This window comes from Diorhabda carinulata, chromosome 4 (assembly GCF_026250575.1).
Source record: "Diorhabda carinulata isolate Delta chromosome 4, icDioCari1.1, whole genome shotgun sequence".
In the NCBI taxonomy this organism is placed as follows: domain Eukaryota; kingdom Metazoa; phylum Arthropoda; class Insecta; order Coleoptera; family Chrysomelidae; genus Diorhabda; species Diorhabda carinulata.
Genome location: NC_079463.1, coordinates 28,275,652 through 28,347,740, shown reverse-complemented (window position 1 = coordinate 28,347,740; position 72,089 = coordinate 28,275,652). Strand labels below are relative to the sequence as shown.

Here is a 72,089-nt window from a genome sequence, read left to right as displayed (position 1 = left end):
GAAAAAAATTATACCTACTTATAAGTTTTTCGTTGGAAAATATTAAAGTTTACTTTTCTTCGAGGGAGGGGATATTTTCTGATAGTTTTACTCCGTTAATGATAAAGTAAACTGGTGTAATTTGGAAAATTAACATGATAAAGTTACGTAGAATATCCGAAACTCGAATCGTACATCAAATATTCTGTCGAATCCCTCTCAAAACGGTATCCACCCTGTCCTATAGACACACACATACACAGTAGCATCAATAATGCAGCAAAGTGAAACTATTTTACCGCCATTTCACTTATTAATGCCCAATGGAAACACGCAACGGTATCCGTGGAGAAAAACCCCCTTCTGAACGTTTGTTCTCTATTTTTCAACAAAATGAAATGTTCGTTTCAATTACAATCATATTCTCATAAATAAATTATTGAAGGTCTATCGGCTGGTTTGGTCTACTGTGACATTTAGAAAAATCTTTCAATACCAAACCATTTGTTATTAATAGGATAATATCATCGCCTGTGAAACATTGATGGAGATTGATTATTTATTTTGAAAAATTAATAATGAATAATTTTACATAATTTTATCTTTTTAATATGTTAAACTTAAATTGTCTTTTTCATACTTTTCATAATGAACCTCAAATATCTGTTAAAAGGTTTGGTAATGAGTGAATTATCATTATCAAAAAAATGTTAGTAGAACCAATTTATTATTATCTAAAAGATAAGAAAATAAATAATCATTCATGACATAAATTTTAAAGCTGATATTTTATTTTGTTAATGAAAAAGGTTTTGAAATCAGCGAAGAGAAATGAACAATTTCACGAACAAAATAAAATCACATTCAGCACGAATATCATACAACGTTTTTGGTCTCAGAAGTACATGGCCCAACAAAGAAAACACAAAAATTTTGGAGAAAAATATATTTATTTCTCAACGTAAACTCTTTTTAGCTCCATACACATGTCCCAACGATATTCAATAAGTTCGATGCCTTAATTATAATAAGAACTAACTACCAACATTACCTATTCATTGTTGGAAAATATTTGATCTCCCAGCCATTTTTTCAAGACTGGATACAGAAAATAATCCAAGGGAGCTAAATCTTACCAATAGTATGCATAAGGTAGTAATTCAAACTTTAATTAATTGATTGTGATCATTGCAATAACGCATGTGTGAGCTGGTGCATTGTCTTAATGACACAATACTTTCTTCTCATCCAAATGCGGCCGTTGTTGCTTGATTACTTCGCTCAAACGTTGTTCGCATAATACTCGCCATTAATAGTTTTTCCTTTTTAAAGATAGTCAATGGAAATTAGACCGCATTTGTGTTTACGTTCTTTGGAACCGCTTCTCCCATTACAGTTCATTGTTTTGTTTGTTTTTTTGTTTCGTTTGTGGAGTGATCCACGTTTCCTCAATGATTATGAAACGATGCAAAAATCGGCTTTATTTCCGTCAAAAACTCGATAGAAACATCTTCACCACGCTGTTTTTGTTCCATTGTGAGCAAACACGGCACTCATCTTGCGCAGTGCTTTCTCATGTCCAAATTTTTAGTTAATATGCGATGTATTGCAATTTTCGAAATGTCTACTATGTCTGCTAGCTAGTGCAATTTCAGTCGACAATCATCTAGTACCGCTTTGAGGATTTTATTCAACATTTATGAAGTCGTCACCTAATTTAATTAACCACTGCGATGCTGGCCTTCGCAGGTCGTACGGCCTCATTTAAACTCAATATCTTACGGTTGATAACGAAGGAGCAGTCTCACCCAGAGTAGAATCTAGTTCAGCTTTTATATCGGTTGGGTTCAGGCCTTTCAAATAAAAGTATTGTATCACACAACGATGACCAGTTTATTCCATATTCAAAAACATACATTTAAGACTTCAGTAAAAGAATGAAAGTGAGTAAATAATCTAATATTAAGAAGATTTCTTAAGCTATGTTGATGAGCCTCTGAATAGTAATGATACATTAAAAAATGAGAATTCAGACTATTCGCGAGAGAAGAAGAAATTTTATTTCATCAAAATGTAAAGGGAGAAAACTGAAGAAAACCGAGAAAATAACTATTGTAAAAGTAACACAATCGATTTCACTACTAGGAGAAGGAGCATATCAAGAAGACCTAAAGGATATACAAGACGGTATGGGAATTGTAGACTGAAAGACGAATGATCAGAATAAGAAGAAGAAAACAAAATCAAATAGTATGAAGAGTTATAATGCAGCTTTTACAAATCATCTAAAAACTTTCGCCAAAATATTAAGAACTAAGCGAAAAATTTCGTGTTGCTAAATTGAATGCTCTGGATCTTAGATTGATCGGTTACGAACCGTAAAGAACAGCCGGGATCGCGTAACTTCGCTTTTTAGTGTACTGCCATTAAAGGAAAGAATGCTGTGAATTACCTTTTTGATTTTTCAAAGTTAATTTTTAAAAACACAAACTCATTTGAAGGTGAAAAGCTACAAACTGTAAGGTCCATACCATATTCACTTCTAAAGGCTTTTACTCAACTTTTACTTTATTATGACTTCTACTTCTACTACTTACAATACATAGTTCATAAAAAAACTGACACAATGAGCGTCTTTCACAATAATCTTATTGAAATCAAGATTGTTGTTTGTAGAAGTTGTTGTTCTTTATGAATTTTCTGCAATTCGTTTAGATAAATCTTCTCTAATTCGATATTTCTTTGTTCTTTTGAAAAATACTGGGCGACTATATGAATATTTGGTAGAGTAAGTGGAAGTTATCTCTTTCGTATTGAAATAACTTTCTACAGAAGTGTGAAATTCGCATCCTAATGGTAGCTCAATCATAAAAACAACTTAGATAACGAGAACAACGAGTTGATAGTTTTGTTGGCGTTGGAAAAAGATGACATGGATACTGTATGAATGTATAGATATAGAGCTTTTTCATCTGAAAGTATTTTACAAACTTAAGGCTTGCTATGGAACTGGAGGTCGACTTCTTGACACAAATAAATGGCGTCCAACTTTTTGCAAGCTGCATCAGCATACTGGAAAAGTTCTGTAACCATTGTCAGGGTGAATTGGGTTGAGTTCTTTGTATAAATTGAATAAAAGTGATAATGGATAAATTATTGAGGATGAAAGATTGGAAATGCAGAATAAAAACAACTATATAATTAGAGAGATAAGCATCAATTGCAATGATATCATAATATTTCCATAAATTTTCTTCTTCTATATATAATATTTGATATTTATTATAATGTTTGAGCATCATTTTAATAATAGATTAAATTTTAATTACTTTCATTATACTAGAGTTTTAGATGAATGTGCTGCTGCTGCTGTGGTTTTGGACAGCAAGAGAAAAAAAAGATTTTGGGACCATAAAATTAACAAAAATTGTGAAAAACATGGTTCTTTTCGAGTCAATATTTAATATAATCAAATGTGATAAAACTTTTCCATAGACTGGCATACAAAGGCAAGAGTAAGGGATTCACACGGTTCCATCTGAGAATTTTGAATCGTCCCAGGTGGTATAGAGTGGCGTGGTGTGGGGTGGCCTGTGGTGAGCTGAGTGTGTACACAGACAATTGAATTAAATAAAAAACATATGCACACATATTCGATACGTGGCGTGGTGTGGCGTGACGTGTTGCTAGTGGGTTTCGGTCTTAAGTCATTGAAGAAAGTTGATGAAAAAAGAGAGTCACATCTTACTTATTTGGCAACTGAAAATATACATCGAAATAAAATGATCAAGCAGCTAAGTCATGGTAGTATGTAGATAAGACTAATAATGGGACTAGTAAGTTTTTATTGACCACAAGCAATGAAATTTTCGAATGGGGACTTCACCGCCTGGGGAAAATTAAGAAAATGTGGCACGTATCACGCATATACGCCAAGTCACTATTAGGAATAGGGGCGTAATTCTATGGTGATCTACGTGAACAGAAACGATCTGTTTATTATCAAATACCCAGTTATTCTTTCTGAAATATGAATGCTGATTTAAGCATACATTCGCCTTTCAGTTAACAGTTGCATTAGCACGACTGACTGGTTAGACATTGCCGCAAAATATTGTAATCTTCTGAAACCTTGTCAAGAAACAAGATAGTCAATCTCTCGCTACAATATCTAGATTAAATTTATAATATAAATATTTCAAAACTCGCATCTCCCGAGTTGTCTCCTGCACGGAAAAAAACTGGCAGGAAGCAGTTATAGAGAGGGTTTCAAAAAAAGGTGATCCTATCTCTAGGATAGATAGTAAGTAAACTAAAAAATATTTGGTTAAAAAATTTTTTACTTCTGCTTCGTAATTCTAATATTGAAAAAGTTATGTTGAATCCTACTTGGAACGAACTAACGTAACTAACGCCCACTAGGAGAGTCAGATATAAAACAAATTCATTGGATGTATCAGCTTCCAAAACATATTCGAATAAAATTTCAATACAATGTTGCCAGTAATTGCGGCAAAATCGTAAAAAATGTGAATAATTGTTTTCTTCAACACCCTTTATCTTGAATGGCTTTACGAAAATGTTTTATTGAACAAACTAGAGGACGTTAGTTACATAGTTCGTTTCAAGTGGTATTGTATATTAATTTCTCAATATTACATTTACGAAGCAGAAGTAAAAAAATGTTACCAAATATTTTTCAGTTTTCTATCTACCCTAGAGACGGGATCACCTTTTTTTGAAACACCCTATGGAGTCCTTGTGAGACTACATCTTAATTTGATTTGAAATTGGTTCTTCGTAGAGTTTTAGACGTCTTTCATGAGATTATGAACTGAAGAAAAGATCATATTAATCGGATTTAACATATTTACTTATTATATCGCAAGTATATAAAAATATACCCAAACAATTATCACAATAAATAAAAATAGGATTATCATTTCCAATATTTGGCACGAATTTATTCAATATGCCTTGTATTTACCTACTCTTGGGTTGTTGGCACACAGCCATTTGGTGAATTAACTTTTTCATGTGGTTAAGATAATTCGACGCAATTACGCCATTATAATAATCGTATATATGTAGAAGGGGTTGTAGAAAATAACACATTTCAAATCCTATTTTGATTGGCTCGTTCCTTTTACGAGGCAAACTTTGTTTTCGAAGATTGCCAAAGACCTTGATACAGATTATTCCGAATCATAACCAAATAACGTATTTAGAGAACATGTGATGACATCGTGATTTATTTCTAAAGATAAAGATAAATATATTCAATATTTGCAACCAATTGTAATTGAAAGAAAAAATTTGAACTACAATTTTTTCTGTAAATTTAACAAATGAAATTAGTAATAACATTGATTATTAGGAAGGTTTGTTGCCCAGTCAGTATAAGTAAGTATGCCCTCCAATGCCCGGTCAAAAGGACAAAACACAAAAATGCCCTGGCATTTATGTATTTCGGAGAAAATATTGTCAAACAAACCCTTATTAATGATACTTATTGAGGAATTTTGTCTATTAATATATTGTTGTGTACCGTGGATTGTACACTAGTCAGGCAGCAATAACTTTGCAAAGTGAGCTACTTGGGCTTGGAGGCTATGGCTTATCTGGCTTTAAAAAGATTTAATATGAATATCCTAGTCTTTGTTTATGGATTGCCTCGCACTCACAAAGGAGATGTTCGGCGGTTTACTTTGGTTCTTTACAGAAGCTACATAAGCTGTCGGGAGTTTCTCCGATGTCTTTTAGATGGTAGTTCACCAGACAGTATCTAGTAAACATACCAGTAACTCTCCTTAGCTTATCTTTGTTCAAAGGGCCTTTTCAGACCAATCGGTGGATTGGGAAAGAAATATTTTCGATTGTTTCAGACCTAGAGTCTTATTCCATATTTTTTATTTTTTCCCATTCTCCCATTATGACTTGATGGTTTTTTGAGAAACCTATAAAAGGTTGTGATGCTAAGAAAGAAATTGTCCTGATTTTTTCGCTTCCTCGGAGGGGTAAAAAGGATCAGGTTTAAATTCGTTCGTTTCTGATCCCTCAGACACCCAGATCTTCTTTTCGTCATTATTTTCTGCACCTATATCTTCGTCATTCTGTTTCATTACTCTCTCGGGAGTTTTGTGCATCAATTTCTAATTATAAGCTAGATAAGTTAATTTGGATATTCTGCTAGTTTATACGGTCCTCTTGATCCTCGCCATCTAATGCTTTTCTTTGTATATTTATACTTCAAATCGGATGGAGGAAAATTCAAGAAGATATGCCCATATATAAAATTTATTAATATTTACACGTTGATTTTTTCCATGACCACGCTACTGATTGGTCATCGTAAATTATCGTCTTCTTAAAAACCGATAGTTAACTCCTGAAACAGTCATAATTTCTGACGCCTTATCACAGAAATCTAAGTCCTTGAACTGAGATGTTAATAAATCCATTATGGTGGTCGATTACCTCGATAAAATTGATTCATAATTCTCCTGCCAATAATTTCATGAATATTCCATTTATAAATGGATGAATTTGCAAATTCGCTATTGAAACTTCAGTTTCATATTATAGATCATTTCGAAACCGTGATTCTGTTGAATTGTTACTATTAGCTAGTAAACGCCACACATTAACTTGAACTTCAAGATTTTGAAAAACTTATATAAAAAATAAATAGGTCAGAAAAATTTAGTAACCTTTTATTAAAAATGCACTAAAACATGAAGCCCGCAAATTCATCATTGGTATTTTCATCAGCCTGAGCTTACCACATCGGAGTTGTGGGTTGTGAGTTGTGGCTCTTGTCACAGGCTCAATTTCGAGTTCTTCATCCTCATTCAGCATCCTTCGCAGTTAAAAATATTAAAATGTCCAGCATGTTCTCAACAGTTCTGTGTAATTAGCGAGATCCATACCTGTTGATTGTAAAGATTCACTAACTACATTAATTTAAAAAAGTATGTCATACCAAGCAATCAATGAAACTATATGACTCATGAGAGACATGAACAATGATTTTCTGTGTAATTAAAGCGTCAATGTACTAATTTGATAATTAATTAAGAGCTGTAATTTATACAGTATTTTTTCATCATTTCCAATAACTTTTTATAATATAGAAAACAAAATTTCATCGACTTTTTTTTAAACAGTCTCATGTTTATCTGTAGTCGCGGATTTTCGTCCTTCCTGTTCAGCATTTGTTTTTGTAAAAGAGATAGATAATTTGTTCCTCTACAGTAGGATATGACTGTTAAAATGAACTGCATGCAGGGCAGTGATTGCACATTGCTTACCAAGTTTTGGGAATTTTTTGAGCAATACCTATACCTAGCGCCCTGGGCGGTCGCTCTGTCCTAATGACGCTACTGATAAAAAGTATGGACATATTTATGTGAAAATTGTAGATAGCTCAACACCTTATAGCTTCTAAAAAAATTTTACCTAAAGGCCTCTTCACATGATGCAAGACAACGTGTAATGCAAGGCACAATATTTTTTCATCAAAAGAATACGTAGATTATTAGATATTATCGGTTTGGTGTCATTTTTATTGCGTGTAAGCTGCAATTCTAGTTAGAAATCTACTTACTTTTGGCTTAACAACCAATCCGTTTATTAGGCTCCAAAAGTAAGACAGCAACAGATATAACTATTGCCAGCGATTCACTGGCTACTTATTCAATTCGTTACTTAGTTTTGTTATTCTCATTTTCAAACGGACCACCAAATTTTGAACAAAAATTGAGGATATGAATTTGTATACTTTTACTAATGGAAATTTTGTTAATGTCAGCCATAATCCAGAGGAAAGAGACTTGCGTAATATCAAGCGACGTGCAATATTCAAATATGCAATACTTTGACCCTGAAAAAAATTGCATGCAATTTCTTGCACCTTGTCTTGCAGTAGTATTCGATTCAATTGTAATTATTTTCCCATTTGTACACTGGGTGAATGGAAATTCGAACCTTTCATTGTATTTAGTATTTCAAATGGAACACCCTGTATTTTACAGTAGAAATCGAATTTTAGGTTATGTAACTAATTTTTGTTAAGCTTCACTTGTAGGGTAAGATGAGGGAATGGCGGTCACTTAAGCGTTCAACCGTTTTTCAATTTATTTTAGAGACTTACGGCATAGGTAATCATTTATTTAGGGGGCCTACATAGTGGACTAAGATATATATCAAGTACATTATCAATCTATCACGGGTTTCAAATTCTTCAATCGTAATGGCGGTCTACTGTTGGGGTATTACCGGTCAATCAAAATTAACACAGGTTTGCTTTTGGCATGAACCTACTAAAACAAAATAAAACGACGTTTTATTAGATCATCTCGATTTTTTATAATGCAATCATAATTATACTTTTTACATTTTCAACAAAATTAACACTTTTGTTAGAATGAACCAAATATATTCTAATTATTAATATTTTTACTTCGAAAATTACACATTGAGATGCATAGGAACTTAGTTTTTAATATTTATTTTTTATATTTCAACCAAAATAAACAATAGTAGCCCCCTTATAATGATTGCCATAACTGCAAAATATGAAACAATTTCTTTTGTTTGTCACAGAAATCGTGAATAACTTTTACAAAATCTAACAAGCACATGAGATACGATAGTAAATGTATAGTAAAAAACTATAAAAAAATTCAATGGTATAAATCACTTTAAGATTACTGCAAAATGCCGCCGTTTGGTAAATAAGTTTACTCGGCCTTATACTAGATGGCAACATTAGTAGAAATAACAGAATGCTTTTGAAAGTTTATGATTTTAATGTGACCTGCATTTCCCACTGACCGCCATTCTCCCATCCCCATGGGTCCATCATTTCACACCCGAAACAACAAAACAATTGAAACCATGGACTGAAAAGGGCGAATCGCCTCCAAAGAAGCAAAGACTGTTCCATCTGCAGGCAAGGTCATGTCATGGCGTCCGTTTTTTAGGATGTGCGTGGCATAATTTTCATTGCCTATATTGAAACTATCAATGGCGAGTATTATGCGAACTTATTGCAACGTTTGAGCAAAGAAATCAACCCAAAACGACCGCATTTGGCTAAGGGGAAAGTGTTGTTTAATCAAAACAATGCAACAGCTAACACAATCGTTTATTTTTTAATACTTATCGTATTAGTAGGTGTATGAACCATTTCAGAATTTTTTGTTTCAATTTTTCCATAAAAGATATATGTTTTTTTTTGCTCATTCATGATTTAATGAAATAGCTTTTTAAAACCAATAAAGTTAAAATTATGAAATAGATTTTTTGATTCTCAGAAATATTAACAAACAGCAATTTATTTTTGTTTCGAAATGACATGAGTGAATTCATCTGTCGTGTATGTCAAGTGAACGTATTTAATATTTTTATTTCTTGTATCTTAAACATTATAATTTTCCAATGTGTTATTATACATTCGAGAATAATTATTTTTCATGCTACTGTGCGCGATAACGAAACTCAGTTAAATATTTCACGTCGTCAAGTTGGTAATATATAAACGCGCGGGTTGGTCTACTGTACATTGCCCCCGGTTGAAAGCCAATACACAATGAATGGAGTTTCGTATTCTAAAATATTACATCGCCTCCAGATACTATTTACATATTTCTTTCATGACTTTTTTTCTTCTGTATGTGTGTGTTTTTTTCTTTTTTCATGCGGGGATAAAAGAATTAGTTATGAAACGTGTGTTGCATATGAAAAATAAATCAATAAAACAGGAGTGCCGCAACGCAACTGCTAGATATTTATCCAAAATGAATCCAAAAAATAAAATGTGAATATCGAAGTAGCATGGCATATACAAAGATCTTTTTAAAAACACCCCAGTTGAAAATTTTTGTTCAAAATTTTCTTCTAATTTTTATTGTTTATTAATTTTTATCTTCTAACTTTCTTTTTAGCTTAGTTTACTTTTTTAATATTATCTTCTATGATATGAATCAATAAATACTTTACTAATTTCTGCATTTTCATCAATTTTTATCCATCTACTTCTCTATTTCTTCTTCGTGGTGAATCATGTTGTTGAAATTATTAAAGATTTAATGGCAATTTTGATGATGATTTAGCCGTACGACATCCTTCTAAAAAATGACCGCTATTCCAGAAGAAGCAATTGTTACTGCAATTTCGGATCTAGCACGAGAAATGTCTATAATATATGATATAAGAAATGTTCATCGAGAAAAAATAACACAGAATAAATTTCTGAACGAATGCATAAATATTTGACAACCAATACAGTGTTGCAATACAGCAGGCTGAGTAGGCTAAAGCCTAGTGCGGCGTGTTTCAAGAGACGGCAAATTTTTTATTAAATTGTTTACACGAAGAAGACGAGTTAGCTCTTTTATGCGTAGGCAGACCTAATGAACAAGATTTCATGCGATGAATGTATTGTATTGTTTTTATAATTAACCTCAATCCATTAAAGCCCAGAGAGGCTATTAATGACTCCCATAGTAAAAATGATTGGAATACGCAATTTGTGACTTGCAGAGAAAAATACCTTACCTTACCAATTGGCGCTACGGTACTTGAAGAACCTCGGCCTCTCGGACAACTATCCTCCATTCTTCTGGATGTTGTACTTTTTTCCTTCAGTTTTGGACGCCTAGTTCCTTTTTATGACGTTTTGTCAACGTATGTGTGGTCTTTTGACTCTTGAATCCTCAGGCATCCGTTCGACGTAATCAAGCCATCTTAGTCTCACACTCTTTATCTCTGCTTTATCTCAATACAGGTAAATATCAGCGTTGGTACTGATTGGGCCATAGATGTGCCGAAGTACTTTCCTCTCTTACGAATTGAGTCTCAGTAAATCTCTAGCAGTCATTTCCCAAGTTTCAGAAGCATAAATGACAACTGGCCTTAGTACTGTACGGTAGATCCTGGAGAGTACATATCCTTGTCGTGGTGGTGAAGCTTGATTTTTTCAATGACTTCTTAAGCTATACCGACGGCAACTTAAGCTGCTGGTAGGGTCTCCAATGTCTTGACAGGTTAGTGTGAGAGATCAGACCAACAAGTACGAAAGGTTCATAAGCGGGCAGAAGAAGCTCTATAGCAATAGTGAAGGCAGTTCTTCGAGTGGTTGGATGCCAGGAAGACAATATCTTCCTTCTCGGACTCAAGGGTGGGATTGGGGCTAACGACACCATCCCGTAAAAGGCCAACTGCAACGAAACGAATTTTGAACTAAAAGTACGTCCATCTAAAAGAACTTAGCTGCTTCATCGGATTCTCGCCCCCATGCGACTCACCAAATCGTACATGTGTTTATAGACGCGGCAAATTACCAATGTATATATAAAAAGAAATATTCTTTTAAAACTTTTATTCGTTAGTAGCTTCCGTATCATTAGTTTTTTCATATATTACTATTCATGTCTTTATCAGGTGTTCTTGTGAATATGTCTTCATTTTATTTTATGGAAAAGGAAAGACCAATTTCAATTAATTTGATATCCCAAGTCAAAAAAATTATTATCATTCTATCATTTTTGTTGCAATATTAAAATCTTACTAAGGTTTTAAATCAAAGTATTGTGGGGTGTTGTTTATATTCGAAAAGCGACCTCCGCTCCGTGGGGAACTAGGAATGGAAATGGTGGCAAACGAGGCATTATATTTTGTAAGGAAGCACGAAGAACCACGAGCACGCTAAAGCAACCCAACGTGGAATGGTGAGTTTGCCCAAAAGGGTTTTTGAGCTAGTGCAGTGGTAAAAAGAAGAGCACAGTGCATATTCTGTAGGGTAATAGCCAAGACAGAACAATTAATCTGAGCATTCATATATATACGACCCACAAATCCTAAGAGAACTTTGTTAATCGAAAAAGTTAGAAAGATAATTAAATAACACAAAAAAGAATAGCAGGGGGAGACCTAGGAAAACACGGATTGAAAATGTGGAAGAAACTGCTGAGATAAAAGGAATGAAATGACAAGTAACAAAAAAAGCAAACAAAAAATGGAAAGAAAAAAGTATACGGCATTTCTCCTATACAAACAACCATACACCATAAGATGGCGGACTCTTCCATCAAACAAATAGCCATGTACGGTAAGATGGCTGTCCCTGCCATATCATTATTATTCGATCTATTTTCAAAAAATACAAGCCGTTTACATAACTAGCATCCAATCAATAAAAAGAAAGATTCGTTGGGTATAATTTTGGGTGGGTTGAGAAATGTTTTTATTGTACCAATGGGTCAAAGTCGCTAAAAAGATTTAATGTTTAAAATGTTGATGGAGAAGTATTGTTCGTTGATATTATTTCTACATTAGATGTAATTAAATTTAAAGAAAATTGTTACAGATATTGTTGTTATAACAAGTTTTGGTAACTATTCCAGCTAATCGTTTTTGTACTTAAATTTTCTAGTTCTAGTATATGGTAAAAATTGATTGGTGTTGAAAATTATACATTTTTCATTAAATTTTCAGTTTTTCAGCATCTACATTGATTAGGGAACGATCGATTTTCTGTACCTTACCTAAAATTATCGCAAAGCCAAGTCTCGGCTTAATTTAAATGAATTTCTCTATTTTCTGAATTTGATCCTGTTTGCTGTAGCAATTTCCTTTTTTTCTTATTTTTCACATTAACACATATAAAATGAGACGAAATTTTCTATTTTACATCTCACCAAGAACACTCATATTTTAACAGGCTCATTTAAATGTAGATTATAGAACGGCTAACATCCTCCGGGGTTTCACAAAAATCACCGTCTATGTCATGATGCTTCGGGCTTGGGAGGTACTTCTCGTGGCACTGCTGTTGGAACTTTTTGAATTCGAAATAAGGTGGTATTCAGCAGCATTTTTTGATAAAATCAGTCTTCTGGGTGGTATCTATGTTTGATCAACAACGAAATAGCTTTGCTCGGTGTATTACGACATAAAATATTAAAAATAATTATTGCTTTTATTATTTTTTATTTTATACGATGTTAACTTTTGAATTAATCACAATTGTCATAAAAAATATTGAAAGTAAACACACAAGAAGTTTTAAACTATGGTAAAAGTACTGAAAATCGAGTTAGGAAAATTCTAGGTACTTGAAAACGGAAAAAAATTTAGTCACAAGTTTAAATATCCATGACAACTTGAATTGTCTAAAATTTATATTAGTTCTATTTTTACTTCAAAAAGCAAAAAATAAAGAAGGAAAAAAACTAACAAATGACTCCGCCGTTGTATCATAATAAACACTATATACAGGGTGCTTCTGAATAGCACTGAAATCTCTCGAGAAATGATTCTATAGGTAAATATAAGGAAGAAAGTTGTTATAACAAAACTTCCAAAAACGCTTCTTAAGCGAGCTCTAGTGAGTGATAGATTTCGCCCGGAGTCCTAACCTACCAATAATAGGTAGCCATATTGAATGTCTCCGGTTTGAAATTTGTTTGGTCTATACGTATTTTAACTTGAAAAAGTAGGTGTTAGATCTGTAACATAGAACAACATCGTTAAATGTAAGGTTACTAATACAATTTGCTCATTTTTGTTTTGATTTTCATTCACTAAAATAAAGATATTTTCAGCTTGCATTTACTTTTTACTGAGGTTGTACAAATCATTCTCTTCAAAATTAAATTTTCTGTAAGTTTTATTTGAAAGTTTAATGCATTTATTGGGCTTTTAACGAGCTTATTTCACTCCTAACGTAAAAAATGTGTATTTTGGAATTGAGTTTTTTATATTTTACGTCAGTTAACGTAAAAACTATCACAGTTACAAATTTAAGACCTATTTTATTCAATTTTTCAGGTCAATTTGCATGACAATTCCAGACCCGAGACATTCAATATGGTTTCTCATTATTGGTGGAGCAGGAACTTTTTTCCTTAAATTTACCTATAGGATCATTTTCCAAGAGATTAGAGCGCTATTCCAAATCACCCTGTATAATAGTTATTTAAGTAACAAGTGTGTACAATAGCCTTTAGCGGTCGAATGTGACAATCACATGAGTCAAAAAAAGCCTTTATATACCAATATTGTACAATATTGTTTCTACTCCTGAGAATTTTATCAAAATACAAAAATTTAATAGTTATTCTTGCAAAAAGTGCAAAAAGTAAGTGTTTATTCCACGCGATATGAATTTGTCTAACGATGCCGTTAGGCCGAGCTTCCCAACACGTCGAGTGTAATAAACATTTTTTACACGAGTTGCATACAATTTTTTTTTCGTTCATGAAAAAAAATTTTTTCTATCAAGGTGTAGGAAAATAAAAAGCGTAATTCAAGAGCAAAATATTTAATAATCAATTAACACTATCGGTCAACATTCAGAAAGTTAGGAACTAGTAATTAGGAATAATTTAACTTAAACATTATTTGTACCATTAATATCAAAAGTGAATGTACAATTTTTGCAATTTTCAATATTAATATTTTTTAGTGAATTATTGGGACGTAATTTTGTGTATATGGGTGATTCCGTTCTAACTGTGATATTCAATGTCCTGTATTGTTTTTTTGTACTAGTCATTAATTAATAATCAATTAATAAAAATTTTGTGTTAATTGAATAATTCTTAAGATATTTAAACATTATTTTTATACAATATAACTTGCCACTTAAAGAAAACTTATACTACATCACTTGAATGTCAGTACCGTGTCATGTCCATTCCTAGAATTTACCGATAAATTATTAATTTTTTTTGTCGTAACAAATGATTTAAACTAATTACCTTATAAATTCTAATGTTTATGATCAAACTGAGGAAAATTGATGCACTTGTTGTTTAATATCTTAAGTTACCATGTCAGTACCGTGTCATGTCCATTCCTAGAATTTACCGATAAATTATTAATTTTTTTTGTCGTAACAAATGATTTAAACTAATTACCTTATAAATTCTAATGTTTATGATCAAACTGAGGAAAATTGATGCACTTGTTGTTTAATATCTTAAGTTACCATGTCAGTACCGTGGATAAATGAGTCAGTACCGTGGAACTCAAAATCCGACATTTGTGTCTTGCTCGTGATACTTTGAAGTTGTAGTAAATTCCTCTTAGAGTTTTATTTTTACAGTAAAATAGATGAATAATATGCATAAAAAAGTTAGAAAAGTTAAATTTTAAAATCTTGAAATTTTGAATACAAAAAATCACAGTTAGAACGGAATCACCCATATAACGTATACTTATATCGATCAAATTTAATCCTTCAGCATCACCTTTAATGACAAAACTTCGTTCCTTGTCAGTTTTTGAACGTGGCACTTTTAAAATTAATATTGATCCTACTTCTTCTATGTCATCAATACTCAATTTTTGGAGCTCACCCCTGCAATGCCAAATATTGCAGCGACCTACAACAAGTAATTTTAAAATATCTTACAAAAGCTAAACAATAATTACTGACTTCTGTTAAAAATCTTAAGAATCTGTTATATGATAAATATGATTGTTAATAAAATAAAATCCGCAATTCTTTGGGACGTATTACAATCTCACAAAAAAGGACTATTTCGTTCATTTAAATTTTTAGTTTTGAACGCAAACCTCTGTACTCTAATGACAGATGAGTGCAATAAATATTTACTGCACTAGTGCAATAAAGATCCACTTTTCCCAGTAAATATAAGGTTTTCTTGAAACTCTTCAAGCACTAGTGCGTAAAGTTTTACGCACTCGAAAGTGTGTGTAAACTACGTACTTTAAGCACAGTAATAGAAAGAAATTTTTTTGGGCGAAGTTTATTCTTATATATTTACCACAATAACATAAAATATCGAATTAGCCAGGGTAAAGTTTTCCATTTATAACATTGACGTTTAACATGTTAAACATTTATAGTCATAATTAGAATACGTACACAGTTTGTTCTGAATAATGTCCAATTGGCCAAATATTATTCGTCAAATAACATCTTTGGTTGCATCACCAGCTTTAATCAGTTTTCAGTAAACTTTGTTTCTTTGTGAATAATCTTTACTTGCGTATACTTACAATGTCGTGTAAGTACAATGCCACTCGTTGGTATTCCATTTGTGAAAATTGGCCGAGTCAAAGGGATCACGATTATTCGTATACTTGCCAAAAACGTACTTGTCTATACTTGTAGAGGCGTTCTGAAGAAATACAAAATTATCTCACCACTCCTTATAGAAATCGCAGCCGCAGCAACCTCATTTTCAAAATTAACTTTAACTGTTTCAATCTCTGAATTGTTCACTTTTAAGTAAAGCTTCGTAGATATTGATTAGATTTTTATTGTTATAATTAGTTTATAAAATGAAATAATTTTTTAAAAAACAAATTTTTAGATTTCGAAACATTTCTTACACAAATAATTGGATTCTACAAGAATGATCCCAGAAGTACCTGCCCTAAACACTTTTCCAAGCGATGTTCAATAAGTTCGATACCCTTTTGATAATAAGAATCCTCAAGCTCCTCAAAATTGGCATTAACTACTGACATCATCTTTCCATTGCTGAAAAATCTTTGACCACCGAATCGTTCATTCAAGTCTGGGAATAAAAAATAATCCGAGGGGGCTAAATCTAGCGATTAGGGTGCATGAGGTAGTAATTCAAACTTTAATTCGTTAATTTTGGTAATTGCCATAACGGATGTTTAAGCTAGTGCATTGTCTTGATGAAACAACACTTTTTTCTTAGCCAAATGTGGCCCTTTTCACTTGATTTCTTCGCTCAACGTTGCAATGAGTTCACTTAATACTCGCCGTTGATAGTTTTTCTTTTTTCACGTTAGTCAATGAAAATTTTCCCACGCACGTCCCAAAAAACCGACGCTATGACCTTGTCTGCAGATGGAACGGTCTTTGCCTTCTTTGGAGCCGGTTCTCTCTTTTCAGTCTATTGTTTTGATTGTTCTTTTTTTTCGGGTGTGAAGTGATGGACCCGCACTTCATCCATTGTTATGAAACGGCTCAAAAACTCGGCTTTATTTCTATGGAACATTGCCAAACACTGGAAACATTTTCATGACGCTGGTTTTGTTTCATTGTGAGCAAATGTGGCACAACTTGAAATGCCTACTATGTCTACTAGCTCGCGCATGTTCAGTCGACGATCATCCAGTACCATTCTGAAGGTAAGCTATCCACCACCGCTTTGGGTCGCCTTACATATGTAGAATCACCATTTGATACAAAGTCTCTCTCTTTTTCGTTACCCTTTTAAATCTCTTAGAAATTTTTCCAACCTTTGGGTACTATTAACTTTTTCAATTTGTCTCATTACCATTGAATAATCTTTCAGGATGTTCCAACATATCAAGAACATTCTGTTGTTTTAAATATCCTTTTTTAAGTTCACGGAGACATTTTCGTATTCTTCTGCTATTATAATTCTTGATATACTTACACCGCTAGCCCCTTTTTCTTTCTTGTTTAATGACAATTTGTTAAACAGTATTCAAAAGATCGTTTTTTTTTGCGGGGGAATCCACATTTTGCTAACTCATTAATCCAGTTGACTAATTTTGTTTCTTCGATGGAAGCTAGTACTGTAGATCAACACATTTTTCTCGGCCCTTCTTTTATCCGACCATGAATACAATCTTGCAGAGTACCTCTTGGTACGCCATATATTCGGTTTGCTTCTCTTAGAATAATTTGTTTTTCACGTATGGATTTTTTCTCAACAATTTCCAGGGTACTGGTGTATTAGCCGTATCCTAGATGCTATTATGTCAAACATTTGTTTGTAGGTACCTACCTAATAATACAAAATTTACAGAGGCTGACTACTTAATCCTGTAAATTCACTGCTCAGCAAGTTAGCATGAAAGGCAGATGACTATTGGTTATACCTACTCAGAACCCAGTTTTGAGAGTCAAATTAAAATCCAGAATACGATCTTGTTGAATATGGACCTAAATCGTAAAATTTCTGTAATTCACAGAAGTCGGCTAGGTGGCTGAGTAGATACAATTTGGTATATATTTCAGTGCTAGTGCTCAGCCATAGAAAAACTAATTGTTTTAAACAACTTTATGTCGTTTATATTACTGAAGTATTAAAATAATAAGTCTCTACATTCATCCAAAGCCATAGCACAAAAGAAAAGAAAATTTTGTATGTCGATATACACTAACAATGATGAGTGTCTACTTTAGTTCACATTAAGGATTTATTGACGTGTTCTCATCCATCCAATCTCCTCACCAAACTCTAACTAGGTTTTTTCAGGACCGGATTAAGATTTATAAGGCCCGGGGCTAAAATAATGACGGGGCCCCCTTAAGGAATTCGAAAACCCGGAAAAATTCACAAAATAATATCAATACGTTAGATTTGTGGTATCAACACATCAAAAAATACAGAATGATTTCCAAATGATGGGGCCCTCTTGGACCTGGGGCCCGGGGCTTAATCCGGCCCTGGGTTTTTTAGATTAGGTTCATTAAATTTTGGGATAGTACGGGAAATATATGGATGACTAACGGGTCGCAGAAATTTTTACAAAATAATTTGGGGTATCGTTATTTCTTTTGTTAATACGTTATATGGGACTAACTTCTGTGCATGACTGAAGTTAGGAACAGTTATCCTATAAGCGTTTTTTTTTAAATGTATTTGATACCTGTCTTCAATGAAGATAAGAAAAAGTTAAACACAAATCCAGTAAATTTTCTACATTTAAGTATAAATAAGAAGTATTAATTTTAAAATCATAAATACTCATAATAAATATCATTTTTCTATACCACTAACAATATAATTATAATTTGTAATTAGAGTAAGTTATACAAACGTGTACCTGCTTATTTCACGAACTGTTATTGCTAAAATGTCGAGCAATTTCATTAAATAACAAAGTTCCTTGTAAATTCAATTTTTTATTTAACATTTTCAAGGATATCATTCGTGAAGATCTCGCGTAAAAAAATATTACCTTGTACATATCGACACGAGATTATAATTGACTATTTTTTCGTTCTAAAACGAAGTTAATTTCTATTTTATTCTGTAGTTTGCAGGGGCGCAACAACGGGGGATGTCCAGGTTGTCTCTCCCTAAAAAAAGTGTCCACCCAATTTTCCCATAAAACCAAATTAATAGTTTCTTCAGGTCAGAGACATGTTTTCAGAAGTTATTGAACTTATTAAACTTTCAATGACATGTCCTAGTTCATATTGTGAAGTTGAACGCAGTTTCAGTGCATTGAGTAGGCTCAAAATGTACTTTCAAAGTACCATGAGTGAAAAAAATAATTAAGTGATGTAACAATATGCCACGTTCATAAACACATATTAGATTCCTTAGATTTCGTAGCACTAGCTCAAGAATTTATAAATGTATATGATTACAGAAAGACAGTTTTTGGAAATTAAATTAAAATAAAGTCCAATCAAAACAAACTTATTCAATACAACAATCCATCACTTTTCATAAGATATGAGGTTACCTTTTTTTATTTTTAATCACTATAAAGAATTCGCTGATCACCCCCTTTGAGAGTTAAGTTGTTCGGCCCTGGTAGTTTGTATTATTACAGGGAATTTTATAACATATATTTCTTTCTAGAACCATAACATTGGAAAATATCCAATCTCATGAATATATAAGTGAGTCAAAAGTTTAGTTGTATAATAATAAAAATGTTTATTTAAAAAAAAAACAGAATTAGATTCTGCGAAATATAATTGAAGATAAAAGTCGAAAGTTACTCGTTAAAAATTATGGGAATATGTAAGTGTGTATTTTCACCTCTTACATTTCCGTAATCCATTTCTTTGTAAATTAGAAAGTAGAGTGTGTCCACAAATTTCAATATTAACTTTATGAAAGGAATTGTACTGATTACAAATATTTTCATATATTAATACAATGATTTTAGGCAAAGTGCTGCTCTCTCTATTTCTTTTACTTCACTGCAGCAAAGTTCAGTAGAAATCTAAGTTGTAAAAAATACATTTACATATACTGCTCATAAGATGTCTCTGAGAAAATATCCGTTGATTCTAACCTTAAAATAAGTGACAAAAAGTTTATTTAATACTACTTCCAATTATATTGAGAATGTTTCCCACTAGTACGCAATGTAAATACTGGATGTTCAGTAATGAAGAAGAAATTAATAGACTCAGGGAAAAGGCGAATGCCAAACATATCCAGATTTATGGAAGACAAGCACCACCTGTACGATTCACTAATTATACTAGTATTTTTTTTGATAATTTATTTTTTCGTAGGATATACCTAAATTTGAATACTTTCTCACTCCAGAAGAAGAAAAAATTATGGTTAAGCGATATGAATTACATTTGAGAGATTTTTGCAAGAGGTTTCAACCACCTATGCCAAGATATGTAATTGGAACCTCTTTCCATTATTTCAAACGTTTTTATATACATAATTCTGTAATGAATTATCATCCTAAAGAAGTAATGTGAGTTTCAAATTATATTTTATACTAATATGTGTGTTTATAACATTTTTTTATTATTATTTTTTCATAGGGTAACTTGTATATATTTAGCTTGTAAAGTAGAAGAATTCAACGTATCAATACAACAATTTGTAGCTAACATAAAAGGTGATAGAGACAAAGCCACTGATATTATTTTAAATAATGAATTATTACTGATGGAGCAGCTAAATTTCCATTTGTCTATACATAATCCTTATAGACCTGTTGAAGGGCTGTTAATTGATATTAAGGTAAGTTTTTCATTTCCAAGGAGGTACTCAATAACTTCTGACTTTTTTCTGTGTAGACAAGAACCAACCTTCATGATCCTGAAAGATTAAGATCCGGTACTGAACACTTTTTAGAAAGAACTCTTTTAACAGATGCCGTTTTGTTGTATTCTCCTAGTCAAGTAGCCCTAGCTGCTGTGTTACATGCTGCATCTAAACTTCAAGAAAATTTGGATTCTTATGTCACAGATACTTTGTTTGGAGTAGACCAAAGAGATAGATTACATGAACTTATCGAAGCTGTCAGAGGTTGGTTTTAAATAATTTATATGAAGTTGTTAATAATCAAAATTTAGGTTTTTTAAACTTTTATGGCCCCAAATTCCGCAATTGTTTGTTATAACTGTTTCCTCATGCAAATTTTTGAATGTCTTTGCTTCTATTATATTGTTTTTTGAAATACTATTTATTGAATATTTTCTATAGTATTCTATTGTCCTCCCAGTGGCACGTCTTTTCTACTGGTATGGTTGATTTGACCTGGGTTGTCACCACTTCATTATGGTATCTACTATGTGTGGTTATATAAATTATCTCCTTTCCTGGTTTTAACTGATATTATAGATAGAGAACGTTTTGGAATCGAAACCAAAATTTTATTGAACTTTTTGGATAAAGGGAGATCATTAACAAATTAATTTCTTCAGAAACCTGAACATGGTAATAATTAATTGAACAAAAGCAGTATCATAGCAGGGAATTTTAAATGGGGGGCTTGCCAGTGTTTGTGGGGCCCTTCTTATTCTCAGTGTTAATAAAAAAGAAATAATGATTTTAAATGAATCTCAAATTGTCTGTTTCACTATGTGAATTTGGAGAAAACTCATTCAGCACATCAGTTTGTGTGAAAACTATCCCATGATGAACATTGAGCAAAGCCACACCATTAAACATGTCTCACTTGTTGTATTTCTGAGGTAGGATTTTAGTCTTCTTAAGGTCGAGAAAGACCTACTTGTAGCAGTTCTTACTGGCAACGTTGAAAATTAATAAATTGTGGACTGATGGTAGAGTAGTTTTGTTTCACATTATCACGACAGCAGCAGCATATTCAAGGTATTTTTCCTATTGATTAACGTGACTATACCATACCAAAATTTCTCCTAATGGAGCATCCTCACTGTAATCGACATCTATCGCATACTTTAAAAAAAGTTGGTTCATTTCATCTTATTCCCCTAATATTAATTTATTTTTTGTTGGCAACAGGTATTGAAAAGATTCCAAAATTCTTTTTTGGTCAATAAAACGAGATTTCAGTTGTTGAATGGGTCTCTATTGGTCTATTGTAACTTTTTTATTGAGACCTTACTCGATTTTGGGTATTCTTTTACTGGCTCAAGGGGGATTGTTACCCAGAAACGCCCGTGACTATGCCACTGAACAAAATGTAGGATACTTGCCAAATGGCAAGTTACAATCTTGTTTAATTTGGTTGATTTGAATTTTACATATCTGAATTTCATTTTGATTTTTTTGTCTTATTTTTCACAATTTTATTGGTCAATTTACTATTCCTTTATTAATTATTGACTTTATATTAGAATTATATATTAAAAATGTGTTTATCTTTCAGCTATACGTTCGATGGTCAAGATGACTGACACCGTACAAGGCAAAAATCAACAAAAATTGTTGGATAAAAAACTTGATCGATGTAGGAATCCAGAAAATAATCCAGATAGTGAGATGTAAGTAAATGTTACATGAAATTGATGTTCTAGAAAAATTGTCTGTATACTTTTTTGATTATTTCAAAAATCGAAGAAAATTGGAAAAATTAAACTTAAAATTGCATTATTTTTGTATTTAAAGTAAATATAAAACATTTATATAATTAAAAACACCAACTCTGGACTGATATATGCTAGATTTTAGATATAGGGTTCTTATTTGAAGAAGGCTATAAACAGTTATCTGACTGCAATCTTGTGATAAGCAGTGTTTTATATGTAATCCCACAGCTGCAGAACAGCGAATGTAAATAAATATCACAGTAGAATTCAATCATTTAAATAAAAAAAAATTTCTTGCAAATTTTGCTTTAAAAAAAAAAATTTTTAGTGTTAGTACTACTCCTTCAAAGTACTTAAGCCTTTTAGCGAAATGGGCAGAATCTTCACAGAGTAGATGTTTTATTATCAGATAAGATGATGATCATCTTTCTAGGACACATTGCATATTATATTTCTGCTTGAAAAATACTTTCTGTATTGCATAGGCTTTCGGAGTGTTTGGTTCTGGACCCACACACTCTTATTCCAGTTTTGTCTGTTGTTTTGATGCCATTTAATGGCATATAAGTTAATTTCTTATATGATGTTTTTATCTTATTTGTTTATACAGCTTAGTTCTGAGGTACATTTTTTCTCCAAGCCACAATTTTTCGGTATTTCATGCCGTGAGATATCCTAGATATGATCATTTATTGAGATCAGTTTATTCTGGATGACTCCTCTCAACATTATGATTGAAGCTTTTTCTGCTTCGCTTTTCAATTTGTATGGAGTGGTAAAAGATTTAAAATCATATCTAGGGCAGCTTTTGCGTATTAGAATGTTACATAAAATTTTCTAAAACTTAAATCTTTTTTTAGATATAAAAAACGTATGCAAGCATTGTTAGATGAAGACGATGAAGGGTATCAAGCAATTTCAGCACAAAATATGACAATGGATAGTTCTGCTTTAAATATGTCTATAACAGGATCTCCGGGAGTACCATAATATGCAGTATTCCATTCAAAAATGGTATTAATCTAAAACTTAGAACTGATAAACTCAATAATGAACCATTATTACATTTTCTGAGAGAATATAATACAATCTTCTATTCATTTAAATTGGAATTTTCATTTTTGTTCATATCATATATGCGCAGAATTTTTGCCCCAAAAACTCCCTAATCAATGAACAATTTATCAAAACTGTTCAACCAAGAGAAGGTAAACTGAATAAACAAGAATGTTCATTAAGTGAATTTATTGGTACCAAATTTCTGGGAGTAAATTTATGGTGAGAGGTTCAATAATAAAACAACTAGACTTGATAAAGTCTAAAATATATATTTCACAATTTTATACAAGATAATATAAAAAAAAACACCACGTTAACTTCATGAATTTTCAAATTGTCTTCCAAAGTTTTGGAGTTGAAGCATTGGAGGTATCTCAGGTGACTGTTCTTGCGTTGGATACTCTATATAGTTTCTTATACAAGATCTTTGTGAGTAATTTGGTAATTGAGGTCCCATCGACGTTCCTGGTGAAAGTGGTAGTATACTCGGAGGCAGGCCTGGAGGAGCACTGGATAATCCCGGTTGACCAGGATAGTTGAAAAACCTGCCAACAAAATTTTTTTTGTGCACGGTTTTTACTTGATATATTCTGATTATATAAGCAAAGTTCATCTGTATCTATACATTCTGAATTCGTTTTTGAATCTAAACCAAAAATATCAATGATTTAATAAGAGACTCAAATCTTCCAAAAAGTAGAGCCGAGTTACTGGAATCGTGGTTAAAACAGTGGAATTTAATTAAATCTGATATTTGAATATTCCGTCAAAGAAAACGCCATAAAGAATTTTCTTGTTTCTTTAGCAAGGAAGATGGCCTCTGTTTTTGTTATGACGTGAAAGGTCTATTTGAAGAAATCGATATTCCATGTCATACATCTGAATGACGTCTTTTTATTGACAGTTCAACTAAAAGTCTGAAAGCTATCGATTCCATTAGCACATTCCGTACATCTCAAAGAAAATTACCACAGTATTAAAATGCCATTAACTGCAATTTAATATATGGAATACAAGTGGGAAGTTATTGGTGATTTCAAGATAATGTGTTTTTTGACAGGAATGCAAGGTGATTATACTAAACACTCCTGTTATCTATGCCCGTGGGATAGTAGAAATGATGCCGCTCACTACCGACAAAAACATTGGTATGCAGGTACTGAGCACGAAGTAGAAAAATACAATGTTAAACCGGGAGCAATTATCGATCCCATAACTATATTAATATTGTAAAGGCTCTTAATCATGAGTCTAAAGCTTTCAAATATTTGTGACTTTTGAAGAAGGTTTTTTCATTTAATATAGGCAGATGAGAAATTTCCAGAAAATCGAACATTTTGCAAAGTGAAATCATATATATATATATATATATATATATATATATATATATATATATATATATATATATATATATATATATATACAAGTCCCCAAAACCTAGGAGTCAGTAAATACTTTGATGACATAGTGAACACATCGGGATTGTAAAAAGTAAACCAAACGGTTTATTATTTATTTATTATTTAAATAAATTAGTGAATAATTTATTGTATTTAGTGTTAGTTTATTAATAAATTACAAAGTAAAATACGCCGTGTGTATGAATTCATCCCATCGTTGAAAACTGTTGAAATAAATAAGAACATCACAATACTTACCATAATCTATCCCCTAAGAAAATAGGTCTAGGTGTCATAATTCCCATGGAATTGTAATATTGTTGAGCTAGAATTTCAATGTCGTTTGTGTATTTTCTTTTCCATTTCGTTCTTCTATTTTGAAACCAAATTTTTATCTACCATGAAAATAAACAATAATTATTTTTAAATTTGTTTTCTAAATTTCTACTTACTTGTGTTTCCGTTAATTTAAGTGTTTTTGATAACTGACATCGTTTGGCCACTGAGAGGTACTTATTTCTTTCGAATTCGGCTTCTAGAGATTTTATTTGTGAAGCTGTGAATGCTGTTCTGGGTCGTTTCTTTCTATCGTCATCCGATTTGCTTTCCGAATAATGAAGATCTGAAATTGAGGTCCTTACTCAGTTATAAAAAGATAGATTACAAATAACAATGAAAAAAATAATATCTATCATCTAAACTTGTAAAATATGCTTCCTTAATATAATTTTCCATACTTTTCAACCAATTTTAGAAGCATTTATTTCACTACAACTAAGGTACAAAATATATATTTTCAACCCAACACAAAGCTACTGGTATTGAAAAACGTTGATAATGCAGTTTATGTTTGATTCATGAAGTAAAAAGAAATCAATTGGTGATAAATCGCGGTTGTATGGTGGATTGCCCTATATCTCGAATAATAAAAATTGTTTTTATGTCCAGTAATGTCAAATAAATAGAAAACTTCTTCAATGCGCTTATTCCACATGTTTTATTTGATTTGAGTTGTCCTAAAACAATTACACAGCTGTTTTTTAGGGCCATATGAGTAGATAACTTGGGTAGATGTTATACACAGCCTTCGATGCATAGTTTTTCCAACCTTATAATGCAATATATATATAGGCATATCAAACGAACGTATTTACCATATACTGACTAAAGAATAATGGTGTGCGGCTGTCTACCCGTCACGGTATTAAAAATTCACAAGCGGACGACTATGCGGCTGACTTATATCTAATATTTCTGTGTACAACACCTGATAAAATGACATATTTTTCTCCCATTTGATTTATTTCTGCGCTTGGGAAAAACATAATCATATCATATTTCTCACTACTTCCAAAATAGTTGTAACGCCTGTTCCTTCTTCGATATCTTTCCTCATCCTGGCTCTAGATTGTCACTCCACCTCTTTCGTGGTTGACCTCTACTCTGTGTTCCAATTGGAGATTTACGTCACATAATCATCTGATGTTTTCGCTTCTTTCTCGGTCTAATTATGTTTTTCCCGAGATTTGCCTGAGAATTTTCATTTCTGTGGTCTACAAGAGTTGTTTCGTTTTTGATATTTCTGGTCTTGTTTCTAATGTATAGGTCTGGTTGACGCTTTGTAAATTCGTGTGTTTGTTTCTTTTCTTAGGTGTTTGTTCTGCCATACTGAAGACATTCCGCGACCTTATTTGTTCTAGCTACTTGTCCTCTTACCACGTCTTCTACGTTTCCATAACTGGTCATGTCAATTCCAAACCAATTGTATTTCATTCTCTATTGTATTATTTGAACTTCTACTTTTAATTTGTGTCGAGATAGTCATATTCTACTGTTTTCCTGAGAGATTAAAAATATTTAATAATCTTTGAAGATCATCTTCATTTTCGGCACATATCATGGCGTCATCGACATAGCACAGGATTTTGATTTCTCTGTCATCCATTCTGTAACCTTTGTCTAGCCGCATTTCAGCAATTATTATGTCAAATAACATGGGAATAAGCAAGTCTCTTGGTCTGATACCGTTATTGATTGGTATGGGTTTTGTTTGTTTACCATTAATCCGAGTCTGAACCTGATTGCTGAGTCTGTTTTCGATGGTCGGGATTATTTTGAGAGGTAGGTATGTTTCTATTGTGCAATACGTAAATAACATCTTCCAATTTAATACGATCAAAGGCTTTTGTCAGTTCAATGAAGAATAGGAATTCTGGTTTGTTCTATTTTATGGATTTGTCATGAATACAATTGTACTGGTTACAGTTCTAATTTGTCCAGAATATACTATTTTTGAACCCTAGAGATAAGTTTAATTATTTATCACTTCATAAATGATCCCAACTCATTTAAATCAATGTTAGTAGACTCAATTAACAAGGATCTAACAGGATTTGATAATATGTCGTTTGATACAAAAAATGTCAACAAAAGGATTGGGGAATCAACTCAACTAACCCAATTCGTGAATTAGGCGATATATATATTTTAGTTAGAACAAATATGCAAGTTTAAAGTTACAAAAAGCTGTATTTTTTTCAATTTCCCGTAGCTTTGAAGAAACTGTTTTCTTTAAAGTACTCGCCACAATCCAGAAAACATTTCAAACCAATTAAACCACTGTAAATATAACAACAACAGCGATAAATCCATTCCGAGTCCAACTAGATTAAATTTAGTGCTTAAGAATTCTTAAACGTCGTTTATAACAGAAATTAATGTCACTTATACGCCTCTAATCATTTGAAAGGAAATAGAACCTAAACGAAGAACGGTTTAAGGTTAACTGTCAACACAAACGATTATAAATATATACGAAAGCCGCGAGCGGCGTTTATTTTTTGCGTCATTATTCAACGCTCTCTAGATCGTTAGCCGTTTAAAATCTAATTTCGTCGTGCCGGCGCAAATTAGTCTTTTCTCGAAATTGTCTGCACTTCCCACTGCGCATGATGCACATAAATTTCGCCACGGCAAATTAAAAACAACTGTTTGGTATCAAATTTGATGCCACTGCATTATACGAAATCAGAGGGGGACTGAGCATAAAATCTAACAAACTAAAAATGAAATTAGTCAGCTAACAATAATATACGTAAAAATATTCAGGTACAGTAGTTCTAGTCTCACTTGAGGGAGCAGAAAATAAGATAAAAGTAAAGAATAGACAATAATTTTATAAAATTAAATTAAAAATAGTGAATTGATCACATATTTCAATAAGATAACAGAAGGAAACTTATAGAAAAAATCACCAGTTCTCAGGAAATTTAGCAGGAACGATACTGTCTGGAACATAACAAACTCCAGGACTATATAAACAAGATTTTATCTGATAAATTGATTCTCTCTGATTTTGATCTTATTTCATTATCGGTTTCATCAATAAATATGCAAAATGTTTATTGTTTTAAGTATTAATCTACAGTCCCTGGCTAAATTATTAGACGCATTGTATTTTTTAATAATTTTATGTTTCTTATAAGTTTTTATTTCGTAATTGTGTATTTAAACTCTAATATTATTGATTTTGGTTTAAAAGATTTGTTGTGGACTACCTATTTGTATTTATTTTTAACATATAGCAACACTGTGTTGACAAAGTGTTACATGAACATAAGAAGTACAAACCTGTGTCGCGTCATGTACGGACGTGTTTCTGTGGCTTTATGAACTGTGATTTTTTGTTTGACAGTTTGAAAGTTTATTTTGTATGCACTGTCTTCAAAAAAATAAAATTGGACTATTTTTGTTATGGGTAGAAAAGCCCATCTTTCACCAAGTAAAAAAGCTGAAAACATTTACAAAACGGGAAAAAGCACGAAGATTGAAGATTTCTGAAGCTAGTGTACGACGCATATAATATGAAAACAATAATTTATGAAGGTCGTTTGAAAAGTTTACGTCCTTAGTCTGATACTGTCAGCACTATAAGTTGTCAGCCATTTTGAGCGCTTAGTTTCTGTTAACAATAGTGAGTATTTGTGAATTGAGTATCGAGCTGTGATTAAAAATTTGTTTTTAAAAGGTAATATGTCTACGCAAATGAAAAGGGAATTAAATATGGTGTACCGAAATTCTGCATCATTATTTACGACCGTGCAGTTGAATTAAAACCTAACCTAACCTAACCTAATTAGTTTGATTGACGATAAGAGTTCGGGATGACCAAGCCAGCCTTATTATCAAAAAAGATCACCTTATGGTTCTGGACGACCGTCGGATTAATATTAGAGAGATAAAAAAAGCTATTGGGTTTTCAAAAGACCCCATTTGCCGTATACTCACTGAATAATTGTCCATGTGGAGCAACCCGCGGGTTTGCGCGCTTTATACCAACAGTGCAACTAGTTGGATTTTTTAGGATGAATATAACAAACTGTGGATGATACCAAGATCCACGAAAAAACAGTCAAGACAGTAGATTGCAAAAGCGAATCTGTTTCGTAAAATCCAAAGACTGTTTCATCCGCCGAAAAACTAATGGCGCATGTTTTTTGAGATAGTCTTGGCATGGATATCTTTAAAAAGATAAAACAGTAACAAGACAGTATTATGCTTTCCTGATTGATAAGGTGAAATTGTAGCAAATGATTTTTCATCAGGACAAAGCACTTTCTCACACTTCAGTTATTACGATGGCTAAAATTCATTAATTGCACTTTGAATTAGATGATCACCGACCGTATTCACCAGATCTCGCTCTCAGTGAACTTTTTCCTGTTTTCCAACCTTAAAGTTTCAATGGTGGGAGAGAGATTTTTTTCAGACGAGGATGTTATCGCATAAGTAGAAGTATATTTTAAAGATAAAGACCGATAACTATTATTGATGAGGTCTGAAAATTTCACAACATCACTGAAAAAGACTATAGACAATTATGGAAAGAAGTGTCTTGTTCCTTGGTTAGGTGGGAAGTTTATAGACAACCCTTACTAATACAGAAGTATAGAAAAGTCCAGTTGGTAAGTTGGTGACATACCTAATCTTTTTGTATGAAGAATGCACCCAAATAATTAATTTTAATATCTAGGTAGAGAGCGAAGTCGTCCATTTCATCCAGGGGTACACTTTTTAGAATCTTGGTACAAAGGATCTTTAACACTGATTAAAATGATATATCTTGATGATGACAAAGTTAAAAAAGTATATTGTAAACCTTTAGGTACAGAAATGTAAAGGAAAGTTGGTCATGTAAGTCGTATTACTTTCTATTAATTAGCAGAATAATCCGCTATTGAGTAAAGTTAAAATTCATTGTAAAGGATACTAACGTTGAATGTGAGAGAACATTATGGAAAAATGGTTGTAAAGTATCAAAAAGTGGTTAAAGAATAAGTGCGGTTGTTTAATGTACGAGGTACATTCACAATGTACAAAAAAATATTTATTGTTCAAAAATCTACAACGGTTAAACTAATTTTCAATGTAAAGTATACTAAAGTTCAATGTGATAAAGTTGAAATTATTAAAAAAATATGTGAAAAAATAGTTAAAAAGTAATATCATATTTTATTCCTAATATTTGTCTGAATAAGAGTGATGGCATTCCCAAAAAAACAGGTCACATTTCAAAAAGCTTCCAAACTAAAATGAATGGTAATGATAAACAATTAACAAGATTCACCTCACCAATATTTCACGGGCCTAATTGGAGCTCCGACACCGGATATAGTTAATAAACCAAGACAAGTGAGGTCTTTATAGTTAGAACTACAGAACCGGACTGCAAATTCTTCTCTAAATCTAATTGGATGATTATAATTTTTCAAAAAAAGTTTATTAAGGAGATAACATATTATTCTTTATAGCGTTTAAAAGTTTCTTCGTGTCAAATCACTAGCGTATGATGGACAAGCTAATAAATCGATATGTGGATAGACGTTTCTTTTTATATACAGAGGCTGTTTCATAATTAATATCGATTGTGCGATGTGCGATATGCGATAAATATGAAATTCGTCTATTGTATTGGAAATAAAATTTTAAAGCAGACGTGACAGCAAGAAAAATAGGTGAAATTGAAGGGAAATGATATTAAAAGAAATGTTGAGTAGACGCTCTTTGTCCTGCCGCAAGATGATGCATTGCGATGAAAAATCCAAACAACCCGAACATGGAAAGTCACTAGTTAGACTAAGAATAATTTTCAGAACGTATCGCAAAGAGATGTATTTTGAAATCATTCCAGATGTCGAGTTATCAATGCGGATGTATTAGTACAGGTAAAATAGGATTAAGTCCGAAATTAAATTGGAAGTTTCTAGCAACGCCTAACAACTCTTAACAAAATTACGGGCACGGGTTTTCGAAATTTTGGAACTTGTAAGTTTGAAACGTGAATAACTCGAAAACTAAGAGGAATTCAAAAAAACTGAGTAAATCTCCTTCAACGCGAAAAGCCGGAGCATCCGCTTGCGAATTCCCGCCAGTACGAATTCAAGCCAATTTACGTTCCAGGTGCACATGGAAACTGCTAAAGCAGTCTTATCTCTTTCGTGGGAATTTAACAGCTGAGTGATATTAGGAACTTCTTCTTATGGTAGTACTTGCGGAATTTCCAGATCCAAATACTGACTATTAAATAACGAGACTAGAGAAAAAGGATTTTATTATAAAAATTATTCTACATTCGAATGCTCATCTTCAATATACTCCTCCCCACACACCTTTCCATACGTTTTTTCCCATTGATCGAAGCAGTGCTGGAAGTCTTCTTTGGTCAGTGCCTTTAGGAGCTCTGCCGCTTTTTTCCTTATAGCTTCCATCGTCTCAAGTAGGGCCCCTTTCAAAGCAGATCTTTTTCTAACTACGACTCAGATTTTTTGGCACCAACTTCGCACAGACTTTTGTCATGTGTAATTCCTTGTGTAAAATTTTTGTAACCGTTTCTTTATCGGCGCTTACAGCGTCGGCAATCATCCGGATGCTCATTCCACGATCTGCACGCACAATTAGGTTGATTTTGGTCACTGTTTCCGGAGTTAAGACAGTCACAGGGTGACCTGGGCGCTGCTCATCTTCAGTACTCTCTTGGCCCTCACTAAAACACTTATATCACTCAATAACACGCGCACGAGATAGAGAATTTTGCAACAATTTATAGCACCCAGTCGGAGTTTTTTTCAATTTAATGAAAAATTTGAGATTGATACGTTGCTCCTGCGTTTCGTCACACATGGTTTACTGACGGAAACGTGTTTTAGTACGTGCATAAACACGATATGTAGATACCCAACGCACTACTTGTTTTTTACCCCATTCGTCTAGGGCGTCCTCTAGGCGCACAGTCTCATTATTTAATAGCTAGACCTCGTAATGGGGAAAACTTTGAATCCATTATTTGGTTTCAACAAGATAGTGCACCACCACATTATGATCTTAATATTTCAAAGGTTTCTATATAACCAGTTTCAAGAAGCTGGATTTTAAGACGTGGATGAATGGACTGGCCACCTAGGTGACCTGTTTTTATCCCTCTTGTTTTTTTGGGGGAACATTCAAAAAGTTGGGTCTACGTTAATTAGAAGAATAAATGGAAAGAAGATCAGAGATGAAATGACTCGTACAAAAATACAAATCAAAAAATATTGATGATATTATAACTTTATTATTATTTTTTTACTTATGTCAAGAGACATGGAATAAAATAAACTGTTTGATGTGCTCTTAGACTTTGTTTAACAATAGACGTTGTACGTTTTATGGACTTTATCATAACTCAATATATACCAAAATAAGAATATTTTATATAATTGGGATTATTTAAAATGATAAATGAATTAGTGTGAGTCGTCTATCATGTTAGAAGTTATCTTAATTTCTAAGCATTGTATTTCAACACGCATTCGTAACTCGTAACGAGTCAAAATTAATGAACGCTTCAATATATTAATCTCTGTTTAGACAGAAGTGTCTTGTAGCAGCAATTAGTCGACGGGATGTACTGTCGGCGACAACAGTTTCAGTTACACACAGTATCACCAGTAACATTTTTGGATTTTTTCGGTAGCGGAAAATGTTTAAAAATAAACTTTTAATGGTCTGTAGCGGGCAACTATAAGAAGAAAAGTCGAACATGTTGACAAGCTTCGATATATTTTATTGTACAACACGTAAAAAGTTTCTTGTGAAAACAGGAATGTATTCATTGTTATTTGCATCAGACAAATGATCGCTGAATAAATGGAAAGAATTTTAGTTGTTCAACAAACTTTTACGAGTAGTATATTGAGGCGGATATTATGATCTTTTAATGACCAATACTACACGAATACTTTGTTTGATTATTATTATTTATGAAATCCTTAATTTGTATAAATCATTCAGTATACAAACTAATAAGATATAATGCAGATTATCTGGCTGAGTCAGTATTCTGTAAAAAATTGATTCAATTCCTACTAGATTCAACCAGATAATCTGCAGACTATCGAACAAGCATACGCTTAATTCCATAAAACAGGTTCTTGTTTGAATAAAATATCTAAATCAGTTGTAGTTGATTATTTAATTTAATTTCTGATACTTATAAACAAAGAAATGAAGATTCAACTAAAATGTTATTCCACTGATAAAATGTAAAAGGTCAAATCAACTAAATAAAAACAGTCGCATGAAGTTTACAGGCAATAAAATGGCAAAATTCCACGTCATAGAATTACTTATTACTGTAATCAACAGATTGGTAACAACTTGAATTGAACAAAATTATTTTTACGACAAAGTTGCACATTTAGATATGCATTCACATTTACTGATGCTCTGGCCTTGACTTACGAGGATGTTCTTTGCTTGAAAAATACCACTGTATTAGAAACTACACAATCTACACAGCATATGTTTCAAATTTGAAGACGCCACGTTGTTTCAGTGAATTTGTAAACATGGAAAAAATTGGTCATGGTTATATAATACAATACTTTTATTTAAAAGGCGTCAGCCCAACTGAGATAAAAGTTGAACTGAAATCTACTCTGGGTGAGACTGCTCCTTCGTTACCAACAGTAAAATTTTGGGTAGTAGAGTTTTCACCAGACCGTACGACCTGCGAAGACCAGCGTCGTAGTGATCGACCAAATGAGGTGACGACTCCAGAAAAGTGGAAAAAAATCCACAAAGCAGTTCTGGATAATCGTCGACTGAAAGTGCGTGAGCTAGCAGACATAGTAGGCGTTTCAAAAAGTGCGGTATATCGCATATTAACTGAAAAGTTGCATATGAGAAAATTGTGCGCAAGACGGGTGCCACGTTTGTTCACAATGGAACAAAAACAACATCGCCAAGATGTTTCCATGGAGTGTTTGGCAATGTTTCCCAGAAATAAAGCCGATTTTGTACGCCGTTTCATTACCAAAGATGTAACATGGGTCCATCACTTCACACACGAAACTAAAGAACAATTAAAACAATGGATTGAAAAGGGAGAACCGGCTTCAAAGAAGGTAAATGGGTGATTCCATTATAACTGTGATATTCAATGTCCTGTATTGTTTTTTTGGACTAGTCATTAATTAATAATCAATTAATAAAAATTTTGTGTTAATTGAATAATTCTTAAGATATTTAAACATTATTTTTATACAATATAACTTGCCACTTAAAGAAAACTTATACTACATCACTTGAATGTCAGTACCGTGTCATGTCCATTCCTAGAATTTACCGATAAATTATTAATTTTTTTTGTCGTAACAAATGATTTAAACTAATTACCTTATAAATTCTAATGTTTATGATCAAACTGAGGAAAATTGATGCACTTGTTGTTTAATATCTTAAGTTACCATGTCAGTACCGTGTCATGTCCATTCCTAGAATTTACCGATAAATTATCAATTTTTTTTGTCGTAACAAATGATTTAAACTAATTACCTTATAAATTCTAATGTTTATGATCAAACTGAGGAAAATTGATGCACTTGTTGTTCAATATCTTAAGTTACCATGTCAGTACCGTGGATAAATGAGTCAGTACCGTGGAACTCAAAATCCGACATTTGTGTCTTGCTCGTGATACTTTGAAGTTGTAGTAAATTCCTCTTAGAGTTTTATTTTTACAGTAAAATAGATGAATAATATGCATAAAAAAGTTAGAAAAGTTAAATTTTAAAATCTTGAAATTTTGAATACAAAAAATCACAGTTAGAACGGAATCACCCAAATACCGTTCCATCTGCAGGCAAGGTCAAGGCCTCAGTTTTTTGGGATGCTCGTGGTATAATTTTCATTGAATACCTTGAAAAAGGAAAAAAATTTACAGGCGAGTATTATGCAAACTTATTGCAACGTTTGGCTATGAAGAAAGCGTTGTTTCATCAAGACAATGCACACATCCATTATTGTAATGACCAAAATTGATGATTTATATCTAGAATTACTACCTCATGCACCCTATTCTTCAGATGTAACTCATCGGGTTATTTTCTGTCCCTGACTTTATTTCAGATATTTCAGGAGGACATTTCAAGGTAATTCAAGCATTACTTGATGAATATATACAACATAGAAGAGCAATTTACAAACAGAACGAAGAAGTTGTAATGGGAAGACCTCCAAGTCCAGTAGTGGCAAATTTCTCCATTAAGAGGTTCAAGAAAACTTCTCACACAAGTAAATAATATATACTATAAAATATGCAGTTCATAATGCAGGTCGAAGACAACAATAAGCTGGTATTCCTCGATGTTCTACGCAAACGAAGGTAACTTGGTTACATTGTAAATACTAAAACGATTCACACCGACCCTTAGCAAGATCTAAACTCAAACCATAACCCATGTTAAAAATATGGTGTCATCAGAACTTTAACAGAAGAAGAATCTATGAATCAGAGGTATTCGATGCATAATTCGAATATAAAAATGTTGGCAATGGATATTCAGGATACGAGAAAAAAAATCAATGCATATAGAAAATAATGAAAACAAACGATCAGGGTCAATCAGCAGCCATAGCAATACTACCACATCTTCCCAGAGTGACAGATAAAATTGACCATTTCCTGTTTCAGCAATCTACTGGCCATTTCCTGTCTCAGCAATCTACTGCATACCCTGCACATGTGAAACTGTATACACACACCGAAAAATCCGCTGTAGTGGATTGGTAAAGGATGGCAAAGATACAGGACACAGTTTACAAAGTTAGATTAATATCCACCGCGTGTACCTATCCTCTAGAGGATAGTATGTTTGTTTTTTCCTGAAACGTGCTATCAGGTATATTGGAGAGGATTAGATTGAATGCATGCTCTAGGAAATTGAGAAGGTTATGAAAGAAAAGTTAATTTGAGCTATCAAAAAAAAAGCAACTTGTAATTCACAAAATCAACTGTCGCTCAGTCTAGGAACGAAAAAATGTTATACCTGTATCTGATATTTTTAATTGTGACAGTAGGGGTGCACATAGTGTGGTCACCACAGAATCTACACTTAAAAAAACATACAATTGTTATTAAATTTCAACAGGACAGAGAAAGCCATGGAGGTACGTCAAACATGGATTCCAAGAGTAAAAAACAATCAACAACGATCGACACGACCGAAGAAAGACACTCGTCAACAATCGTCTGGACTGATCTGTTGGTCCCGCCTATCCGATTAACCCATAAATACGGGCTTACACAACGTCTAGATATCTTTCCTATATTAGGGCCCAATCTAATAAATCTCTTCCTCCCACATGAATAATGTCCTTATCCAAACCACAAGGAACCCAGAACCAAATGAACCTGTCCCACATCAAGATCAAGAAATTTTCTTGCAGTGATCGCAACTTCTGAAGATGCCAGCCTCTCATGTTGGCGGAACGTCAAGAACAACGAAGTTCGAACAGCTCAAAACCGTTACATACATTGTACTTCAAATTGGTTGACGATCCACCAGATCTGGATCCCAACAATTTTTTCTGTTTCATAACCTCAAAGTTTCACTCGCAGGACTAATTTTTCATAAAACGGGGAAGTTTTGGTTGTATTAACATAATAAAAATGGAAATATAGACTAATAGTATGGAATATTGACAGTATATCTTCCCTTGCCGTGGAAACTCAAAAAAAAACGAAAATTAATCAGTATCAATTACGTACGTTAAGTACACTACTAGTCAAAGACAGTACTTTGAAGGTGAATAAATGAATTTTGATATTACCTTTTTTCACAATAATTAATTAATACATGCACTTCAATTCCTTCGTGAAAATTAATACTTTTACACAATATCTTCTAATATATATATAAAATTCTCGTATCGCGTTGTTTGTAATTGAACATCTCCGAAACGGCTTTACCAATTCTCATGAAATTTTGTGTGCATATCGGATAGGTCTGAGAATCGAACAATATCTATTTTTCTTCCCCCTAAATGTTAAGGGTAGTCCTATTTTTTATTTGTTAATTATAAACTTTAATTTTTTTTTGGAAAGATTTTTATGTTTTGTCATGACTTAGAATAAAAAATACATTACCCTGAATTTTTCACCCCTCTACGATTAACCCCTATTTTTCTATTGCGATTTTTTTATTTTTTTCCTTTAATTATGATTTTTTTCTCAATCCAATTTGATATTACGCCTTATCCGGTCGATAACCGATCAATTATCAGTCTATCAGTTGTCCTCGCCAGATGTATACCGTTGTCACTCATTTAGAAAATATCACTGAGTAGGGTTGAGAACGAAGCCGGTCTCCTGTCTTACTCACTATACAGTTTTCGGCCATTCTTTTTTCAATTTTATTTGTGAATCAATCGTAGCAGTGACTGTTATACGTATTAATTAACAATGACAATAAATTTTTGTTGATTGGTAACGGCGTTGATTTTTATAGAATTTTGTTTTTTCAAAATCTAAAAGATATAAATAAATTACACTTAGGTTATTTAAATCAGTTTTTTTTGGGCAATATACGTTGTTTCTAACAATAGACGTTTTTTATAGTTTTTTTTTTCAGTTGTCAAAACTTTGGCAGATTTATAATTCATATTGTTTCCTTCGTGATAGACATGAGTCGGTAATGAACGAATTTTTCAGTGCAATAATTATTTATTCACAATTTATTAATAACTGACAGTTTTACCTCTCAGTTACTCAAGTGATATCATGTAAATAAACACGTGTTGTGAGTTCCCGCAACCATCCGTCGAAACTTTCTCTAAACAACTATTAGATATTGGCGATGGAATGTTGTGTTTATGAAAATACTGGATGCATAAAATTACAGACGGACTTCTGCACAATCATCGACTCACAAAATACTCTCATCGACAATATATTTTCCTATGTACACACACAATATGAAAATCATAAGTGGCTGGCAGAAAGAGCGATTTTGGCAGCAAAAAATGTTGATGTCAATAGGTCAAATTTAAAGATTGCCTGGGGACTTGGTGTCATACAAATCCAACGATGCAGTTTGCGATACCAACGAAAGTGTGCATTATCCAATTGACTTTGAAATTCATTGGATTTGCCAGGCATGAGCCACACCATTTACAATTGAAGGTTGGATCTCCGATCATTCTGCTTCTTAACTTAAATCCACCACGGCTGTGTAATGGCACACGATTAGTCATTAAAGGATTAATGAAAAACGTTATTGAAGCCCAACATTTTGAATGGAAGGTTCAAGGCGTACCAATTGAATTTAAACGCACTCAATCCAATTAAATTGGCATTCGCTATGACGATCAATAAAGCACACGGTCACACATTGCCTTATGTGACTTAGATTTGGAAACCCTGCTTTTCCCACGGACAACTATGTTATCGCTTTTGTTTGAGCTGACTAAAGACGGACTAATCAAAAATATTGTACATTCTATTGCGCCGAGAGATTGATTTTTTTTTTTTAATTTCTGGCATAATTAATGATAAAAATATGAATAATTATTTTTGATGTTTAGATAGCGATCGAGAATTGTTGAGTTCATGCCTACATACTTTTAGTAAGTTAGTTATTTGTGTTAACTAGAAAAATATTTCGTGAATATAATTTACATGGCATTTACATTTTTTAGACGACGCAAAAGATCCAAAACTTTTTCAATAACACTGAAGTTGAAGTTTTTTATATTTTGTTTTGTTTCTTCAGGAAAATGATGAGTTTTGGATATTTGTCGATGTGAAAATCTTGTTTTATTGCGAGAATACTTTTAATCATAGAGAATGTAGACCAGATTTTAGATTTTTCTGAAAAATAAGCGAGCACTACGTTTTCCGTTGTGTTTTTCGCCTTTTTCTGGTGACACCTCTTCAATTAGAGCTTGCACGAGATTTATCCAGATTTAGAACGGCCGCATTGCTTTCTTCGGAGTAACTCTTTATCGCTGATGTTTTCTTTATCATCATCATTCATTGTTACAAAACTTCAGATAAAACAAATAATTTCAGAAAATTAAAAATTTAAGGTTATGCAAAATCATCGAAGTGAAACTGTCAACTGTCAACATTGAAGTGGCTGGAGTCACATTTAAGGAAGTAACAGTTGTCTACTCCAGAGCGTCCCGAAACTGTTTTGCAGTACGAAACGCCACTTTCACTACATGGAACACTCAAAACGCAACTTTCGATATGTAAATGAATACAGAACGAACAACTTTTAGATGACGTCGTCTAAAAAATTATTTCACAATAAACTTATAATAGCCTGCATTGGAGACTGTCAAACAAGCTGTCAGGTTTTGCTGTTAATTCAAATATTCTCGGGTTGATATCTTATTAAATTTAGTTTCTAGTAAACAACAATCATTTTTTTTTTAATTTTATACGTCAGCATAGAACCTTTGTACAATCAACATTGAGGTTACAGATTCGTTCGAAGTACTTTGGATAGATGCTTCGGCAAGCGTTAATAACGAAACACAATGATACTTTTTATATGGAATGTGCAATTCACTTTCAAGTAATTGCATATTTATTACATGATATTTTAGTTTGAATTGGAGATTTATTCTTTGTAATTCTGTTTGTAATATGATAAGAATTATTTCATTTAATAATATAAAAGCATCAACGAATTCTCCAATAATGTGAAATTTATTCAACTCACATACTTAGCGAAAATAATGTTCAAAACAGTCATTTTTATTTGGTGTAATTTGTTATGAAACTAACCATGCCAAGACATTGATTAGATAGCTTTTTCCCATTAATTTCCAAATGATGAAGTCATAGTTCTATTTTCTGGATTCGAATTCTTAGTCGATACAAATAATTTGAAAAATTAATAACGATTTTCGACGTCTTATAATGAGCGCGCATTAACGAGGCGTCAACAGATTTGAGTTCCCGAAAATTCGAACAAAATATCTCAATCGTCAAGTACAGCAGTAGCCAAAAAATACCAAACAATTGCAAATAGGTTTTAAATAGGACTGGCGCGGAAAGGAAGAGTTGAATACTCGGTAATTAGACAGCGTTTAGTGTCGCTTTGTCTTCCTTACAGTTTCCTGCCAATTAGGCGTTGATATATGGCCTACAAAGGAATCCCGAAGACATACATAGAACTTTCAAATTTGTCTCTTATTTATTTTTGTTGCAGCCCGATGTGTTTTATTTTTTTATACATTCATCCTATTTAAAAGCACGATCTCACTTGCAACAAAGCCGCGAACCGAACTCCGTTGCGAACATTGCAGCGAACAAGAACTTATTTTTTAAAAACAACAATCCAGGTAGAAGCAAATATAAATGCCTTCCGATTTTCTAATCAGTTTTTTCTAAGAAAATCCAAATATGCAAATAGAAAATCCAAAATATGCTCGTAAATATGTAATTCATTTGACGAAATATGTACTAAAATAAATTTATTGATTCACTTTAAAATAAACAGACATTTTCATTTTTTTTCACATCGGTACTAAACTAAACCTAAATATGGATTTATTACACAAAGCAGATTGTGGTTAGTTATAAAAAAATAAATGGGGGAGACTGTTGTACACTGAACATAGTGTACCTTGAAACGATTTAAATTTGAAACCAGTGTCTTCATCTATCAATCTATAAATGAACTCAATTGGCAAGTCTATTTACTCTTCATAGATGTATTTTAGTCTGCAGTAAATCGGCTGTGCTTTGTGGCTGTAATACGAAAAAATTGTTTTCGAGTCATTTAAGTAAATATTTCTGTGAGATTTTTTGCTAACGGCAAACGATCGTGGATAAGTAATGTTTTTAGTTACATCTTGCGGCTATTGGTAAGTATTTACGCATTGTTGTTATTTGTTTTGAATATAACATCTAAGCTATAAAATTGATTGAGTGAAAAAGTGGATCCTCTTGTACCTTGGAACGCGTTCCATGGTACAGGAGGTTAGATTTTTTTTGCAGAGATCGTCATGCTACGAAGCCAGACTGGGAAGAAGAGAGATCCGGTAAATCCTGGTGCCTTAAAAGAGGCCTTAGAGGCTGTATGTAATGAAGAACCAGCAAAAAAATGAGCTTTAGGGAGGATTCCAAAGTGTTTGAAGCTAGCCTCACCACACTCTTTAGAAAGTAAAAAAAAATTGAAGATAAATGAGGAAATTATAAAGATGCAGTAAATTTTGCTGAAGCAGAATATATTAAAAAATTTGCTTTAATGCAGTATGGCCTAAGAAAGGCGTAAGACAATTAGTTTATAAAACTGCTGTGGCCAATAAAAAGAAATATCCAGATACATGGAATGCAGAACAAATTGTTGGTGAGGAGTAGATGCGCGGATTTCTTGAAAGGCATCAAAACAATCTATCAATTTGAAAACTCGAGGCAACAAGTCTTAGCAGATCGACAAGTTTTAATAGAGTTAATGTACATTTTTTAACATTTTAACATAAAAGATGTTCACAACCGATTTGGAACAATTCCTCCAAACCGAATTTAGAATTTAGATAAGACGGGTGTGAGTTCTGTTCAATCGTAGTCAAAAATAGTTTCACCTAAAGGAATTGAGCAACTACGAAGTGCAACATAAGCAGAGAGGGGAGCCCTTGTGACTCTGATAGTAGCAGATAAAGCTACTAAACTATATTCCGCCAATGCTGATATTCCCCAGTGTTTTTTTAAAGACAGAATGCTATTTGGCGTACCTCCTGGAACAATTAGAGCTACAGCTCTAACTGGCTAGTCAACAACAGCTGTTATTAAAATTCTTTGACTATAAGTTTGTCAAATGGACGAATGCTTTATATTATTCTTGGACAATCAAGATTCACATTTGTCCATTGAAGCAGTCGAAAAAGCTTCGGATGCTGGAATCATCATGATCATTTTTCAACCTCACATTTCAAACAGGCTCCAGCCAGTTGATTTAACTATATATGGCACTCTTAAAACATTTTACAGCCAAGGTGTAGAGTCCTGGCTGTTTAGTAATAGAAGAAAAACGTTTAACGTGGTTTTAGAACGAAATATTTTCAGATCAAGATTTTATGGGTTCCTATAAAACGGATCGCGAATTGTAAAATAACGTACCATAGACCAATCTTTATACCATAATCAAGAGGTGGGCTATCAGGTCTAAAAACCCCATTATTAAAACCTCAAAATCTAAATGAAGAAAAATTTACTTCGCCAGAAGAAGTACAGATTTTCATTATTTGAGTGCAGAATTTTTATAAAAGAAAAAATCTTTTTGTTGCTTTCAAGTTTTTACAATTTGTTCTTAAAGTCTTAATAAACTCGTCTATTGTATCTGCTATTCTCTTATTTTTTTTACTGTTTACTGTCCGTTTCAATGTCCAAGAGGGTTGTTTCAAGGTACATAACCACTCTTAATACAAAACCTATTTTGAAAATTCAATTTGCGTATTTGATACATGAGTGGACACAAATTAAAAGGACCAATTCAAATTCTTGCAATAATCATTTAAACTTTTTCTGTGCGAGAATTTCAAAAAATTGTTTCAAGCTACAACAAGCGTGGGTTGCACAATAATATTAGTATTTTTCATTCATTATTGTTTCAAGCTCTTTTCAAAAAATTATTCTCTCTTTAGAAGCAATGACGAAAGATTTTGTAACAATATTTTCCTTAACAACACCTATCAATAATTGAGCAGTTTAACGGTGGTTTCATCGATAAATATGTGAAAATTTTAACTTTAGTTTCCCTAATTACCTCCGAATATAAGGAATTAGCGTGATCGCAATCCGCTAATATAATAAGGCCCTTAACACAATCGACCAATTTCGCACTTTTGCGGTGAGGCAGTTTTCTATAATGATCTGGTGTTGATTATCAACACTAAATCAAGTATTTAATCCATCCCAAATCATAAGATTACTTTGCCAATCCGTGTAGCTTCTGATCCTTTTTCTCGGCGGCTTCATTTTTTCTACTCTAGATATGAATCTCCTCATTCTAACTGCTACATATATTTAAGTCTAATTTTTTATTAGTTTCAAACCAACTGCCAACTAATCATCTTTTGTGCTTCTTCAACAAAAGGATCAAAAGGTTTCCTTAAAATATCCTTGAAATATACCAATCATCAACGGTTTGACTAATGACAGTTCAAAAATATTGCACAAGATGAGCCAAAACTTTTGTTTTAAGCTTTTATACAAAGGTAATCCATCAATATTGATGTTCAATGAAATTTTATCTAGCACATTATCGATACATTTCAGAAGATTGAGCAAACAAACCATGATGCCAGTCGTTCCAATGTTTTGAATGTTCAACTCACGGTGTCTTGAAGAAATTTCTCGCATCTGTGTTCATTCGTTTATTGAATCCAATAAATTCTTTATTGTTGTAAGAATGACGAGTATTTTGTGATTTAACGCTCATTACCTTAAAACTACTTTCAAGTTTGAAATTCTTTTCAGTAGGTGATGTTTCATTTTTTTCGGATATTCTTATTTTTTCTTCAGAAGTATTCATTTAAGTTTCATTATATACATATAATGGGAATGAAATATATCCGGTAATATCCATGTGCTGATCGATCTTGTGATAGGATCAGATTTAAAGATTGAATTTTTGTCCTGATGTTGAAATGCGACTATAGATCGCGTTTAATTTTGCTTGTCTTCTTTAGCATATTTTTTTCTAAATCAGTTGATCGATTCATAATATGAAGGTAAATCAATTACCTTCAATCTCTGAAGACGTTAACATGATTATCAAAACGCGCGTCAGACAATGTAATTGTGAGTATTAGTGTAAATAGTGTGTTCAGGATGAATATCATTAGCGGCATTGGTATACAGTGAATTTTTGAAAAAATTTCACAGTGTCCATACATATTCCTATAGTCCATTGAAATGTTACATGGGCTGAGTTTTTAGAAGACGCAATTTTAATTATGGAACATGTAGGGAGGGGCAATACAAGCTTAACCTCAAGTTTGTGGTTGTCACCCGGCTGTCATCTTCGAAAAAGGGGTGAAAACACGCTTTTCGCGATATCGCGGAATCTATTAATCTTAAAAAAAATTGTGAAGACATATTTTGTAGCAACTCACTTTGCCTACACTTATGTCTATGTGACTTTTTGTCATAAATCCAAAATTTAAAAAGTTATGACAGAAAAATTGAAAAACTTTCCTTTTTTAATAACTTTTTTTCTATTGATTTTACCAAAAAATTATGTCAAACCAATTTTGTAAGGAAACTCTTCATGAAGATTTTCCTCTTAAATTTTTGTGAATTTCATTCATTTAAAACGCTATTACAGCGCTCCAAAATTGACCAGGCTCTTCAATGTTCATGACACCCCGGATCAAAACAATATGTTTTCCTTACCTATTTTCGGAAATTTTCTTCCAATCCCTACAATTTCACTTATTTATTTCTGACTCTTTTCCACACTACCTATGAGGCAGAGTCTGTAGGTGAGTTTTTTTTACCTGGTATCCCCAGTAGGCCTATTCCACAGTGAACTGAAGCTAATGAGGTAATCTTCGACATAATTATATTATCAATTAGTTATTAGCTAGCTATTCTATTCTACTCTCCTTTGATGATCCAGGCTGTGGCTCAGAATCTAATCTAAACTAACAGGAGTTAAAGTTGGAGTCATCGTTGGCAATTTCCATAATGTTGGTTCCTCCAGAACCATAGAAGCATACTGCGGAACATTTGAGGCCTGCTTTCCTGCAACCGGTCATGCTTCCACAATTTCCTTTACACCTATAGAAAATGAATTTCATAAGATCAGGGGGTGCTGGAGGCTTAGAAGTTTGGATTTGCATCCAAATGTTTTCAGGCTTTTCCCAGCCCTTGTCTTCAGGATTATAGTATTTTCCAAGCCATGATTGAACCTGGTGATACAATCGGAAACTGTGAAAACGTTCGTCAAAGAAACTGTGCAAAGGTTGATCTACTTTCTTATTCAGGAATAGAGCTGTACCACCAGCTAACTCAGGATGTTTTCCGAGAATTTTTATGAATTATATTTTGCCCATATTATAGGCAGCTGGTATTGTGTCACATCTTGTAAAAGCCTGGAGTAAATTTACTGTTATGAAATCTCCATAAATAAATAAATAATGCTGAAGTGCTATATAACTGTCCCTTTTTTAACGTATTTGAAAGAAAATATTTGACTTTTTCATACTGTATCTGCATCTGATTCAGCCTGGTCAACATAAAAACAACAATTTTTTAAGTTCTGTAGTAAGGAGAAAAGTCAGTAATAAATAAGTGAAATTTTAGAGATTGAAAAAACATTTTCGAAAATAGGTTTACAATAAAAAAAAACTTAAAATGAGGTAAACATGTTTTGTCCGGTTTGTCATGAACATTAACGAACCCAGTCAATTTTGGAGCACTGTCACAGCGTTTTAAATGAATGAAATTTAAAAAAATTATAGAGGAAAATCTTCGTGAAAAATGTTTTCAAAATTTTTTGATAAAATAAAAATAGAAAAAATTACGCAAAAAATTGAATTTTTGATAAAATTTTACACTTTTTCGCTAATAGCTTTTTAAATATTGGGTTTATGACAAAAAGTCACAAAAACATATTTGTAGGCAAAGTGATTTGCTACAAAATATGTCTGTGCAAATTTTCTGTAAGATTTATAGTTTCCGAGATATGGCGAAAAACGTATTTTCACCCCTTTTTCCAAGTTGGCGGCCGAGAGACCTACAAATTTGAGGTTTTGGCCCTCAAATTATAACATTTCAATGGACTACTAGTGAACAATGAAAAGTGTCGTAGGCACAGAAGTATCTAGCGTCGACAATGAATTCAAATCTATAGTATGAATCTCTATCGGCATGGTTTTTCAAACGTTGGGAATGGGAATATATTTATTTCTAGACATTATTAATTGAAAAATGCAATCTTACCTTCATTAAAATTTCTTTGATATAACTCACTGGTTGTAGTTGAAACATTTTCTTTTCTTCTGGTTTCAAACACACCGTTACCAGAAGTACTACCATTACGTATATCAGCATCACTGTAAGTACTTTTATCTATTTCTATTTCAGCACAACACTCACTGATAACATTTTCTTTTCCAAAATTTTTCGTCGTTGATAATAAAGAATCTATCGAAAATTTAACCGAATTCTGTCCGTTTTTTCTCTCTTCGCTCTCAATGTTATCACCGACAATTAAAACGTCGTCCATTTTTTTAAATAACACGGGAATATCATTAGAGTTAGATTTAGATCTGAAACGAATTCAGCTCCCGAAAATTAAGTCGGTTTAACTGTAAGTGAGATGTTGGCCAATGGGAGAGAAAGGGCGGAGCCCGAGATGATTTGTCGGGTAGTCCGGATAATTAAGATGAATGTGACTATAAGCAAATGTTAAATTTAAACATATTTTGAATTAGTTTATTTTAATAAGTGGATCGTTGACGGCAACGCTGTTTCGATTTAGTTGTTTGCAGATGTGTGATTATGACTGTTAATTTTCCTGAAGGTTCTGCCAACAATGCATAACATGCATGCAATAAAAAGTAGAGAAAAAAAGTGACAAAATTTACTCCAGAAATTACACCTTAATGTCGAATCACAAGCAAAAATATAGAATTTATGATTAAAATAATGGATTCTGATAAAACTGCTAGGCAAAAAATATTTTATTGCTAGATAAAAGCTGTAACACCAAAGGTTTTTTTGTTACCTATATTTAAAAAAACACATACAAAACAATTACGTTCAAAATTTATTCCAAAAATGATTTCACAGATTTTTTAACGTCATTTTTCAACTATAACTGTTATTAAACAAGCATACAACAAATGAAAAATAATTATTTGTTGCAAATTTTCTTTTTGCTTTTAACCCTCATTAAAGATTCAACAAAAATATCAGTATCTATAATGGATATTCGGTTCCATAGTGATGGGATTTAGCCATGATGGGTGATAACTCTTGGTTTTTAAAGAAGAAAGATATGAGCCCAATGATGGCTGGATCCCATTGCCTTGGTACCGAATATTCATTGTTCTGATAACCTGGTTGAATCTTTCATCCCGCTCGTCGCTGGCAGCTCTCAAATTCTCAGTACCAAATTGACATATGAGAATGGAAAGATTAATTGTGACGCAAATCTCACATTTCACGGCTGTCATAATCTCCGTCTCCCTGCTATGATATTGACGCTGAAGGGCTCGTGCGCTGTCCCCTGCAAGCTGATTGCGTATGCAGTTTGTACCTGCGACACCTGACCTGTTGCGTAGAAAATTCATGGGCTCCTGCTTGATTATGGTTTCCTGCATTTCATTGGTCGACATTCGCATGTTCTTCCATTAATCGGTCTTAAAGTGGCCTCTTTTTAAATACAAATATGAATCCATCCCTGAAGAACACTCTCAGATCGGTTCCAAATTCGCATCCTACCACCAAGCTTCATATTCCACCATTGGGTTGCCGCCTCATCATATTCCTTCTTTTCCATATAAGTAAAATTTGTACCTTAAAGCGAATACGGACTGCTACGGCTTGAAATACTTGTCAAATCCTTAATAAGCTGAGCAAACGTTTTTTGTTCTGGCTTGGCAGGACTTACTAAGTCAAATATCAATTTGTATGCCTTCATTTTGTCTTTATCTGTCTCTTCCTTTATTCCATTAGCTGCGAAATAGTTTAGCAACCTTGATTTGAAAATGGTCGAATCACTGCTTGCAGGAGAAAATTCTCTTAGGTGTCCAATTTCCTTCATTTTATTAATTATTCACTGCACTACTTTCAATACATATGACATTCGGTAGTGAAGCGATTTTCTTCTTCGCGTACCGTGACCGTTCTTCTTCGAATCACGATGCTATGCGTCGACCCATACCTCTACTACCCATTATTTTGCCTTGTATTACCAAACAAAGAAGATCGTACTTTACAGACTTGGTCATCACATGACCAAAGTATTCTAATTACATAGCTTTATAGTGTTGATTATTTCTGAAGTTTTTTTGATGCTCCCAAGAACAAACATTATCGTCCCAATTTATCTTCAAAATACAGTTATAAATCGACATCTCAACCACTTCCAATCTTTTGAGTTTTCAGTGGTCGTCCATGCCTCTGCCCCGTATAAGAACCCAGGAAAGACATAACATCATGCCATCCTCAAGCGCAGATGAGGTTTAAGATTGTGGAATTTTCCTACTTGGTCTATTTGTCCAGGATCGATCGCCGGCCACATCTCAGGAACTGATTATATCCATTTTGAGCGGAAACATTTACTTCCGGAGATACCGAAAGTGGCCATTATCTCAGGAAGGCTAACAGATATCGAACCATGGATAACTTTGTGCGATAGATCTCATAAATATCTTTCTGTGAGTGAAAAATCATGATTGATGCAATGCAAATGCATCATTTTCACGGAAAATCAATAGATAAAATGAAAATGTAGTAATTTTTTCAAGGTTAGCTTATGTTATGTTAGGTTAGGTTAGGTTAGGTTTTTTGATAAAAATGTTGTATTTGCTTACTTTTTTCACAAAAACTCTTCTGCGCATGCATCAATCATCATGAATTTTCACACACAGATAGATCTTGATCAAATCTATCGAAGGAAGTTATCCAACCCAATCAAATGGCACTTCATATACGGTAATTGAATTATTTACACACTCTGCTCATTTCTCATTCCACAAGCTTTAGTCCATTTCTTCAAATAAGACGTGAGGTAGAATGGGAACTTTGTTATGTAAGTCCAGTACTTCCGATTTCTATAAAGTTAAAGTTGTATGATAGAGCCTTTGTCCCGCAATATAAAATATATAAATTCTAAGCAATTCAATACGCAAGTGAATGCTAGAGCACGTTGTTTTATATAATTTAGTTATTGTGATTTCTCTTGGCAAATTTAAATAGAATTATAAAATTCAAGAACGTATTTAAAAGGTAACTAAATTAACATTAAAATAGCAAAAACCGTATATCTTCTTTTAGAAAACATACCAATAGCCGTTCGTCGTGACATGATGGATGCCCTGCCCATTATTCCATATATGTTCGGCATTTTTTAGATCAAACATACCATACCCTGATAGGTAGATAGGATGTGGAAGTTTATTTATGTCGTCATCTACAGACCTGCCTTGCTTAGATTTTTATTTGTAGGGACGAATAAAAGAACTCGTTTACAACAATAGACCCACGATAAGAGATGATATGATTGAAAGAATACAACAAGCAATACGTAGTATTTCATTGGCAGAAGTTGAAAGTGCTGCCTTTTGTTTTCATTGTTAGTAATATTTATTTTATTAATTTGATTTTGTTAACTTTTAAAATACCTATTTATTCACATATATTTTGTAATGCTGGAAAGTTCTTTTAAACAAGTTTATAAAAATCGGCAGAGTCGGATTTGCAGAGATAGACTAAAACTTTGGAAATGAAAAATGCAAATAATTTGTTAAAGAATTCAATTATCGTATATAAAGTGCCAATTTAGTAAATTTGATTTTCTAATGTTATATTGTACAATAGTAGTCATGACAATGGATGAGTCATTATTTGGGAGTTGATATTGCATCACAATAACACAAAATTATAATTTTGACGTGAAAATAATGTAACATGCACCCTATTCAACTGATTTGGATATGTGTGTTTTCTTGTTGCTGTTTAATCAGAAAGAAACATATACTTGTTCAGTGATAATGAGATAGAGGAAGCACATTTCTTTAACAGTATTCCAATAGATGATTTGAAGCTTTCAAGTTGTGGAAACTTGGGTTCAAATATGCATAAATGAAAGAAGACTTGTGCTTTTTTGGTTCCCGAAATATAAGGCGTCACCCTCGTAATCGAACGTGATAAAAATCTCACTACTATGGAATGCACTTTTTTAGTACGTGCCACTTGAAAGGTTATCACGTCCATTTGGATAATGGACAATACACAATTATTCGTGCATATATATCATCCTGTAAAAGTGTAAAATATTTATATATAATAGTTTATAAACTATTCCAATTACGCAGTAGGTCTATTAAAAAAAAGTGTGGGGAAGTAATTAGAGTGTGTCCAGATGTCCTAGTAAATTAGTACCCTAATAAATCAGCAACTTTCAATCTTGCGTGGAGTCAAATTGTCTAGGAATCCATAAAATCTTTCTAGGATTTGAAATATTTGATAATGTCCCTGAGAAAATAGTTTCGAGGGCGCCTAACTTCCTAAATATTTTTCATAACAAGATGAGTATGCAATTTTATAGAAATCCCAATTTGGGTTCTACAATTGTGCTCTTATAAAAGATATTAAAAGCTTCGTGTGTATTCGTTCATCGTTTATATCTAATTAATAATATTTATTAAACACCTAAAATATATTATTCAACTGAAATGAGGTATATAAACACAGAAAAACAGACACAAATACGAGGGTTGTCTAAAAAAAACGATATTCTTTTCTATAATCATTTTTATTTTTCATCGCTTTCTAAGTCTACGAGGTGCGGGTATTAAAAAATGAGACTGGTGGTATAAAACATTTTCTAATAAGTTTGAAATATGTTCAATCGAATTCAAAGTGTCAGTACAAATATTGCGAACTCTTGTTGTTCAATTGAGGATTTTTAGCACCAGTTTCGCACACACATTTCGGTCTGACAACTGTCAAATTGAACAAGATTACCGACTTTTTCGATATTTTCATCCGTTTTAGATGTGAAAATGAATGATCTTCAACATCTACTCGGCCATCTTGAAAACACTTAAACCACTCAAAAATACATTGCCGCGACAAACATTCCCTGCCATACACTTGTTTCAATAAGTTTCAGTTGCATTTTTTATATGTTTCTTGTAAAATTTCACAATAATCTATTGCTCTATGTCTACATCGATAATTTTTACGACAAAACATAAAAACAGCCCTTACAAAAACGAAGGTCATGTCTACACTGATTTGTCTACAAACATGGTAGGCCTCGCATTCGAAAGAGTATGCTTAAGGCTAAACAGCTGACAGTCGTTAACTTTTGATGCATGCATACTTTTTCTACAGTAGCGCTAGTCTCGTTACTTAATAGCCACACCTCGTAAACACTTTTCCCAGCGATTCTCTTACTTTTAACCCTTCTAAATTATAGTTGTAGCCTTTCTTTTTTCAAAATACGCCTTCACGTATGGGATAACCATCTATTCTGATAAAAATCTCTCCTGCAAGTGAAACTGGGATCCATATCTGGTGAATACGATTGATGATCAATCATTTCGAAGTGCAATTCGTGAATTTTAGCTATGTCGATCAATGAAGTATGGGATGGTTCCATGTCCTGGTGGAAAAACACTTTCTTTTTCTTCAATTGCGTTCGCTTTTTGCAATTTCTTCCCATCACCTTATCAAGCATTGATGTGTGATACTCTCTTCTTATAGTTTCACCTTTTGAATTCCTTGATTATCCCATGACGATGAAACCGTCTTTGCCTTTTCCCGAGCAGATTTGCTCTTTGCAATTCATAGTCTCAACTGTTATTTATTACAAGAGTGTAGTCGAAGTTCGAGGTTTCATCTACAGTTATGCTTTTCCTAAGCTGCGTCAATAAGGCTTGGGAAATGTCCATTCGAATGTGGTTTTGGTCTAAAGTGAGCAAACGCGGCACTCAACACGTATTCATGATTTTTCACCAGTATAAGGCAAATTTTGATACAGCAATAGCCTTTTCTATTTCTCTAAGCTTATCCAACGATATTTTAGTACCATTTGGTGAAGTTTTTCCATGATATCGTCCCGAATGCTCATAGTTAATTAAGCTGATAAGGCCACGTTTGAATTCAGCTGCCCAAAATTGTAAAGCCGTGAATGATGGTGCATACTCAGTGTGTAACCGTTCTAAAGAATATCTAAGCTGAGTACTAATTTTTTTGTATTCTTAGAAAAACGTTCACAGCGACCTGCTTGTACGATGGTCCAATCAAGCGCTCAAAATTTTAGTAAGAATCTCTCAAAGTTTGCGCAAATATATTTCCCAATTTCATTCAAGTGATGTTATGTTCAATTTTGAGTGGGAAACTTTTCAAACACTTCTCGTGGTGAAAAACAGAATGTGTCGTTAGAAAATCTCATACTGGGATAGGATAGAATATCAGCTTATAAGTGATCTATCTTATCCAGGATTTTGGTTTCAGCAAAGCCCCCTCAGTTTTCACCTCGACAATTGAGGAGCACTGCCGAACCTCACTCTAGAGATTTGGTTGTACCTGTATTTGAGTGAAGAGGATAAACAGTTCTATACAATCGGGTTGGGTACTACATTGAAGTTACGACATTGAAATGACTTAAAAAATTAGGTAGCGAAAGCAATGCGACAAATTAGTGCGAATTGTTCGCTATACAAAACAGTCCTATTATTTGAATGGTATTTATCTTACAAACTTAAATGAACTAAAGAAATTTCATATTTGAAATACATGTCTGATCAAATTTGTTCCAAATTAGTGCATTTAAACTACTTGCACATTTCTAACACAGCATCGCACAGTTTCCAACATTGAATTGATGAACTAATAAAGTTTATTTTGTTTCACCCTATACATCTTATCTGGCGCCAATATGGAACTGATTAATAAGCTTTAAAGACTATTTCTTACATCTGCAAAAGATCTAAATTCGAAGTCTTGCGACTTCCCTAATTTAATCAAGCGTATCCTCTTACATGTGGCTAGATGGAGCTAACCGCAATACCGAAGCTGAGAACTGTCAAGAGTCATTTAATTGATGATTAATTACCCTACGAAGAAGGGAATTTATTTGAAAAATTCATGTTTTTAATTGAGCTTCTTGGATATATATATTTATACCAATATTTTGTTGATTGTGAATGCTACTAAAGAGATAAGTCGATTAAGTACCACGTACACCAGAGTATACCAATGAATGTGACGTTTTAAAGACCACTCTCGGAAAATTAAGTGCTGAAATATATTGAGAACCCATAAAAGAAAGCCTAATCTTCAGAGAGGAGACAATGATTTCACACGTGTACATATGTCAAACAAAATTGTGCCTCATTTTTTAACTGAATGTTATCCTCGACTGATATTTCGATTATTTAACATAATTTTTAAATTATTTTTCTTAAACCTCCTTAAATTTATTGTAGAAAAACCTGGAAGGTTTACTTGTCATTGTGATCTGATCGTTATCACGACCAATGAACAATTTTATTCCATCCTAAATCACTATAAATGTCCGGAAACTAAGAGTCTGCTTTTACACTAACCACTTAGATAACTAACTCAAATGACTTCGTCCTCTTCAGTCTTCTCTCTAGATTGGGGGTGTCGAGAAGCTGGATTGCCTTTGATGATTTCACATGTGTACATATGTCAAATAAAAGCAGTTTCTTATTTATTTTCTAAAATTGTGCATCATTTTTTAACTGAATGTTATCCTCGACTGATATTTCGATTATTTAACATAATTTTTAAATTATTTTTCTTAAACCTCCTCAAATTTATTGTAGAAAAACCTGGAAGGTTTACTTGTCATTGTGATCTGATCGTTATCACGACCAATGAACAATTTTATTCCATCCTAAATCACTATAAATGTCCGGAAACTAAGAGTCTGCTTTTACACTAACCACTTAGATAACTAACTCAAATGACTTCGTCCTCTTCAGTCTTCTCTCTAGATTGGGGGTGTCGAGAAGCTGGATTGCCTTTGATGATTTCACATGTGTACATATGTCAAATAAAAGCAGTTTCTTATTTATTTTCTAAAATTGTGCATCATTTTTTAACTGAATGTTATCCTCGACTGATATTTCGATTATTTAACATAATTTTTAAATTATTTTTCTTAAACCTCCTTAAATTTATTGTAGAAAAACCTGGAAGGTTTACTTGTCATTGTGATCTGATCGTTATCACGACCAATGAACAATTTTATTCCATCCTAAATCACTATAAATGTCTGGAAACTAAGAGTCTGCTTTTACACTAAGCACTTAGATAACTAAATCAAAAGACTTCGTCCTCTTCAGTCTTCTCTTTAGGTTGGAGTTGTCGAGGAGCTGGATTGCCTTGATGTTCACATGTTTTAAGAGGCGTTGTTGGTGACTGCAAATTTACTGGATACCTGCCTAACAGTATCTATCTCCAGGTCCCGGTGAAGATCGTTATTTCGAAAGTACCAGGGTGCATTAACGATACTCCGTAGCATTTTAATTTGAAATATCTGGATTATTTGGTTGTGATTTTCGCCGGCACATCCCCATAGTTGAATCCCGTAGGTCCATACCGATTTCAGGATTTCTTCATATACAAGTAGTTTATTAAAAATTGACAGTTAATTGTCTTCCCAACAATCAATACATTCTCTTGTATTTTATACCTAGTTCTTCTTGTTTCTTTTTTAACTTAGGTTTCCAGCGTAACTTCGAGGCAAGTGTTAGCAAACCTTCCTTAACTAATTAACGCCCAATTTACTTTTTTTCAAACGATTTTAATGAAAATTACAGAATATCGTTAATTTTTCGTTAGAAACTTAAATGCGTAGGAAAAAAAATTATACCACATCTTTATTCAAAAAGGGCCGTCCTCAAATAAAGACGCTGGGAGTATGGGACTATAAATTTTATGTATTTAGACAACTACATATTTAAAGCAAAAATAATTCCACTCGTTAAAACTACCTCTTTAAGACATTTGCAATTCTTTTGAAGTTTTAATGGAACACTTTTGAGTTCAGTTTTCTCCAACGGTTTCCGTTAATTGAAAACCCATTTCGTTTAGTATTAAAAATAACGAGTGGCTACTGAAGAAGTTGTCGAAATAGACAGTGTGGCTTTCGGCATTTTATACAACGGGTAGCATTTTAAAAACGACCCTAGTTCCTAAAGGTTCATTTCCAGTCTCACCACTTTCTATTCCAACATAAAAGGAGAAATTGTAGCAATATCCATCGACCCCACAAATTGCCAAAGTTAGTAGCTAAATCTTATGGGTTTGGCTATAATAAATTGCTTCATTGCATTGTAGCAATAATATCTAACAATCATTTCATTTATTGCTAAATAACGATGAACGATTCCCCATTGCGAAAATTTATATTTACATTTTTTATGAATGGGCGAATTTTCAAAATTTCTCTCTTTCACTCGACAGTATAAGATATCCGGTGAATATAAGAAATCTAACAAATAATATTTTTCTCTGCGGTTCCGTAGCGAATTGTTGCTTCATCATGTCGTACACAGTGCGGTCAAAAATTTGAAGATAACACATGACTCAATAAGTCGTGTGACTAAGAAAAACACATTTTTGCCATAAATTTGTCTTTTACGTCGAAATAGGCTTCAGTTTCAGCAACTGCTTCTTCATTTGAGCTGAATTTCTTACCACCGAATATTTTTTTTTCTGATCAGCGAATAGCCAGTAGTGACAGGGGGCAAGATCTAAACTATACGGTGGATGAGGAAGCAATTGTAATTGTGATTCGTTCAATTTAACATTTCCCATTGATTTGTGAATCGGTGCCTTGTATTGGTGAACCAGTGTTTTTTTCTTTGACATATGAAGCCGTTTTTGTTGTTGTTGCATTCAAACGATCCAACAGCTCTATGTAGTATTCGCTATTGATTGTCTTTCCCTTTTGGAGATAGTCGATGAACAATATTCCATGCGTATCCCAAAATACTGAAGTCATAACCTTTGCAGTTGACTGTTGTGCCTTTGGACGCTTCGGACGTGGTTCACCGACTGCAGTCCACTCAGGTGATGATCGTTTTGATTCCGGAGTGAAGTGATAGATCCATGTTTTATCCATTGTCACATATGGACGCAAAAATTCTGATTTATTATGTGTAAACATGGTCAAACACTGCTTCGAGTCATCAACACTCACTTTGAAAAAGCTTTGTCATAACCAATTAGTGGACTTTTTTGATGTTCTCTGGAGTAACCATTTCAACTGGATGACCAGAACGTTCACCATTATCGGTGTCTGTACGACCACGTTTAAATTTAGCAAACCAATAACAAATGGTTTCTTTCGATGGAGCAGAATCCGGATAACAATTTTGAGCCATAGTTGAGCTTGTACAGTATTTTTTTTTCGTCAAGAAGCAATGATAAATTAACAGAAGAAATTGTTTTGAGAATAACAAAAATACCTTCAATTAAATGACTATCACTTTTTTCTAACTAATCAACAAAACAACAGTAATAAAATATTTTGACATTGAAATTTTGTTTGGTTTTATAGTAGGCTATGAATTTTCCATATATCCTCGTATATAAATAAAGAAGATAAGGAACAAATTTTTAATTAATGTTTTTATTAAACGTTTCATTTTATAGATTTATTATTGTCAAAATTAATAAAAATTTCGAGAACAACAAGTTCTGATTTCAATTCTCTTCTTCTTCATTAACGTTCCTCTGCAGCAGAATTACAAGTTCCTCTTCATTACCGTCTTCCTGATATGGTACAGCATTCCTGAACCCACATCTTGAGCCACAGATATTTTTACAGTCATGATGGTTCCAGGAATTCGTTACGCATTGTCCAAACCCATTCCTGGGGTTCTAAATCATGACCTAACCAAGTTTGAATTTGATAATAAACGCGATTGAAGCTGGAGAGATGTTCTACTCGTTGGTGGAATATTTGATAACTGCACAGGTTTATTCGACTTTGTGGACTTGACGGATTGTGAATAACGGAAATGATCGATACTATCCACAGATTTTGGACCATTATAAACTGCTTATGAGGTTAGAATTCCACTCTAAAATAATCTCTGAACGGTACAGTTTTCTTCTTCAAATGCTGCAGCAAATTTACGGATTTTAAATAAGATGTACTTAATTATGAATTATGAATAAATGAGAATATAATTACAACGTAGTTGAAGTATGTCCATTAGTAATTTTTAATATTCTAAAAGTTAATAAAAAATGATAATTATATATTAAGCAATAAATTATAACCTCAATATTTCAAGGTATAAAAAAATGTTACATACAGAAGTTGTAGAGAATTAAATTCTCTACAATATTGATAGGAATTCAAATAGAATAAAAACGGTATATCTGCTAAAATATAAAAAAATCGACCATCCAATTATATGTGAATTTTGAGAATAATTTTAGGAAGCCAAAATACAAGTTTTTACTGGGTATGTCAATTTTCCGAGATATTCATAGCATTAGCATAATTCGAGGACGCTGGGCGTTGAAGATTTTCCAAATTTATGTATTTTATAAATTTTTAATCAATAAATTTCTTCAGTAGAATGTCTTGCACACTCTTCAAGACGTTAGAAGAAACCGTGGATTATTTATACTTGAAAATATAGAGGCCGGCATAATCGCTTTACCTCCCGAGGTTGACAATCTCACCGACGAAGAGGATGTGGATAATGACGATCTGGAAGTTCCCAATGTCGATTTTTGTGACCTTTGACCCCCGACTTTGAAACTTTCGACCATTGAATTATATGTAAATTCTTATAATAGCTTAATGATGCCAAAATACAAGTTTTTACGTGGTAATATACTGGGTTTGTCGATTTTCCGATATCAACCCTCTGGTCAGGTACAATTAGCAGAAATACTCATCAAATCTTATTTTATGGTAGGGGGTAAAAGATGGTTATATTATCGCCAAGTGGACGAAAAAACATCTTAGAAAATTGTTCCCAATGTCCTTAATGAATATATTTCCTCATTCCACCATTTCGTTTCTTTCAATATTTTTTATACCTACCTCGTTTACTTTCCTTTCTTTATATGTTCCCGTCAGAGTTTTTCTTTACAATATCCTCTCTCTTAAGTTCATAATGTTTCATGTACTTTTCAATTCAGTGGAGTTCAATTTTCATTTCCATTTTCCCTTCGAATGTATTACTATTTTTTTTCTATGTATGCCTCTTATATATTTTACCACCCCATTATTTAATTGTGATCGTTAAGATTCAAATTTTCAAATTATAACAGATTTTTTTTATATTCTCATTGTAATTATGCAGATTGTCAATATCAAGACATATTTTATTATGACTGAAATAAGTATAACCTAACCTAACTAATTTTCTATCGAAAATCGAGATGATTTATCAAGAAAAAATAAGGTTTAAGAAATAAGAAATTAATGAAATTAATAATTTATTAGTTATATGATACATTTCATTCATAATGCAAAAAAACATATACCGATATATGTTTTCTTTTAAGTATTCTTATAAAAATATTAAAAAAGCACCTTAAGTACTGTTCACAATTTGATTGATTAAAATGAATTTAATCTGTAATTACCATTTAAACTTATACATTAAATTCTACGATACTTTATAAAATTATTTTTATTGTCTACTATTTCAAATAAAATTAAAATAAAAAGTTAAAATAGAAATACTGTCTTATTTTCATTGTATCAGGGAAAAAAATTTGTAAAATAGACAATGTGACTCATTTAATAGATCAATAGTAATTTTTAACTTACAAATAATATTAAAAATTTCATAGTATAAATTTAGACCATAACAATGGCATGAGATCTTTTTTATACAAATTATATCATTAATATAGATGCTGTGGATATTGTCATTTAGTAACATTCTAACATATAAATATAAAAATAGGAATATAATATCTAGCTTATAGTCTTAATTACCAGGAAAAAAGGATATGATATGAAGCAATGATGATGATTTTACCAGGATCACTACTAGAACTAGTTTAAATACCACGAGGAACAATCTCTCGAAGGTACAAAGACTGGCTTCCATATGTGCAGTCAGGCCATGACATCATGCCCAAAAGGTACACTAAATCCCACACCTCCCCATATAGGGTTGGAAAGCGTGGAGGAAAAAAAAAACACCAAACAAAAACCGTCCTTAAAAAATAACCAAATCTGAATTATGCCTTAGGATGGAAAACCAAAAATGTTCAGCTTTGAGAAAAAAATGACCTCAATACTAAGCTGTAGCAGTAAGTGAGATCAAAACACCATACGAAAAATAAGCAGAAATGCTATTAAATGGTACAGACCTGGAATAGGAGTGTACGGGTCTAGAACCCCGAAATCCTGAGCTCTAAGCTCCAATATCATAAAATCCAAACTCGTTTAGGATTACCAATAGAATGCGGGTCACACCAAACTGGAGGTAAACGAAATAGCTGACAGACTCGATAGTAGGGACAGACATCAGACTCTTCAATGGACCTGAACCCTTCTGTAGTAGCAGCTACAGAACAATAGAACCATTGGAAAAGAAGGTAGATAGGAGCCAACCAGTTACTGGGACAGAAGTTGAGACAGACCAAGACTCTCCTGGGTACCTATAACCAGAGAAGAAAGATCAGATCAGAATGTATCAGCATAAGTAAGAACAACCTATGAATACTAACAAGAGTCCTATCGGGGCACTGTCACCTCAATGGACACCTGAAGACGTTACACTTAGCAGATAATGTAATGCGCAGAGACAGAAGCTTCTAGCCACATTCTCTTGAAGTGTAAAACACTACGGAATTCCAGAGCACTAGACCTGGGAGCGTATGAAATAGAAGACGAAGATCTGGCAGCTACAGCCATCCCAAATAATAAAGTAGAGCCTCAATATTCAGTACACTGGCTAATCTTACTGAATGACTGCTCATCTTATATTTTATCCCTATTTATGAAATGTACTTGCATGTAGACGTTACTCGAGAGCCACGTGTTTTTGGAGGTTATAACAATAGTTCCACTGCCAAAAAACAAAGACAAAAATTTACCAATAACTGAGAAGTGTGCCATATTAGACGGTTTTAAAAATGGAGTGAAATAGAAATACTCTTTCTCTTGAGTCAGATTTTAATAGAAAAGAACAGAAAATACGTAAAATAAATAAAATAAAATAAATAAGTAAAATAAATACTTCGAACTGCTTTTCACAGGAAAGAGACCAAAAATTAAGATAATCAAATTGGTTTTCTTTTTTCCAATATCATTGTTTTTGATTTTTACAAAATTATACTTTTATTTATTTAAGGACCAATTTATGTTTCGGCGTAGTTCTTCTATTTCACGAAGTGAAACCTTTTCTCATCCCCTACATTCCCCATCAGATATCTAGAGGTACTGACAAGACTTTTCCCAAGGAGTACAAAGTCATTGGAGGGATATCTCAAGACTCAGTCCTAGGTTCTCTCTTGTGGGACATCCTGTATGATGGGCCACTAAAGCTGATACGACCGGGGAAGGCGAGCCTCGTAGCTTATGCGGACGACGTGACCATAGTAATTGTAGTAAAGCACCACAGTCCTTGAAAATGTGGATGGACACAGTCGACCTGAAACTAGCGGAAGAGCACAAAACAGAGGCTATATTTATGATCAGCAGGAATGGAACTGCAAGTCGGGGAGCAGGAGATCACATCCCAACCTTTTATCCGTTAAGATGAGCTATGATTGATGCCTAAATTTCAAGAACCAAGTAAACATCTTGAGAGGAAAAGCCTCTGCAGTAAGGAACATCTTATCTCGTCTTATGCCGAACTTAGGAGATCCAAAATAGAGAAGAAGAGCACATAACAAACGCAGGAGCCAGTAAGGAGGGTCACTTCAGTTTTCGTTTGAGTGTCCTGAGAGTTGCCAGCAAAGCATCCGAGCACGTAGTATGTTTATCTACCGCGCTGGGCGAAGAAGAGTTGAGGAGAGATGAACGGAGAAATAGCATAGGTCGTTGGCAAGCTTTACAGGTTGCCTCGTCTAAGGGAAGATGGCACCACCGACTTATTCCGCGAGTTGACACTTAGCTCAGCAGCCCTCGCGGAGAGGTAAATTACTACTTGCCCAGATGGTCTCTGGACACCGGTGCTTCAAACATGAGGATTCTCCGGAGTGCCCAACCCGTGCAGGAAGAAACCATCTGATAAGCCGTAATAGGAGTAGTAGGGACGCCTGAAAATATGTTGAAGGCTATGTTATCAACGCAAACTGTCTGGACAGCAACGAGCACATTCGCCGCTGAGGTGTTGAGGAAGTATCGCTTTGAAGAAATGTAAAGGGGGAAGGAGCAAAATCGTAACTGAAGAAGCAACTGATGGAAGAGCTCTATAGCTAGATCCTCCCTCCGCGAAGTTATGCTTGAAGGAGGTCTAGTAGAGGAAAGAGATAGAGGAGGTCCAGGCAGATCACAAGCCCTAACGATACGGAACAGTATTTTTTAACCAAAAGCAAAGAAACGGAAAAAAACTGACAAGACTTTGTGAATTATAATTGACAAGATTTGACGAGGTTACAGTCAATATCCAACTAGACTTCAAGATTTCTACACTTGTAATGTCAACCATATATACAGTGCGTTTCTAAATTTATGTTAAACGATTTAGGAGGTGATTGTCCATATGGAATTTGATGGATCTTCCTTCAAACTTATGAAAAATAAAATATTATTTAACATATTTGCCTTCTTAACAATTATTAAATGCCAAATTATTATGGAAAAAAAATTTTATATCAAGAAGTGTTTTCAACAAAATATGTTCAATTAGATTTTCATTTTACAAAAAAAAATTTTGTATGTTATAAAAGATGCTAATTTCACCCCCTTATAATGTAACAAGAATATTTTAATTCACTCAAATTTGAAAATAAAAACATTGCAACTTAATTTTACTAATCTTGCAAAGAAATTATATTGTAAGTGAGTCTCAGAATTTGTTTTCACATGAATGAGTGACTTTGAATATTTACTATACTGATTGAAATGATTTTCAAATTGTTTTTTAAAAAAATCAACAATTTCGACAAACCAAATTTCATATCAGTAATTGTGAATTGTATGCATGTCTAGTTATCTTTTTTTTTAATTTCATACATATTAATAACAATATCCTCAACAACAACCGTTACGGTTAACACTATCACCATGAGCAATATTTTTTATACTAATATTTACAGTTTCTTCTTTTGCTGTGTCGGTTGGTTCTAATTCACTCGATTTCGCCATCATATCATCTTCAAATACTTTGAGCGTTGAATTGAGACCTTGTAACCTCAACAGTCCTTGAGCAATTTTTTCAAAAACCATACCAATGCCCTGGAATTTTATACAAATACCAATAAGAGATAAGAATATTTTGGTAAAAATACAACGAAAATAATGGAACAAATAAATTACTTTGTTTCACAATTAATCAAGAAATTAATAATTTTTCAACTCGATTACGAGAGTTGCTAGTTAAGTTTTGAGACAAATAAAATAAAATATTTATAATTGGATGGTTTTTAAAAATATTCTCCATTAAGACCAATACACTTTTGTATGCGTTTGAACCAATTGTCGGAGCATTTTTTCCATTCCGATCGAGGTACCTCCAAAACATGTGATTTGAACGCATGAACCGTTTCTTCAGCTGTAGAAAAACGTTAGTTAAATTATTGGGTGCCAAACATGGACTTTACAGCAGCTGACTCATCAATTCGAAGTTTTGAATGTTCTAAAACGTTTTTGTTTGAACTGATGTGTCAGAGCTCGCATTGTCGTGGTGGAGAATGATTCGTCTTCTGTGATCGGTATCCCTGACACATCTGGCAAACGAATGTTGGTTTACCATTAAGAATTGACAGTTCTACGTTACTCTAATGGTGGCGACATGTCCAGTTATTTCTAAAAAAACAAGCGACCATTGTCTTTGAAGTGCTTCGTGTGCAAACAACATTTGCTGGATTGGGTTCGTCTTGAAAGACCCATACAGTCGATAGTTGTTTAGTTTCGGGTTCATATGCATAGACCCCTGATTTATCACCTTTCACGATCTTATAGACGCCTTTTGAGGCGCCGCGATTGAATTTTTTCACCATTTCTTTGCTCCAATTGACACGAGCTTTTTTTTGAGCGATTGTCAAATTATGCTGTATCCAACGCGCATGAATCTTTTTGACAGCCAAAAGTTCAAGCAATATTGAATGTATGCGAATGGAACTAATACCCAAATATGTCTCAATTTCGCGGTATCTGCACACTGCTGTTGGTTTAATCCACGACGAAAGTCATAGAAGCTTTAACCAAGATAAATATTTCAAATATTTGTAAACAACTCAAGTAGCACTACAAAAGACAACACGTTCCGTTCACTATTAAAAATGTCAAACTTTATGACAATAATGTCAAATTTGATATATTCACATCAGTGTTGCCATTTCTCAAAACTTTAGTAGCAACCTTCGTATATGTTTTTATTGCTAAATAGTCTTGATTTTAGGTCGATTTAGATTGAAAAGTGGTTTATAACAGAGTTGAACAATTGGTTTTTTGAAATATTTCCATATATTTTGATAAAGAGGGAAATAGATCACAACTACAATTTTTTTAACTGTTTTAAGAACTAATTTTCAATCAGAAGATATCTAAAATCAAGACGCACCAAAAACAGAAATAAATACAAAATTGGTTAAATAATGTAACCAACGTTGAACTTGAAGTCATTGGCCGTAATTAAACCTGATCAATCAGTCCACAGCCATCATAAATATCCAACAGCAGAAAACTCTAGGAATTTTGCAACCATAGAATTGAACTCTTCATCTATACAGCCTAACTAACCAAGTAGTGCTCAATAAAAAATTTCCTGATTGTTAAGTATGTGTTAAGAATGGACCAATGTGACACATGCCGAGCTTATACCTTACACTATATCAATGAATTTAAGTATAAAAACCAACTAAGAAAAAAAAATAAGATGCCCAGATATAGAAAGGAAAAGACAAAAAAATGAAGAAAATGTTTATATATTAGATCCTGAAGCTTACATTTAGAGAAATGGTTCTGTTTTGTTGCCACCTAGAATCCTCTTTTGTTTTTTGATGCAATACTAAGAGCTCTGTTTATTAAAAAAATAATTAGTAATATACAGGAATTGAGAGAAACAATCAAAATGCTTCAGAACGACTGGAGAAAACTAGACTATAATCTAGATGTCTGCCTTACGCCCTTACAACAAGTCATCGTTTTTATTAATTTGAAAAGTATGTGGGGTATAAAAAGGAAGTATAATGATATTTTATCTTGCAGATAGAAAAAGTATGCTCTGTATAATAAGAATATTTACATATAGAGATATTGATGTATTAAGAAGATAATGTAAATTTTTTAATAAAAATTTAATAATGTCAATGTAAACATAGATAAAATGTTGTTTGTCCTATTTGAAAATGATTGAATTCTTAGCATAAAGATTAATTAATATACGTACATAATCAGTCTTCGCTGACGATTCTAAATATATTGCATTTATACTGTTTGCATAAGCTAATGCCTCTTCGCGTGTTACCTAAAAAATATTTAACAAATTTGAATTAAAAAATTATAATAGATTCAAAAATAAAATTTTGAAATTTGAATAACTTGTGGAAGTAATAGTTTATTCGCCTTTTAATTAATTCACAATGAACAATGTACAAATGAAATGGTTTTCTTTAAAGAAACAATTGTATCTAACCCTTTGTCCCTTTTTCATTGAGGGTAACTTAAATGGTGCGGCGAATTGAATTTTATTGATTAATGAAATAAATGAACAACATTTTGAGCATCTGCTGTAATCACCTTTACTGTATGTTTTCTAAAACTTGTAATTTTTCTAATCAATAGTTCTTAAAAATTTCTAAACACAAAATATATAGGGTGATCTATTTGAAATAACAAAGTTCATTATCATCATTCTGGAAAAAGGAAAGATGTAAGAAGAAAGTGAGAGCATAGCAAGCTTTTTACACACCCCCTCACCCACGCCGTTCTACACTTAAGAAATATTCAATTTGAATCCTGTTGAGATATTTTGGGACAATAGTCAAAAGAATAAGTGTACTTAAAAATTATATCGTCGGCCTGATTGTAAAACCACTCCAAAAATATAAAATTTTCGTTTTTTGCCGTTGAAACGATTTATTGACGCCACATTTAGAATAAAAAGGAAATTTCAAATTACTTAACTCTTAGAAGGAAATATTTCTACTTGCAAACGTTCTACCTCCAGAGGTTTCATTAGTCCATGAAATCTGTTTGTGATAAAAGCAGGTGGTTTTGTTTTATTTTTTTCACAATTTGATAATAGAAAGTTGAGAGTTTGTAGGAAAACATTTCTTGATACCTATTATTTAAAGGGTTGAACTAGTAACCAATAGTTCAAGGAAAAAACAGACAATGAATGAAATAAAATAATGGATAGTGATGATAATGGAAATCTAACATTGTGTAACGTAATATTGAAACAGAAAAGAGGCATATATACAAGACAATAGCAGTTGAACAAAAATCTCAACCATTTGAAAGAATTTTTAATGTTTTTGCCAACAGATGATTCCCATTACTATAGGCAGTCTTTAGAGAATCTTTATTTAGAATATAGACTTCTAAAATAGAAATTAATATGCATTATTTAGCAATATGGTGCAAGAAAAAAATGTTACTGCATTTTCTAGCTTTCATAACACGTTCGAAGATTTTAATTTAGCCATGTTCAAGTTCAAAAAGGACCAATGTGACACATGCCAAGCTTATACCTTACACCATATCAATGAAGTTAAGTGTAAAAATCACCCAAGAAAAAACGAAGATGGCGAGATGGAAAAAGGAAAAGGTAAAGTAAATTAAGAAAATGTTTAGATTGGTTCTGTTTTGTTGCCACCTAGTATCTCCATTTAAGCTAAGAACTCTGTTCATTAAAAAAAATAATTCGCAATATGCAGATCTGAGACAAAAAATCAAAATAGCAATTACAAGTGTTATGCTTTAGAACGACTAGAGGAAGCTAGACTATAAGCTAGATATCTGCCTTACGTCCTGAACAACAGGTCATTGTTTTGTATTAATTTGAAAACTATGTGAGGTAAAAAAATAATGAAAGTTGAACATTGAAGGCAAATGCAACTGGACGTGATCAATCAATCCACAAAATCATGAATATCCTATAATAGAAATCTCTAGGCAATTTGCAATCTTCGAAGGAACTGTTGGCAGTCAGAAATCTCCCAGTTAGAAGAGAATATTGAGTATTAGAGACTGCTTTGTGTCCAAAATCCTAAGAAGCCCATTTGTCTGCACAAGGTTGGAACGACTATTCAGAATAATCTTAAATTACATGATAAGAGACTAAAACATTGAAAAAATGAAAGGACAAGCCTTGGATTATCTACATTGTCTTGAAGATGCTATGGAAAATCGGTTAGTCCATATGAATGGTTCCAAACCCGCCATAACTGTTGTGGATGGAGAAGCAACTAAAGAACTATTCAAATATATCCCAGATTAATATCCACAAATAGAAGTTCCGAATAGAATAAAGCTCAATATAGCCTAACTAACCAAGAAGTGCTCAATAAGAAATTTCCTGATTGTTAGATTCTTATGAATTAGGAAGGAACTGTTGCAATTCAGAAATCTCCCAATTAGAAAGTGTTTACATATTAGACCTTCAAATTTTGCTATAATGTTCAAAATCTTACTCATCTGCACTATATTACAAGCGAAAATTAGCAGTTCATAACTTTTGTATCTTCAATCTAAAAATTAAGGATGGATTTTGTTATATATGGAATGAGACTGAGGAGAGGCTTACAGCCAATGAATTTTCAAGTATTTTGTATGATTTTCGGAATTTTAAATCGTTTATACTGAAGCAAAGAAGTTCATATTCAACAGTGATGGTTGTATTTACTAAAATAGATGTGCAACATTATCAAATATATTACTCCATCTTGCCATTAAACATGATGTTCTTATTGAACAAAAATTCTTGGCAAATGGGCACACTTAGATGGAGTGTGATATATGTAGGTAGTGGGTGCTGTAATGAAATTGAAAAAATTGTTTTTATGCCTCCTGTAAAATTTGGAAAAAGTCATTTGCTGTTTAAAATTTTTTTTGTAAAATTGATAGTTTCGGAGAAATTTAGAAAAATTTATACTACTTTAAAGGGAGCTGGAAGGTAAATGTAAATGGAGCTTTGTCAGTAAAAATCCTGGTTTTGGTGAAAATTTATGGAGGGCTTCATCTTTTCGTTACTACACCCTTAAGATACTTATGATAATATTCTTAATAAAAAAATATTTTTGTTGTGATAATTTGTCTTCATTTTTGGTTCAACTTCTATTTATATATTTCTATATATTTAAATCAGTTTAGAATAACATGTAAAAATTGGCAAGAATAGATCAAAACGTCAATTTTCACATGTTATGTTGAACTGATTTCCAAGAAATAAAAAATTGAAGAAAATAAAAAAATATTTACTTGTCTTTGGTCGTTTAAATCGATTTTATTGCCTACTACACACAGCACCATTTGTTCATAAACGTTTCCTTTCAGCTCTTGTACCCACATTTTTATGCTTTCAAAAGATGCTTGTGATGTTATATCAAATACCAATAAAGCAGCATTTGCATTCCGATAGAACATGGGCGCCATTGCTTTGAAACGCTCTTGACCTGCAGTGTCCCATATCTGATAAAATAAAATAGTAAATATAAATAGTAAACATCTTTTTCTTAATTTTATTCTTTCAGCTTTCTAGAGTTAATTTAATTAAAATATGTTTTAATAAACTCAATTCTTGTTTTACCTGCAGGGTTACTAAATGGTCTTCAGTATTCACTTTACAAGTAAAAAATGATGCTCCCACTGTGGGAGCTGTTTGTTGACTAAAAGATTTTTCCACATATCTCGTCACAGTTGCAGTTTTACCAACACCTGAAAAGTTTTGTATTTATTTCATCCAAAAGTATATTTATTTTTGTTAAATTTTAGAATAAGAGGTAAAGGGGACTTAAAATTTGACAAAAAATTAGTGTTGCAATATTTTTATTTTATTTTTATTTGGTTTTATAAAAGTCTATCCTTAATGTTTTATTCTAATACATTTATGTTCATCATGGAATGTTAGCAGAGTTTTATCTATTTATGGCTACCCTTAAATTCTCCTTTAACCAAATGTATGAACTAATGATTTACTTTTTGATTTAGAATATGCCACAAAACGAACAGAGCAATATTTATCAGATTTGATATTATCTGTTATTTTACATGTACATTATCTTACTAAAATAATTATTTTTAAATAATACCTTGATTAGTTTCAATCAATAATCTTATCTTATATCATTATCGTCATCATTTACACTGTTCAAAGAATGCGTTTTACTTATCCTAAGATTAAAAGCTCCAAATAATTTTATTAGAAACGCCACTGTTCATAATTTTTTTTGTTGCTTTTACGTTCTTGAATTATTTCTTAGGGAATAAAATAAAATAATAACAAAAAGTACTTAAGCAGGTAATTCCCCATAACATTTTTAAACACCGACACATTATACATCGACCTCCAACATTTAAGATAATAATATTTTAATCTAGTCACAACAAAAAACTACTGGTGAATGAAAAAAGTATTTATTACCTTGATGGCCCAGCAAAACAACTTTTCCAACAATATGTTTCATACTTAATAAACATCTGTTCACGAAAACACACAAATTTAAAAATTTTCATTCAAGATTCTTAAGAAAAACTACACTTTTCTCGTTTTATTTCCTCTGTTTACGTGAATCAGATGATTCCAGTCTACTGACAACAGTGACAGTGTGGACCACACATTAGTCATGCATGTGGGAAATACTTGAGGTAACGCGAATTATTTGATGGTTTTAAACAATACTAAAATAAGTCAAGTGTATTATAAAATCTTATTCATTTTCACACAGAATAATTACTGATACTTAGATTGCGATTTTCGGTCGATAACATTTATGGTTCGATGGTTTTGATTACGTTACCTTTGCTCCTTCCACATTAATCATGAAGATATTCATTGCAATTTTTATTTGAGATAGAAGTGACATCCTTCGCTACTAAAATCGAGCATTTCATGGTAAATGAAATGTCTGCTCGTTAATAGATGGCAGTATCTATCGTATCTGACATTAATACAATATTTTTATTCCTACTCCATCATAGATTATAAGAAAAGTATTTCTGTAAGATACATTATATTTTGTGAACGTCAACTTTTATGTGTGAATGTATTTTTGTTCTCCCTTTCATTTAATGAATTCCTTATTTTTTAGACAGTAGTGCCATCTGCATTTATAATCTTGAAACTTCTGTAAATTACACCATGTTATACATGGATGTTTTACTACTATGTAATAGATGACACTAGCCTGTTTGAATTTGACATTTCAAATTAAAATACTTAAAGGTAGGAATTATGAGGGTCGTCGCAAAAGTAATATTTACAATTTTTTTACAAAAAAAAACCTTATTTATTAATATTAATTTATACATCGTTGGAAAGCTTACACGCTATTTTACTATCTAACAATATCGTTTCCATTTTTTTGAGACACTTTGGAAAACGGTGCTTCAGCTTTAGTAATCCACGAAGTCGAAGAACCCTCTCGTCGATTCGTTGAGGAAGTGTGTGATCTCTGCTCGGACTTTATTGTCGCTCTGAAAGCATTTGTTTTTTTAAATTGGAGTGATAATCACTGAGGTCCGGGCTGTACGGGATATGGGGCATAAGACTGGGTCAACATTACACAATTTCTTAATTTATTGTTGTTCCAGGTTGCATGCAATCGATGAGGATACTTCCTTCAGATCCTAAAGAACAATCGCCATAAACTTTACTGTGATTGCGTTTGTTTGAATTTCTCAACGTTTCTATAAAAGTTCTTCGATTTGTACCATAGGAAACTTTAGGAATGCGTTCAAAAGTTCATGGACAGTATTAAGTATTATTATGCGAAATACTCGTAAACTACTTAACTTAGAGCCGGTATCATTTACCTATCCCGGATACAAAGTATCAAGAGGATTAGGATCAGTTCACTTATTAAGCTCGCGCACTGTCTGGCAAGTATTCAATATTACAGCTTTTTGAATGTCGGCCCAGTTTGGCGTTCCTACCCATATTTTCGCTGTACCAAATCTATCTAATCTCAAATGCGAAGTCTGCATAGTTGAACAGTTTTTCCTGGTGTTTGTTGAAAATGTGATGAGTGTTTGGTATAGCTACGTCTACGAGAAGGAAGGTATTTACTCTTTTATTAACCACGACGATGGCAAATCTGTTATACGTCACTTGTCTATCGGTGATAATAGATCTATCATAGTAGAATATAAAATTGTCACTTTTCAGCACCTTCTGTAGCTAGTACTTGTAGTATGGTGTATAGGTGTTGAGAAGACACTGTTTCAGGTTGATGATGTTGCACACTTGATTATGTCGGTGCAGATGGTCAGTATTAGCTAACACACTACAAGCAGATGCTATATGTTGAATGGTCTCTGATGTTTGTTGACATTATCTGCATTTGTTGCATTTAGTGTACGGATCCTTGATCTTAGGTATTCTTGTAGTTGTTATTGTTGATAGTTTCCGGTCTCTATTATTCTTATTCTTATCTATATAGATTCAGGTAAATTTTTGTATCTGATTGTTGTTATGTCTTTATAAAGACAAAAATCATACGCTGTTTACTGGTTTTTTAGACAGCAACTATAGATTACAAAGCGTTGGTAATTATAGTTTTACAAAATCATGTATTCGTGTAGATTTTTCAATGAGCTTCGAATGTTGAACGTGATACGGTCTCTATTCATTAAAAAAATATCTCTTGTTCAATTTCCTAATGGCAGAATTCTAGCTTCGTTTATATCCACTGAATATCTTCGATCGGTAATAAATTCCAATTAATCAACTAGCTTTCCAACTCAAAACAAATCTGAAACCAGAGGCGGATTTTGAGTAATTTCAATTTTCAAAAGAAACAGACAAAAATTAAAATAGGAGCTAGTATCTCTATATTTAAGAAATATAAGACATATTTTGAAATTGAAGGAGAAGATTAAAGTAGTTTGGAGGTTATAGACACTGTAATTTCTTCGGAAAATATATATGGCGTAAATTGTGAAGAGCACCTGCATGTCGACATAGTATACACTAAGTTGATATAACAAACCTGTGCCTAAGACCCCTTCAAGTATCAAAGTAGTAGTCTGCTATTCTCACCATAAGCTGAAAGCGATGTGGAAGGCTTTGAATAACATCAGCCTCAGAATTCGCTGTGAATCGGGTCACTTGTTGACGCAGATCATTAGTATGTACATGGTAAACAGCCAACCACTTCTGGTTCCTTAATATTTTGATTGCTCTGGACGTGTATGTTCGTTCAAAAAATATGTTCTTCATACGCTCTGATCGCGTATTTTCGCATCTTGTATTTATTTAGATTATTGATCAAGACGACTATATTCGCTGAGTATTTTGACTTAGTCAGACATATACAAATAGTTGCCTCTAGTATTCTAGGAAGTAAATAATCGGACTACTGGTTATAAGTGGATATTCACATTAATTGTATACAATTAATGGTGAAGACGTAGCACAATAATCACCGTTCGATAGTTACTTAAACTTACTATACATACATAAATACGACCAATCTTATACACAAATATACGAAAAATTAAATTCGCGTGTAGCGATTCTCTAGGAGCAGCGTTGATTCGCTGAGATCTTTGAGACGTTCGAGATCTGCTCGCTTCGCTGTGCGTCTTAGATTCAAATCGTCTCGCCTAGGTTCGGGTGCCGTTAAACCATGTAGAAGGTAGAGGGATGTAGAATGTTGTGTGGTGGTTTTTCCTAAAACGTGTACCATGTATAACGGAGAGAATTAAGTTAATTGCATGATGTAAGGATATTAAGATGGTTGTAAATGAAGAGCGAAAAATTAGTCGAAATTTCAAGGCAATAGGTTG

The 72,089-nt window shown here is 32.8% G+C and overlaps 3 protein-coding genes across 3 annotated transcripts; 1 reads left to right on the top strand and 2 right to left on the bottom strand.

Moving 5' to 3' along the window:
• The first annotated feature begins 19,971 nt into the window (after window positions 1-19,971).
• LOC130892393 (cyclin-H) lies at window positions 19,972-23,585 on the top strand. Its single transcript, XM_057797805.1, has 6 exons — window positions 19,972-20,174; window positions 20,228-20,424; window positions 20,495-20,696; window positions 20,753-20,984; window positions 22,312-22,426; window positions 23,332-23,585. The coding sequence occupies exons 1-6, from the start codon at window positions 20,055-20,057 to the stop codon at window positions 23,459-23,461; spliced, it is 996 nt and encodes a 331-aa protein (XP_057653788.1). The 5' UTR covers window positions 19,972-20,054; the 3' UTR covers window positions 23,462-23,585.
• A 194-nt stretch (window positions 23,586-23,779) lies between these two features.
• Window positions 23,780-46,521, bottom strand: LOC130892394 (homeobox protein MSH-D-like). Its single transcript, XM_057797806.1, has 4 exons — window positions 46,211-46,521; window positions 25,383-25,552; window positions 25,189-25,325; window positions 23,780-24,075 (listed from the first exon to the last, which is right to left on the bottom strand). Exons 1-4 carry the CDS (start codon window positions 46,494-46,496, stop codon window positions 23,850-23,852), a joined length of 819 nt encoding a protein of 272 aa, XP_057653789.1. The 5' UTR covers window positions 46,497-46,521; the 3' UTR covers window positions 23,780-23,849.
• An 11,913-nt stretch (window positions 46,522-58,434) lies between these two features.
• LOC130892653 (uncharacterized) lies at window positions 58,435-69,118 on the bottom strand. Its single transcript, XM_057798174.1, has 5 exons — window positions 68,725-69,118; window positions 67,891-68,018; window positions 67,563-67,772; window positions 64,528-64,605; window positions 58,435-62,372 (listed from the first exon to the last, which is right to left on the bottom strand). The coding sequence occupies exons 1-5, from the start codon at window positions 68,765-68,767 to the stop codon at window positions 62,169-62,171; spliced, it is 663 nt and encodes a 220-aa protein (XP_057654157.1). The 5' UTR covers window positions 68,768-69,118; the 3' UTR covers window positions 58,435-62,168.
• Between the last annotated feature and the right edge of the window lie 2,971 nt (window positions 69,119-72,089).

Bases quoted from the DNA above. Each gene is read 5' to 3' on its own strand.
- LOC130892393 (XM_057797805.1), top strand. From the start codon at position 20,055: ATGTTTCCCACTAGTACGCAATGTAAATACTGGATGTTCAGTAATGAA. The intron at 20,425-20,494 runs GTGAGTTTCAAA...ATTTTTTCATAG, and splicing joins TATCATCCTAAAGAAGTAAT to GGTAACTTGTATATATTTAG. The intron at 22,427-23,331 runs GTAAGTAAATGT...ATCTTTTTTTAG, and splicing joins AATAATCCAGATAGTGAGAT to ATATAAAAAACGTATGCAAG.
- LOC130892394 (XM_057797806.1), bottom strand. From the start codon at position 46,496: ATGGACGACGTTTTAATTGTCGGTGATAACATTGAGAGCGAAGAGAGA. The intron at 25,326-25,382 runs GTAAGTAGAAAT...TTTTCATGGTAG, and splicing joins TTAAATTAACGGAAACACAA to ATAAAAATTTGGTTTCAAAA. The intron at 24,076-25,188 runs GTAAGTATTGTG...TTTTGTTGGCAG, and splicing joins TTCTTAGGGGATAGATTATG to GTTTTTCAACTATCCTGGTC.
- LOC130892653 (XM_057798174.1), bottom strand. From the start codon at position 68,767: ATGAAACATATTGTTGGAAAAGTTGTTTTGCTGGGCCATCAAG. The intron at 68,019-68,724 runs GTAATAAATACT...AAAACTTTTCAG, and splicing joins TGTTTTGCTGGGCCATCAAG to GTGTTGGTAAAACTGCAACT. The intron at 64,606-67,562 runs GTAAATATTTTT...AATATTTTTTAG, and splicing joins ATTTAAACGACCAAAGACAA to GTAACACGCGAAGAGGCATT.